The following is a 71,805-nucleotide window of genomic DNA, read 5'->3' as shown; positions in this document are numbered from 1 at the left end:
GGTATAATATGTATAATAGAGGTATCCTTATATATTTACCCGATCAAAATTAGGTAATACAAACATCCCAAAAAGAAGAAAACTACGTACGTATATCACAATTTTATACAAGATAATTACATTAGAGTTTTTCTACCGTCACAACAAAACAACACGGTCTTAATATTTTCATAACAAGCTCAAATGTTAACTTACTATATGTCAAAATAAAATAAAATTGTATTAGGATTCATCACAATTCAAAACAAAGGTATTGTAAAAATATTATGAGATTTTATTATATCTCTAGATTTTCTCATTATATTAACAGTGCCATAGCAACTTCTCTCTAAGTAGGGATGAATCTAGAATTTCAACTCTATGCAGTAATAGTATAAACATAAAACTTTGACCATTTAACAAATGAGAATTATACAGAGATTCACGAATAAATTAATACGTGTACATAAAAGTAAAACTTGTATCTATATAGTGTAACAAAATATATATACAAAAAGAAAGGATATAATAATTGTCTTAATGCATTTCAAGGTAATCATATATTAAGGTATAATAAACTTCACAATAATTCGCTTGACTCTAGACCAAAGACTACTCTAAATTTTTTTTATATAAATAAAATTACCTTGTCATGACCTACCTATAAATTTTATATATACATATATAATTTTGGGACAAAAAATGATAAATTGATGATTATGCTGAGACGAAAATTAATTCAAATGGTTTACACCAATCTTTAGCTTGATCGCAATCTTGGTTGTGTGAATCTTCAAATTGGTCAAGACTTCAACTACCTCTCAACTTGAGCAAGACGAGCATACAATAGTATAGAGAACATCTCTTGCATCTCACACTACGGTTTTCTTCAGGACAAACTGAACTTTAAAGTGAATCTTTACTCAATAATAAAAAATTTCAGAATTTTTTTTCTTATTTAAGGTTGAAATCATATAACAAACTAATGCCTTTACATGATAAACAAAACATTCAAATTCAACAGTAAATCTATCTTTATTCACTGCAATTATAGATATAATCTATCTTTATTCAATTTCAAATAAATAAATAAAAACAACAATTTAAAATGATTATAAAATAGAGGCACATGACAATTACTAATATAGGTTTTTGTTGCCACAGTATATATAGCTAGCTGCTCCACTGCTGCAAACACTGCCCTTCCAGCAAGCCTTATTTTCATGGCTGCAAATCTTTTTGCAAAATTCCTAATATCTTCTACGTTTGCTATGAAATACTAAATAGTTTGAGTAGAACCCCACGTTAATTATTTTTCACTTTTTAGAAGAGTATATAATGAAAATGCTAGCTAGCAAGCTGTTAAAGTATATACTTATATTTTCTATTTAATAAAATTGATTCTAGAGTTAGAATTGTGGACTTGGGGATACATAGAGACATTATATCCAACAAATTTTGTACCCGTTGTGACATATTTCTTATGCATATTCTATTAGCATCATCATCACTCATCACAAACCATTTACCCATCATATTACCGACACTATCATTAAATAATGAGTATATTAATGGGTGTTTTTGTACCTTCATTAAGAAGGCTTCAAGTGGATCTTTTGTATTGGGAAATAATAAAAAACTAGTAATAAACAAATATTAATGACTTATTTCGTATAAAAAAAGTCAATCAACTTCATTATAATTAAAATTCAACCTTACTAAATATGCCCTAGACGCACGTTCAAGGCGACCCATATTGACAGTCTTCCCTTTGGCCCGTTCTCATAGCATGACTGCCTAGTAGTGCCCACCAAACCCCTTTTGCAGGCCAGTACGAGCTTCACTTTAGTCTTTATTGCACATACCCATCACATGTTTCGTGTGAACTAGGGCAAATGATTAATGCATAAAGCTCAATTGTAGCTTCAAGAAATTGGGAACTGATGAATGGGTTTATTATCTGCTTGCGGGTGCCATATATGATATATGTTAATATATTATGCAAAAAGGGGTTAACACTCTGTCAAGTCAAGGTGAGTGAGTGATCAGTGAGTGAAGCCGACCTCCAGAAATTGACAAGGAGCTATATTGGAAAGAGACCCAAAAGACTAGAGCAAAGTAAGCTCCAAAATCTGCATTTAAGTTCTAAAGCGAGTCCTGCCCCCTTCCTTTATGTTGCCAACGCGGTTTCAACATTGCCAAATCCTCCCTTAATCAAAAAAAAGAAAAATTCCAAATCCTTTAGCTTGACCCCTTCTCCTATTTTAAGTGCTCAATTTATATAATACTTTGTCATTTGTTTTGATAAATACAATCTACAATAAGTGCTGCCCATCAAACCAAAACCCTAATAAGTTCACTCTAAAAAAACAATAAAACACTAATAAGTTGTATTATTAAATAAGAGATTTAGGGTTCAAATCCTATCTACACAAAAAATCAACTGATGTCTTAATTTGATGATAAGAGCAATTATCATGAAGTGGACACTATAAATTTAAATTCTACCCATCTACCATATCAATAATAAAAAAATAAAAAATGATAACGTTGTAACGTTATTTAAATAAACATGAGTCACCTTAGAATTTCTAGTAAAAAAAGTTTACACTTTCTAAATAATAGATTTACACCTATATATAAAATAATTTTTTAGGATAAATTTTTTTTCCCCACGGTGATCAATTGCAATGACTCTTTTCTCTTTTGGATAAGTAGACAATGAAGGAGGGCAGGTGAATTACAATGTCCCTCTATTTTTTTAGTTAAATAGCAACAAAAAAATTTAATAATTAGGAAATAACTAAATATGAGGTACATCAAAATCATGGATGTCCACACATTAGTCTGGGTTGGGTTGAGTCCAGGAACCCAACCTAAACTCAACTCGATCAATTTGGGTCCCCAGTATTTGGACTTGCCGTCGACCTGGAAGAGGAGTCAGTTTGAGTGAGTTGGATCTTCTCGTGTAGCAATCGGAGTCAAGGAAGAGAGATGTGGTTGAAACTCACCAGATCTGGTTGAAATTCTGCTAAATCTAACAAGATCTCTACAAGATATCATTGGATCTTGACAAGATCTCACTGGATATCATCAAATTTGACTGAAGAACGGCAGGTATCAGCAAAATACAACAATATTTTAATATGGATATCAGTCGGGTTGATTGGAATTGGATTTTTATGCAAAGATCCGTCAGTATAAGGTACCCGCTGATATAAGGTTTTGGAGGGTGGAGACCCGCCACCAAGCATCATCGATGTTAGGTTGGTTGTCTTCCAACCATACCCAATCATCAATCGTGGATCCAATGGTTTGGATGGGTGGGTTGGGTCCACGGTTTGGTTGGACTCCCCTAATCAAAATAGACTACACCTTTTAGTATTAGGAGGCTCTCTTCTACCATACCCAATCATCAGGTCCTCTCAAGGCCTCAATTGCAAACTTAGCTAATCAATAGCATCACAAGTAACCTTTTTACAAACATAGCTAAAAACCCATACAGACATACTCTTAAACATTAAGATTGTGCACCAAATGTTCTTCCACTATTAAAGATGATCAAATTTCTATTACACCTAACCTTAAAACTCATGTGCGTATCACATGATCACATGCTTATTATTATTATTATTATTATTTCAGTAATGATGTAATAACCATTTGAAAAGTATGATTACAACTAATCTGATATTTTAAGTGTTGATTGTTCAAATTTTGAACATAATAAAAATACAATTGATCCTATAGAGTTGTGAAAAGGTATGATTTATTAAAATTTGGGGATCATAAAAACTTCATGTTTTAATAGAAACCAATTTTTTAAATAAGTTTGGTCTTTTATTAATGTTTACAGGTTGCTAGAAGTGAAACTTTAGGTGAAAAGTGAAAACCCAAGTCGAAGTGGAATCTAAGCTTCAAAAATGTCTCAATTAAGAGGAATTTTTTTTTTTTTTTTTTTGGGTGAAATGCAAGTTGACAATGGAAGACAAGAAACTAAAGTGACTACAATTCCTAAGAGAGTAAGTCTAAGTTATTTGCAATGCCATTGATTCGAAGTAAACTGATTTGAACTCTTTTCTTAGATAGACTAACTCGAAGTGCATCGATTTGAAGTAAACAAGTTTAAAGTAACTACTGTAGGTCATGGCCTAAGTCAATATTCTAACATCAAACTGACTGAAAGAAATATAAATTCAAATCATACATGAACTAACAATTAAAGATTGTATCAAACTTAACTAATATTTTATTAAACAAGATCAAAGATTATGAGGGAAGCACTTACAAACATAAATTATAGCAAACTTAACTAATGAAATCAAATTATGGCAACTTTGAAGTTTCTTGAGAAAGAAAAATAGAAGATTTTTCTTAAAAATGATGACATTCTTCTAAATTATTAAAAAAATAAGTATATTTATTATTTCAAATAACACGAATGAAGGAGGTAGGAATTGAACCATATGTGTTCATAAAAAAATAAATAAAAGTTTCAAATTAAGTTACAAAACTCATGAAAAATTATTCGTTCTTGTTTCTATGATTTTAGAACTTTTTTTTTTTTTTTTTTGGTTGTTGATAAAATACCTATATAATTAGGTTTCAAATCAAAATCTATCTATCAAATGGCATTTCAGTCATTATTTGAAAATTTAGGGATATTTAGCTAATACAACTTGTATATAAACCAAACCCAGCATGCAAAATTGGCCAACCCCTTCACTGTAATTCAATAAATTCAAAGCTAAGTTTGCCGGTGGCAGATATCCAAACCAAAAATAGCAAAACAAAAATGGCTGGCAACCTAATGGCTAAGCTATCTCTCCCAGCTCTCTCTCCTCCTAAGACTTCACTACTGACTCCCTTCTCAGCTGTTGCACCGCCTCGCTCTGTGGCAGCTTCCAGGCTTCAAATATTAGTAACCTTAGAAACTATTTATGAAGAAGAAGAAGAAGATAATGAAAACCAATATTGTGTGGAGACATGTAAGCTGGCTTCATCTTCATCGTCATCGTCATCACCACCAACGTTCTTGTCTGCTCTGTCGTCCATGTGTTTCTTGGAAGTGCAGAAGCCCTTGTCGGGGTACTGTCACAACTGCCAGTACTGTGCTTAACTAGGAAATTACTCAAACTCCATAACTCCCAAGAGTTTATGAGATCCATGGCCTTTTTTTTTTTCTTTTTTTCTTTTTTTTAATGTTGAATCATGGTTTATTTAGGACATCTACATGGTTCTCTCTCCCTATATATGTATGTATGTATAATAATTATTATTATTATTAAATTTAGGAACTTTTTTTTTTTTAACTTTTGCTAGTCGAAGGCTTGAAGTGCTTGTACCATGCTTAATTAATATAAATGGGAATTTTATAAATTGTTATTTGCTCTCCTTTAATCATAGAATGAAAAATTTTCTTTCAAGTTGATTTGGAGGAATTTCCTTTAACCAACTATCTAATTATTCACAAAATTATTCATGCATTAAATCATATATCTTGTTAAATTATGTTAACAAGCCATATAATTGGCAACAACAAAAAAAAAAAGTCACATAACATAACTTGTTAAATAAGTTAAGAACCAAAATGCATTTAGATGGTCGTTTGAATAATTAAGTAAATTTTGAGGCACCAAGTTTCCCTTCCCATGATAAATATTGAAAAAAGTCGACTCAATCCAGATTCCAGATTGATGCAGCATGAGAATATGAGATGAAGAGTACTCTAAATATGATAAAATGTTTGGGCTCTTCCTAGAATCATGCTCCAATACTCTTTCAAAGCATCTACTCCATAAGTTTAGCCAGTAGTAGACAGGCCCAGCTCATTACAACATAAGCATCCATAAACATATTAGAGCACACATTAATCATCTACTTTTGGAAACATTTTATGAGGAATTAAAAAAGTTATCAAAAAAGTTAGTAATTTTTTCATTTTTTCATAAAAAATTTCTTTAAATGATTTACTAATATATGCTCTAAGGACACACATTAGTAAAACCCAACATATTATACAAATTAACTATTTAATTATTATAAAAAAAAAAAAAAAAAAACTATTTATGCAAGCAATGCAATAGGCCAAATTCCTGGATTTACTGCTGGTCCATTGGGTGGTCCTTTACACGATTTGTATAGGGTTAGGCCCTTAGCAATTTTTTTTTTTTTTTTTTTTTTTTTTTTGGGTAGACCTTATAAAGGACAAAAATTCTGTTTAGTAAACTGATCAGAAGGGAAATGGCAAGTGATAATATATGCATATGGACCCTAATTAGTGTCCGTTTCGTTTTGTTATATACTATTATTAAGCCAGAAAATGCTTTTCTAAATTAAAAAAGTTAAAATCTTGGTTATATTTAGTAAGGTCAAAAAAAGTTTTTTGCAAAATTTTAAATTAAAAGCACACTCCAGCTTTTGTACGAAAATCGCTTTTGTGAAATTACACTTTGCAGAAAGAACCAATGTTGTGCATCCCCGGATTGTTGTCAAGACTCAAGAATAGATTTTGTTGTTTGCTAAGCTATATAGTTGTGCTAGTTCCACAATAATTTCAAGCATATTTCATATTTTCTCAGTTGGACTTCACCATGGTAAGAAACACTACTAACAGTGCAACTTAAAAGGCCATTAATTTCAAGCATTTCTCAGCATCTAGTTGTTATTTATAGTTTTATACACACAATTGATAGCAATGTAATTAGGAAACAAGTGGATTCTCAAAATAAAAGTGAATAATAAAAAATAAAAATAAAAAGTCCCTTTATTAAAAAAAAATTTTGAGAAAATTATAAAAACCTCCCTAAGGTTTATTAAAATCTACAATTTGACCCTATTTTCAAGTTTACAATTTTATCCTCGTCAAAATCTTCAAACTCCTGATAATGTTAATGAAATCGAAAAAAATACATAAGTGCCGACATAAGAGAGGTCAACAAAAAAAAAGTTCCACTTCCATCCAAAATTTTGTAAATATCTTTGGTTTAATTCTAAGAGCATATCTTACTGACCTTTTATAATCCTCTCTCTCTCCAAAATAAGTTCTAGTTACATATTTTTGTAACTTTCATTTGTTATTTTACTTGGAGTTGTGAAGGGAAAAATATATATTATATCATATTACTATTATATGCATGCCTCACTCATAGTATGTGGAGTCCATCCACATGTGAGACCTACATATTCTTTTTTTTTTTTTTTTTGAGAAACTAGGCATACTCATAGCATGTGGAGTCCATCCACATGTGAGGCCTACATATTCTTTTTTTCTTTTTTTTTGAGAAACTAGGCATACATATTCTAAGAGGGTATTTGGTTCATGATAATGATGATGTGATATTAAAATTTTTTGTTTATTTTATTTTTTTTAACATTATCATAATCTAAAATTACAAAATATATCGCATTACTTTCCTAAATAATGTAATATTGTATTTTTATATTAATATAATATTATAATAATATAATATTACATTATAATATAGCATTATGACAAATCAATCGCTCAATAAATGTAATGCCTCATATAGTGGAAACACAATTTACTCTCTCCTTGTTAAGAGCAGTAATCCTAACAACCTAGAAGTTAATTAGATGCAGATGCAAGATGCCTTCTAGTCTAGGTACTATAGAACAAACCGTACAGTGCTGTTTAGAAGTTTGTCTCTACGAACCGTACAGTGCAATACGCGTATATGCTTTCGAGTATGGAACAATCATGTTATGAAATTCGTCTCTACGAATATCGCAAGTGAGACATGTCCCTAGCAGTGCTGTTTAGAAGTACACAGTACGGCTGGAATTTGTATTGAATATTGAATGCATATCATAGCCTCTCAGGCTAGCTTATGACTTTATCTTCTCTACTAGGGCGTGCAATCTTTTTCTCTTCTACAGTTCTACTACTGTTTCCTTGGGCAGGTCATGTAATGACAAATTGGGCACCGGCCAGTCATCACATGGTGTACCTTCATTTCCAACATTTTTCTTTTTCTTTTAACGATTAATTTTCAAGTTCTTTCTTACCTAGCTATATAAGAACCAACCTAGAGATAGCGGTCCCCTTTGCTAGAAGCATATAAATTGACCTCACATTGAGGTAATTGAAGGACATCATTGTTACCATTCTGTAATAGCCATTGAGAGTTAGAATGTAACATCATAGCCTCTTAGGCTAGCTTTTTTTTTTTTTTGGTTAATCTTTCTCTAGGGGTTCCTTGCGCAGCTCATGTAATGGTTTGTATCCCAAATGACAAATTGGGTACAGGCCGTTCATCGCATGGTGTACCTTCAATTCCAACATTTTTAAGAACAATTAACAATGGGCTAGGAGGAATTTAGTTATAACTGCCCCCTTTGCTAGATGCATGTCAATATACCTTAACCTTACATGAAGGTAATTCAAGGACATCAATTGAACCACTTGTGGGCGTCCCAATGGAACAATATCTTCTCAATTTTAAGTTATCTTTATTTAATTTATTTTATGGTTAGGCTGAATAACATCGTATAAATTGTGGTCTCATATATGACATGACAATCTATACACCTTTATATTTGTAAAATTTAATTTGAATCATGAAATTGATCGTTTCAAATGAAGATGATTATTATCCTATTTGGATATGGTACACTACTATTGTCATAGTGTAATGGATTTTGAGAGTGCATGAAAGATAGTGCAGCAGATTTGAAAGAATAAAGGAGAGGGGATTTAAAAAAAAAAAAAAAAAAAACATCATATACATACGACCAAATTAAATCACAGACATTTGATTGTATCAATTTAAACCCTAAAAATGCAATTTTTCGAGACCATGATCTTTATTAAAAAAAAAACTTCAAAAAATTCAAGAGGGTGAAAATGGGGAAATGAAATGGATGGCATGGAAGCTTTGGTTACAATGGCCATCATTAACAGCTTAAGTGGTAAAAGTTGTAATGAGATTGGATACGTGTTATGTTCAAATAAGAAAATGGAAAGAAAATACTGTATTTTAATTCACTAAGGGCACGTTTGGTAGACTATAATGGTACATAGGAATAGAAATAGGTATAGCAAGGAATATAAGATGATGTAATGTAATACTTATTACTATTCATTTGTTTGGTGACAACACAATAATAAAACTCTGAAAACAATGGAATGAAAGTATTTTAAATCAAACTTAAGATATATTTTAAGAAATATCTTATTCATATATTTATATTTCCTAAAAAAAATATTTTTTTAATTTGAAACAGAGATTAGTTATTTTTTATGATTTTTTATTTTCATAATTAATATGGGCATATGAAAAGTTTGTTTATTTGAAAATATATTAATTTTAGAAATTAATACACCTACTAAGAAATAGTTATTACACCCTTATAGAGATGAATAGTTATTCTTCATTTTAAAGAATGGCTATTCATAAGGAATGATTATTCTCTGTAATAAAAACATAATTAAACTACTAAATAACTAAATTATAGAAATAACTATTACATTACAGTATTTATTACAGTCTACCAAATGTTCCTAAGTACTTATACGAAGGATTTGTGCAAGGCTATTGATTGGACATAAGAGGGATCAGATTTGTTGAAAGAAGGAATGGGCTTCAGAGTTGGAATGGCATTGGCATTTTTATTTTTTGGGTCAAATGATCTTATTCTAGTGAAATCCAAGTTGCCTGCGACTCCCGCTGGGCCTATTTTCAATTCCTTGTAAATTGAAGTCTAATCCTATTGTTTCTCATATGAAGACAGCCCAATAGGCTTTATAAAACGAATTGGGGTCCTTTGAGGCTTGAGGGCCTTGTCTAAGTTTTCTTTTCTGGATAAATCATTTCGTTGTTAAAATGGGAAGGGACCTCACCCATCTCTATTACACAACCCAACCCAAAAAAGAAATGGTCCTAGACCCACTACAAAAGGAGGGCAAATGGCCAAATTATGCAGGGCAAAATTGAGTTCCCCATGTACAAACACAACAAATTCACAATTTTTTTTTCATAAGGATTGATTCTGAAATGGCATTGGTATATAATAAAAGTAATATCAATTGTAGTCTTGTGTGAAGTAATATTGTATACAATCTGCCAACTTGATAATGAATGAAAAAAGTTGTGAAATTTGTTGGTTTACAAAAGATACATTCCAAATATAGGAATACTTCAAGAACCGAAACCATATCCATGGACAAGGTGGATCATCTAATGAGCTCAACGCTTTAATGACAGAAAGAGCATCATCCCCTTCAAGGTTAGTCTGTAGAACTGAAACCAACAAGTTTGGCACAAGAAACTACCCTTTGCTGGATCAACTTTAGGTGTGTTACATAAAAATAAGTTCCACTGCCACTATTCATGTGAGAGAAGAGATTATATTTATTATATTTCCAGAATATTCTATAATTTTTTTCCCACAACCATTTGAGAACAAGTCACTTTCCATTGTGACCAGTTAAACTCCTGCTATATATGGCCTTGCCAACCCCGGTACTGATGCTAAAATTTTCCACAAATTTAGCATTTAGACCAGCGATATTTACAACTCTGTGTGACCAAACCTAAGGCGAGCATTTATGCCACGTAATTTTCCTAATATAACCACGTTCTTGAAACGTATATTTGTTTATATTCTCTGTAAGATCCATCCATTATTACTTGACCATTTGAAGTCTTTGCTTTCTTGGCTTAATATACACCAGAAATTTGTTTAACACACCAACCAATTACGCCTATATTTTGTGCCTTTTGCCTCAATTGTTCACCTATATAAAGCATAGCTAACCATTCCCTTTTTTGCTAACCAAAGAATTCATCCCTTGAAGCCCAATACGCTAAATAGCATTCACATTGTTGCGATCCAAAGTTAATCGTTTCTCTCACATTGCTGAGGCTTTGTGGAGAGACCCCATTTTTTTCTCTGGAAGCATAGACATGGCGAAGGAGTTGAGATACATGCAAAACTACATTGAAGTTGCACCAGCCCCTCTCATAACCCACCAAAGATATTCTAGCTGTCCCAAGCTAGAGACCATTGTTGAGGAAGCATCGACTGAGAAGTTTGAGACTCTACCAAAGATTAGTCCGGTTATGTTTCTTCTTCCTGTATTATTTACTTTCCTCTCTTACAGTTTGTTGTGTAGACATGTTGTTTGAGGTGGGAAATTTTCTCTACATGGAAGGGAAAGGAAATGTATACGATTAGTTATTTGAGAGTGCTTGCTAATTGGCACCTTTAGATTTTGAAATGAATCAGTCGCTAAAATTCTTGAATGTAGCAAAATTCATAGTAAACTTCCTCCCTCTCTCTCTCTCTCTCAAAAAAAAAAAAAAAAATATATATATATATATATATATATATATAAACGTCTTGTGTGAAATTATGAACTTTGTGTGTACATCAATGAGCCTGTGAGAACAATCTTCCTAAAATTAAATTTGCAAGAATTGGATCCATAGCACGTTTTAAAGGTCAAAATCCAAATTTTCCCCAAGTTATATACAACGAGTTGTTAGATTATCTCTATTAGAAGATTTCATGTGGCCCACATAGAATTATTTTATTTAATAATAATAATTAGAGTAATAGATAAAGGAACATCTTATTTGGTAAACAAACACTTCAACAATAATTATATATGGCACTTGTTGATGGAAGAACTGTAGGGGTGTCAATTCTGGTTAGCGTGTTAGGTTCATGTCATGTCGAGGTAGAGGTATTTGACTAAATAGCTCAATTCGAACTCGACCTATTCAATAATTGTGTCATAATCTTTTAACTCTAACTTGACCTGTTAATAAGGCGGGTTGACCTGACCTAACCCACTTGACACGTTTAATAAACAAGTCATGTTGGGTTGACACGAATATAACACAACACATTTTAACCTGCATAATATTAAATATAACATCCATTTATAATTTTTTTTCTGCATACACTTCAAGTCTTCAACTCACATTAAAAATAATATATTTTAACAAAAATATAATATCTATTTAGAAATAAATTCTTTACACTCTAAAAGAAGTGCATACACTTCAACCCAAATTCAAAATAACATAGTTTAACAAAAATATAATATCCACAAGGTTTGTAAAGTTCAATTTCCAATTATATCCCTTGTAAGTTTTTGTAATTACTTACTTTTCTTTTTAAATTTAAAATATATGTTGGATATAAAAGGTATTTAACAAATCTAAAATAAAATGAATATTTATTAGTTATACTAGTTAAATGGGTTGGGTTAAATTGGTCATTTCAAGTTGACACAAATAAATTGGCGTGTCAAACATGTCTATTATGGATTACGCGGGTTGACCTGCTTATGACACGTTTCTTATCGTGTCGCTTTTAGATTGACCCATTTATGACCCAAACCCGCTAAGACCCAACCCTGCTAAGACCCGTGTTAGGTTCGTGTCGTGCTCGTGGATTGGATCAATCATTGACACCCATAGGAAGGAGTAGTATAAAAGGGAATCAACTATAAAAGTGAAGAGGTCGCTAGCCCATGAAAAGAAGTTTGGATTTGTAGTGGGCCTTTTTTTACAATATTGGGTTGGGTTACCTCCTGCGGTATTAGGCCCAAATGTTCTGAGTAAGGGAGTCGGGACTGGTCCAGCTGCAAATTACTTTGGTCCGACTTGTGCACAAACTATACCCCGTTTGCCAGACTTTGATCACAAGCCCATGACAGACAGAGCTACTGCGGGTAAGTTACGGCATGCAAACATGATAAAGACAATACAAGAAATAATAGACAAAATGAATAAAAGGGAGCGACAAGCAGCAACCCGTAGGCCGAAAGTAGAGAAATAAACGAGGAATAATAATAATGGGTTTATTGAATTAAAGAGGGAAAACTTGATCTGCCATGCCAAATAATGCTGCGAGGCTGAAACCAAGAAGGTAAACCACTTTCTCAATGTGATTAATCTCCCAGGGGAAAGAAATTAATTGCTTAAAGGGAATGGGCCTAAATGGTTTATGTTTAATGGGGATCCTCTATCTTTTTGATAGAGAGCAGGGCTTTAGAGGGAGAGAGGAAATCAACCTATTGGTGCATACCTGCCATTCTATATTCTCTGTTCTCTATCCTTCCTAGTTTTTCCTTTCTTTCTTTTTTTTTTTTTTCCTTTCTTTCTCTGTGTTTTCTTATTTTGTTGTGATACTCTCCTAGAGGTTGCTATTACAGTATTTTGTGATTGTCATCCTTCTTTTTTCCACTGTGCACGGCAAAGCCCCTTTTTATAGTGCTTGCCGTGATCGGATTTTACTATTTTAGCCTTGAACAACCTTTATCTGGTCTGGGTGTCCTTGCCAACCACTTACTGGTTTGCCAGCCACCACCACTTACCTGTGCTGGTCGTGACACCAGACAAAAAAAGGCTATTTTGTTTGTTTACCTGCCATGCTACAGTGTGAGTGCTCTCTCTCTCTCTTCCTATCCCTCATGGCATGAACCTAGTGGTCCCAGCTTATCCTTGCTTCCTTTGGATGGTATGTCATCCCAACAGGACGTATCCCCCAAAAGAGCCCGAGTAGGAACCCCAGACTAGGTTTTCCCCTCTCCCCACTGCCAGACCATGCCCTCTTACCTCTGACCCATGACCTCACCACCTCCTGTATTAGCTGAGTACAGGCTGGTGATGTCCGGGCCTTGTGCGTGCTTCACTTCCATGTATATCCGAAATCTGCCTGCTGCTCACGCGTCCGCCGTGGTCTGGAGATTTTTCTGCACATCCTACCGCCCATCCTTGGCTTCTTATGGCGTGAACCATTTTTTGGCTTCTCATTCTTTAAAGCCTGCTCCTTTTGGGGCTGGGCTTTTGCTTGGCCGTGGGCTTTTCCTTCTTCGGCCCACTCCCTTGTTATTTTCTGCAGTCTTTGTATGTCTTGTCATACTGCTCTATCATTCCTGCCGTGATGTTATTTGACCCAAGCCTGCTGGGCCTCTTTGGGCTTTTTGGTTACGTTGGGCATCCTTGGCCCATTTACTTTCCTTGGGCCCTTTTCCTAACTCTGCATTCTCATGGGCTTTACTAACTCCTTTAGACTTCCCTAACCTAATTACCTTATCCTTTATCCTAGGGGTTCATGAACTTTCCATCAACCCCTTACTTTCTTTACTTTTATTACTTCAGGTCTGCTGTGACCCATTCTCACTTTTCTACATCACATACTGCCCATATGTTTGCTTCTTCTCTCTTTCCTGACTCCTTTAGGCCCGTCTACTTCCTCAAGGCCCATTTGCTTATTTTATGGGCCTGCAATCCATTATTCCTGTCATTTGGGTTTAATGGTTTTTCCATCCACTTACTAACTCTTTTTTGCACATGTTGCTGGGCTTCTTCTTTCTATTCAACTTCCAAAAATGATCATCAACAGTATTCTCCATTAAATGATTTTCTAATTTGTAGTCAAAGACTAGCAGAATTCATTCATTTCACTATTTTATAGTATAGGTATTTCTTTGCATATCACTTGAACAACAATGACAAGAGTTATGTTTTATTTTATCTTTGTTAAATAAAGATAGAAAAGAAAAGGGTCAAATAATTTTTTAGGTTGAGAAAACATTTAAAAGATACTTTCTTCTTGATTTCTTCTTTTCTTTCTTCTATGCCTAAGCTCAAAGAAGGAGGAAATTATTTATTTCTTTTGAAATTGCTTTAATATTTTATATATTTTTACTCGTCTTTTTTATTGGGCCTGCATCCATTATGTGGCATATATAAGGGTTACATCTATATGAAACTTTTTTATTTATTTATTTGACATCTGTATGAAACTTAATATTTGATGTCTTGTACTTTCATTGTATCAATTATCATTTCAACGATCGACTTCTCCCATAATTATTTGAAATACAATTACATATATAATTAATACTTCCTCTTTACATAATAATGAATCCTATTAATTAAATTTATAGTGAGATCTACCATATATGTAAATTGAAATTGAAGAGCGCATCGTTATGCTCAAGCTTGAGTAATGAATAATTTTTCTTTCATAATTTGGTTTTCATTTAGCATCCATGCACAGTCAAGTAATATCGTATAGTCCCCCTCAAAAAAAAAAAAAAAAAAAGTAATATCGTATAGTTTATATTCAAAGTTTGTCCCAGCAAGACAACATAAAATGTCTTATATCTATTAACTTATTGCCCATGATTCCTGCCCACCCTAAAACTTGGAATGCTTAAGCTGGTTCATTTTCTGAAATTTCCATACAGAGTTTAAACTTTAAAGGCCCATGTCATCCATTATTAATATCAAACATAATTATGAGAGTAATCCGTAATCCTCTTGCCTCTTGAGAGAGAGAGAGAGAGAGAGAGAGAGGGGACAACAATATTCAATTCATAAATTAATAATCAAATGATATAGAATTTAGATTATAAAAATAAAAAAAATAATAATAAAATTAGGCTAATTTTTAGAATTAAAGCACTCAACCTCACATAACAACAATGTTCAAATATATAAATACTCCCCCGGAGACATTTGATTTTTCTCTTCATTTCCGGACCTCAAACTACAGCCAAAACTTTCTCATAATTCCTCTCATGCTATATTATTAAACTAATGCACCATGTCAAGCCTCTTCACTATGTAAGAAAAGGAACAAAACCACAGGCAGAAGCAAAGGAAGAACCAAGTACGCTTCCTTTTGCATAACCTCAAAGTTTTCAGACCCCTCTTCAATAATTGGCTCTAGTTTAGGAGAATTCGAACATTTCTTGTGAGATATGAGAGGGGCTGGCGCAACTGCATCTGCACCCCAGTTTTGCACGTATCTCTCCTTCACCATCCCTGAAAGAAAAAGCTTTAGAAAATGGAATTTTGTGGAGTTGTTTTGGCTGTGTGTTGCGGTAGATGAAGACTGTCAAATTTGTCAATGGGTTTTGGGGAGAGCCAGGATTGGATTGGAGATAGAGTCTTGAGGTAAGCTAGGATTATATAAGGGCTTAAAGTTGGATGAGTGCGAAATGAGGAAAGAAGAAGGAAAGGGCTTTGAAGTTAGAAGGTTGTCCACAACTTTGGATCAATTAATGATATAAGTTGTTACACGTGAACAAATGTCTGAACTTTAAGAATTAGTTAAAAAAAAGTTTGAACTTTAAGAGTCTGGTATTATAAATTTTATAAAACGATACGTAATCAATTACAAAAAAGTATGTTGGACATACATACGTTGTATTCTTAAAATCTATTAATTACAAATATTATCACTTTAGTTTGTAAATATTAAGTAGTAAAACTTGCATTATCTTCTATATTTTCTAAAATTTAAATGTGTCTTGGCAAATCAACATATGGTTTAAGGATATAATAAGAATAATGCTAGTGTGACAGATTGTTATGTCATTGTTTGAAATGATTGTATTTGTTTTTCATTCATTACCATTAGAACCAAATAAAAAGTATTTGATTCATGCTAAATAATCCACATAATGTCTATATTTTATGCATTGAAAGAACATGAACACGATGTAAAAGAGTGTAAATACAATCAAACAAGAAAAAATTAATACAACATAAATTATCTTATGTAAAATATATATATATAGAGAGAGAGAGAGTTTTATATACTGAATATGATATTTTTTTTCTAAGACTTATTGTATATATTTATAGATCTTATAAAGATATATCTTGTTTATAAGATCCATTTGTTTTTTTTTTCTTTTTATTAGAAATAATGCAGAATCCAAATATATTCGTTTATAAAAATGTTTTATTTAAATAAATAAATAAAAAAAGAGTTGTTGGGGGACAGCCGCCCTCTTTATTTATGATAAACTTTATAGAACTGTAATTGACTTCTTCTTTTTTTTCCGTCTTTGCTTTTTGTAAAGCATGAAAAATAAACTTAATTAATTGGAGTTCTTGAGCTTTCCGCGTTGTTATTATTGCAGTTAGAAAATTAACAAAAATGCTTTCACTTTTGAACCTTTGACCCATGCACTAGCGTCGGAAAGTTTGATCCTTTAATAAGAGCTGCTGCCAAGTCATAAGTGGAAGACCCATATCCTCAAGTCAAGTCCCGTGGAGGAACACATGCGAACCAATGGGTCTCGAGATCATTGAAAGATTGTGGACATGCATAATGAGTTTAAAATTTAATTAGACTAATTTGGATTTAGATTTTTGATATGTTGATAAAGAGAGGAGCATCCAATAAAGTGTGGAACATCATTTGGCACTTTTGGCTTGATTAAATATTCTTTCACTTACTCACGTTAGTACTCACATTAATGCATGTATAACACCAAAAAAAAAAAAAAAAAATGTAAAATTTATATATTTTTGTTTTAAAATGACTCACATCAGTAAGTGTATAATTGTATAAATTAATTTACAAGTTTGCTACAATAATCATGTACGTTTACATTAATAATATTCATTTTGTATTTAGTTTTTTTATTATTTCTTTATGTATTCCAAGATAAAGGAAGGGAGTCAATAATAGTTGCTATACATGAAGAAAGATAAACAATTAAAAAAAAAAATCAAATGTAGTGTAAAATAGATAATCCGATAAGACACGTGTGGGTATTTTAAAAAATGAGTATATAAAATAGAACATATAAATTCTTACGCTAAAATAGAAAAAAGAAAAAAAAATTGCACAACCTGATATGATGTTCTTACATCTACCATTTCACACGCATTCAAGATTAATACAGAAATGTCCGTATTTTAAAAATATTTATATTTTAACACTGAATATTGTTAAATAATGAACGTGAAAGAATCAAAACTCTTTCAATATCAAATTACTATCATAAACAGCGTGACAAACGTGCTTACGAGGTGTGTGTGTGTGTGAAAAGAACGCAAACGAATTGAATAGAAACAGGTGTGCCACGTACTAATGGGAAGGTGGCATTATAATTAAGAAACCAACCAAGCAATTATGGGTGGATCAGCCGACCAACCTGCAACCAATCCATGCTCTCCAGTATAATCCAACACGTTGCTTCTCCCTCGTGTTATTTGCCATAACTTGTTGAAATAGTCGAATATGAGCCATAGATAATCACTTCTACATTAATCTATTATTTTCTCTCTATCTCTTATAGTCTCTATCTCTTATAGTCGATCATATCAAAATTGTGATAAAAATTGTTGTACAAAAGTTATCTCTAGATCTGGACTTTCTCATCACCTATTCAAGTAAGAGTAATACTATAGACAAACTATTTTACAACAGTTTTGCAAACCGTTGATATGGCAAATTCTTACTAATTCTAATATGGACCAATCACTAACATTACATTTTTACTTACAATAACTATTTGAAAAATGCTAAAATCATATCAGCAGTTTGTAAAAATATTTCAAAATATTTTGTGTCTGTAGCATTTCTCTTCAAGTAATTATTCATAGAATCATAGTAACACATTAATGAAGCCATAGTGTGATACTCCTTTCTTTCTCTTTTTAAATTCAAGTCGTGACAGACAAGTTTAAATTGGAGGCTAGCTCTTTACACGGATTTTCTGAGATTAAAAAATCCTTTCTTTCTTGTTCTCATTTTACAATACATTACACGCAAATCAGAATTTTAATACAGTTGAATTTTCTCAATTGAGTACTTAAAACTTGCCAAACAAACAAAAAATGAAAACTTTATGTTGGGAGTGGGAAAGCACACAAGTTACCAGTTTTTTCTGCATAATTATACTATTCTTGCAAATACAACTTTATGTAATTTTTACCTCCCTTCGGATTAAACAAATGTCTATTTAAACAATCAGTACACTGTTTACACTTTCAGCTTCCAATATGGTGTATCAAAAACTGCAAAACGTATAATGTTCAAGGTCATCCTCCAACGATGATCAATCCTCACTCAATAAATAATTTTTAAAAAAAATTATAGTAACAATGGGAAGAATAGGAATCTTGTGAAACCGGGGACGCCTTCGAACCCCACTACCATGTTTTCAACAAACTCCAATTGTAAAGTGTCTTCTTTTAAAATCAAATAATGCTCTCTGTGTCTTTAATTCTTTACACCTGGAACCTACAACGTCAATGAGACTTCACTTAATTATATCCAACGTGTGTGTTCCGGTTGCAATAAAGAATAAAATCATTAATATGCCTAAATGGCCAGTCGATATGTGAACTATTCCTACATAAACTCAAACTTCCAACAATTTTTTCTTTACACACAAATATCAGCAACGATGCCACTTATTTAATAAAAAAAATCAGCAAGGACGTCAAGAAATACCAGTTAAATTTACCAAGACACTATTTTAGTTTATACAAATTACACACCATAAGACAAAGCTTAGGTGTCTATATGATAAAGTAGTAGATATTCATACTCCAAAGTGATTTCAAAAAATCGACCACTAATGAAAACATGTTAGCCTGTTAGAGATCTTTTCAGATGGCTCTGTTTGTGTGTGTGGGGGAGAGAGAGAGAGAGAGGCAGGATGGGGAGGGGGGAGCAAAAGATTTGGATTGGTGATGAATAACAGGACTAACAAATCATGGCTAGCATAAGTAAGTCAAAGATGAGAAAGAATTCAAGTTAGACCCAGTTAGAAGGCCTTTATATTTAGATGTTGCAGAGACATGACAAAAATTATGTATATATTTAGATATAGCAGAGGATAAATATGCAGAGAAAGCAACAAGTTATGATGGGTATCCAAAAAATATTACCTTGAATATTTCACATGAAGTAACATGAAGATAATGGCGATGACTATACAATAAGAACCAACAAAAATGTAGGCAAACCCGGGGAAGTCATTCTTTCCTCCCAACCAGCTTGATGTTGAAAGAACGAGCTTCTTTTTCCCGCCAAAACTATAAGTGTTGTAGTTGTTCATTAGGTTGACTACTATAACATCATTTGCATGCAAATTTTCTTCAATTCTACCATACAACTTCCGGAAGCTAGGGAGAGCAGCTGTGCGCATCCATACAATAAGATCTTCTTGATCACTTAGCTAATTATGGTGAAGCGCCCCACCAATCAATACAAAAGAAAAAGGTAAGGCCAGATAACATTATAAGAACTCATATTTTAGCCAATATTAGAGAGAGAGAGAGAGAGATGGTGCAGAACAAGGGGAATAGAGACACCAAGAAGATGACCAAAAAAAGCAATAACTTTTCCAACATATCATATCCATATAAGGCAGGTACTGAAATTGATTTGGGACTAGGGGCCCCTATTAATTCTCCCAAAATTCCCAGCTTGTAAATCCAAAACAGAATTTCCCTAATCAGAGGACACAACAATCAATCTCATCATGTCATCGATGTTAACATTTACTCAGTGCAGCATTCATCTGACACTAGATAGAAAAGGAAAGAGAACAACCACTGTACAAACCCCTTTCAACTAGTCCTACTATGGTGCAACTCATTTTTGTGCAACAAAGTGAAGGTATTATCAATTATTTAATACTTTTCATAAGTTTCAATCATAATAGTTTTTTTAATTTCTTAGAACTTTCGGTAAAAGAATTGATGCTAGAACAAATTATCTTAATAATTTTAATAGTGAATTTTGGGGAAAAAGAAACCCACCATAAGCCAAGTGACAAACGGTCAGCATGTGATACCACATAGCAGAATCATGGCATTAAAAACCAAAGTTTTATTATATTCCATATTATATTGTCAGTTACCAACTAAATTTGGACACATGCTTTGTGTAGGGCTGCAAACTATACAGGGAAAAAAAAACTGCACAAGTACTGGAGAGGGATGGTTGTAAAGCTGTTGCAAGTTATAATTCAGTAGCCTCATATTCAAGAATAAAGGAATACAAACAAAGAAAAATGAATTGTTGCACACTGGTAATACTCACAGGAACACTTGAATTTAGCTTTCCACCCCCAATCAAGGTCCCATTCTGGAAATTGAAGGGATAAACATGCTTCCCAAATTTATGATCACGGTCACTCTTCCATGCTATGTTCTTCCTGTTAACATTCAATTCTGATTTCCCACGAATAAATTTATAGGTATCATTAAACAAACTCCATGCTACCAAACCACATGGGACAATTGGAAGACCATTGTTGGACTGTTCAGGTTTACAGAGACTCGTTTTATTGGACCCTAATCCATGCAAGAGTTGCTGATCACTTCTACTTTTGACATACCTGGAAAAGTTTTGGGAATTGTCACTAAGTGGAAGCACACAGTAGAGATTACAAGTAGTACAAAATGTTCAAATCATTTGGCCTGACCCAAAAAAAAAAAAAAAAAAACCCCACAATTCTTCTAAAGAATTTAGGCATAAAAAAATATTTCTCAAATCTAACAATCGAGAAATGATTAAATTTTCCATCTAATCAAGTTAAAATTCAAATTTTGATTTTATCATCAAGGCTCTTAAACTTTTTAACTGTCAATGAATACTTTACATTTAAGTTCCAGAAATTCTATATATAACATACAGATATATCTAGAACAGTACAAAACTTTAAAGGCTGTTTCTTTTCTTTTCTTTCCCCCTTTTTTTTACATTTAAAAATAATTCTATTGAACCACATGGAACCAAAGGAGGCCACAAGGTGATACTGTAGATCTGAAGCCATAAAATCTAGATAATAGCAAAAAAATTCCACCACAATTCCATAGATGAATCCATAGAACTATACAATTATCACCAAGAAGCCCATAAAAAAGAGCCAGATTTTATGCATAGATAAACAGGATTTATAATAATAATAGAAACAATTAAAAGATAACAAGAGAAATAAATAATTATAGAAGCAGAGGAAATAAACAGTAAAGATTGTGCCTTTCACTATATCAGAAATTAAAACTAAAGAACACTCACCTTCGGTGGTTTTGATAGTAGTTATCAAGCTGATAGTAGATGTAAATTGGAGCTTTCATATATCTGTTCACCTGCACCAAAAGTTAAAAACGCAAAATAAAGGAAATAGAAAACGCAGAAAAGAATGTGAAGAACAATGACCTAACTCCAAGGAGCAAAAAAGGTCCACTATTTCTACAAATTTTCAACATGTATATGATTAACTTCACATGTGGGGAATCATGTAGGGAAACATCAACTGATGCATTTGCATTTTAAGCAACAAAAATATTTTTTTTTTTGATAAGTAACAAAAATAATTAATTGCCATTCATCAAGGATTGTGAACTTTGAAGATCCAGAGTGCCATATCCAGCATGCATCAGTTCTTCAAGGGCCAAACAACACTAGAATTCCCCAGAAAAATGGGCACAAAATTACCATGACAAACCCCAAAAACCAGGCGATGGGCTCAATGGCTACCAACCTAGCCAATGACATTAATGCACTAAAGAGACAGCACCAACTTGATGCAGGCATGGAAAAAGGGTACAATTGTTTTTAGTATTTGGCCTACCAAAGGCATAATTGCAAGGATTTCTGTTTTTCTTCTCTTTCAACTTCTTATTTCTCTTTAATTCCATTTACTTTGCATGTTCTATATTAAATCCCCCCACCCCCCCCAAAAAAAAAAAAAAAAAATCCATGAGGATTGAGGGTGGTTTCTTGTCAGGTTTTACGGTAGGCAATGCAGACAATCATGATCTAATGATATCCCATTTGCTTTTTGCTCATGATAGCCTACTTTTTTCTGATGCTAACCCTAATTAGATTGGGCATTTAGGTTATATTCTTACATGGTTTGAAGCTATTTCAGGCTTGAATATGAACCTGGGAAAATCAGAGATGGCACCAGTTGAGGTTGGTACAAAATATAGATGCCTTGGCAAAAATCTTGGGATGAAAAACATGTGTGTTACCGATGAAATATTTGTGTCTTCCTTTAGGAGCCATATTAAAAGTGAGTTCCATTTGGAACACTGATTTGTAGAAAATGGAAAGAAGACTGGTGGAATGGAAGCGGTTATATTTGTCTACATGAGGAAGAATTACTTTGATCAAGAGTACCCTTTCCAACCTTCCAACATATTCCTTCAAATTGGGGGGCTGGCTGTAAAGAACTTAAAGTTGTTCAAACAAGCATTATTTGGGAAGTGGTTGTGGTGTTTTGGGGAGGAAGAGAGAGAGGCTGTATGGAGGAGGTGATGGATAGTAAGTATGTTTCTATGGTGGGAGCTTGGACGATGTACCACTGCTATGAATGGGCCTTATGGGGTGAGACTTTGGAAATATATAAAATGGGGATAGGAAAGTTTCTCACGTTTTATAACTTTGGAAGTAGGAGATGGGACAAGAATTAGATTTTGGGGAGATGTATGGTATGATAACTCTCGTTTAAAGGAATCTTTCCATGAGTTATTTTGTATAGCAAGGAATAAGGAGGCTTCAGTCGCAGGCTACGTGCATTTTAGTAATGAACCGGGATATTGGGCATTTAATTTTACTAGAATGGTGCCAGATTGGGAGCAGGAGTCTATCTTGACCTTCTTGGAATTGATATAGTCAGTTTTAGTGTGAGGTCTAGGAGAGGATAAAATGTGTTGGAAGCTGGCTAGTCAGAAGGGTTTTGAGGTGAGTTCTTACCATAGAGCTTTAGCCCCTAGTGGAGCTGTGAAGTTCCCATGGAGAAGTAGTTGGAAGCCTAAGGTTCCTTCAAGAGTTTCCTTCTTTATTTAGACTGCATCCGTGGGGAGAATTTTAACAGCAGAAAATCTGAGGAAGAGAAATATCATTTTGGTTAGTTGGTGTTGTATGTGTAAGCAAGATGAGGAGACAGTGACTCATTTGCTTTTGCATTGCTTTTTGCTAGAGAAATATGGGATATGGTTTTTGGGTATTTGGAGTTCATTGGGCAATGCCTATGGATGTCGTAGATTTACTAGCTTGTAGGAAAGGTAGATTGTGAAGACATAGAAACAATGCAATATGGAAGGTTATTCCACACTACTTGATGTGGTGCATATGGCATGAAAGAAATGCTAGGATTTTTGAAGGATGTAAGCATCTATCTTAGAAGTGAACATGCATTTTCCAAACTTTGTCCAAGTGGATGATGGCAGTAGGAGCGTATCCTTTCTATAATTTATTAGATTATATGGATCATTGTAATCTTAGAACCTAAATGTGTTATTCATCTAGTATACCCCCTGAAACTTGATGTATCAGTTTCCTCATCAATAAAATTTACTACTTATCGAATAAAGAAAAAATTAAAATCCCTAACATCATGCGTCACACCTAAATATCATAAAAAGTTTTGTTATCAACTAGAGAGAGAGAGAGAGAGAGATTGAATGGTACACAGAGCTATTAGAGAATTTATATTATAAAACCTGAAAAATAAGAGGACTAAAAAAAGGTGCAGTTATAAAACTTCAGTAAAGGCTTCTGTAAGCATGAGTTTGTTTCACCATAGTAAGTCAGAAACTGATCTAGAAAAGTCCATCTATGCCATCAATTTAGCTCAAAATTAGAAGGCCTTCTGGGTAGAGGGTGGGGGAAAGCAACAAATTAACAAAGAATATGGTAGATTGGCAGACAAATTTGAGACTTAACCAATGTCTTTCAAAGAAACTTAAATCAGGAAAGAGGGGGAAAAAAACTAAAATTATTTTATTAAAACTAGAAGCTCATAAGCTTGTGGATTGGTTGGCCCACTAATTGCTTACATGAAATGTTGTGTGATTGTTTGCATTCACCTGAGACTCAACATAACAAGGAAGCAGCTAAAAAGATCTTTAAGCCATCTAATGCCCTATTGCAACTTTATATTTAAAGCAATAGCCTTTGTAGATAGAGACTTCTAAAGAAGACAACCTACCAGGTTTACTCACTAATATGTACATGGATCGACCTCAGCAGTAGTTGATAAATCAAGTGCTGATCATTTTGATAATGTGCTTAAAACAAGCGATATTACTAAAGCAGATGAATTTTATACTTTGTATTGTTCAAATAAAACTAATATTTCCTGATCACCTACACTAGCTGGCAGTCAATATGATGAAGGTGATGACAAATCTAGGACTCCATTTGTTACCTCCTTCAGAAAAAGATCAAGTGCTCTTTACATGTAAGAGACTGAAATTCCATAAAACAAATGATATAGACAGTCAAAATTTTATGCAGAACTATTATTAACACTTTAGAAGAGAAAAAATAATATAAACTAGTTGGACTCCTAAATCTATACTAAGAGCACACAAGAAATTTCTTTTGAAGAATATCTCTCCCTAGATTTGATCATTTATAGGAGTCTAGCTACCGGCTATTCTACTACTATATGACAGTAATTTAAGCTCTAGGACAGCAAGGAGCACATCACTTTACCCATTTAAACTTTCCTAACTGCTGCTTCTTCTTTTTCTTCCTTTGGGAACTGAACTACCCCAAGTTCTCAACCCAAACTACTTGATTATAATATCAACATTTTCATTTGCAAGATGCTAGGAATTGTCAGGAGATTTAGGATAGTAAATTGTGCTCAGCTAAACCTAAGATGGCATGTACATTAATTAAAGGAAAAATATTTGTCAAAATTGAAGAATGAATTTTGAAAAGGAAGCACATAAATCAGGAATTGTCATTGAATGGGGTAACACCAAAAAAGGAAAAACATTACCTTTAATGTGCGAGAACAATTTTTCGGATATGAGCTATCTTTAATATATCCCAGCTTATTGCTTTTAAATTGTTCTGGTACACAATCAATATCATATCGGTCCACAATTTCAACAACCTATAAATCATATATCATATAGATAATCATTCACAAATCTGTGCTCGATAGAAGCGTGCGCCTTTGAAGGGAAATAGAGAGTACTTACACTTCGCGATGCATGAAGAGAAACAAGGCCAATAGGAATGAAAATAGTACCGATCAATAGAAATGTCAAAATGACCTGCAGAGGAATAGTCAAAACCACAAAGTAGACACATAATAATGAATGGTTGCTATTGGAAGATTCAGATATAAATAGCAGCCTTGAGAAATTACCCATGCTGGTGTTAGTACAGGTTTACAAGCCGGAAGATTCTGCTGTGTAAACTTATTAATAGCTGCAAAAGCACCATACTAAAATCTATTATACATTAACCTTGATTTAGTTAAATACAAATATGTTTATTAAAAAAAGTTGACATATCCCCAAAGAATAGTACAATCAGTGGGTGATTATGGCTTATGCAGTGAAGGTCACTAATTCTAATCTCCCCCTCGCCTAGGGACCAAACTCACTCATCTAGAATGGATAGAAAGACAGTTGATATCATGCCAATGGGAATTTTCTGGGAAGATAATCTCCAAGTTGCAAGATTGACCAATAAATAAGAGAGAAGAAAAAAAGGCTCAACTAATGGTGGATACATTTGATTCCATATTATTAACCTTTATAATTCTTCTAATAACTCGAAGCTCAATCACAAAAATGGGAATACAGTGCATCTGGACAACATTAGTTCCTCTTAACATACTGGAGAAATCAGTATCTATCTGAGAAAGAAGTGATGTGGCATCCTTCCAAGCAACGTTCAGATAGATGGCTTTCATTTTTGCATGTAGTCAAGTAAATTCCTATATGAGAGAGAGAGAGAGAGAGAGAGAGAGAGAGAGACCGAGAGAGAGATAGAGAGAGAGAGAAAATTATGCCATAAAATTCAAGATGGGGTAATTAACATTCTTGGCTATGCACTATTAAACCCAACAATTAGAAACAAGGCAGAATATTGGTTTGTTATAAGCATGTGGAGAGCCATACTAACATTTTAAACAGAAGGTAAAGTGAAAACAATGATCAAACTCAGGATCTTCTACTCTGATACCATGTTAAATTACCAATTGTCCCAAAAGCTTATGTTATTAGGAAATTGAGAATTTAATCACTTATCCATAATTATAACCAACAAAGATAATTCAAATGAGCATGATCTGAAGTAAAAGACATAAAGACATCTAAAACCAGATGTATGGAAATTAAACAATTATCTTAATCTCTACACTAGTTTAGAAAGCTCAACACCCTTAAGAATCTGCTTCTTGTAATTTCCCCTTCTAAGGCACCTCCTACCAGCTGAACTGTCTAGAATAAAAAGTTGGCAGGGGATACTGTAATGACAACCAGTCTTCTTTAAGGAACATAAGTAAAATATAAATACAATCCCATTGCAATAATTTCAGTCAAATATAACAATCATTGGGGGATAATAAAAAATGGTAGCAAAATAGATAATAAGGTATATGCAATCACGCACATAACGTGGGAATCAGACACTTTTTCTAGCATTAACCCCTCACATGTCTAAAACTTCCTAAAGTTTTATCAAGTATGAATCAATTTTTTGTCTTTTCAGTTAATAATCTAATACATGGTACCCATTCTTCCCCACAATGGTTAAAACCAGCAGAAAATCCTCTCCTAGTTATATGACTAAGACAATTAAGATATCAAAAGTCCATTGACTAAAAGTATAACTAGTGCAATTCTTCAATTAGTTGTAACAAGTGCACATGAATACTCAGCTCAACTTATTTCAACAATCTCTACAAGAGAATCAATAAAAGTAAAGACACAAACACAGAGAGAAATCCTTAAATTAATCTTCCCATGAAAATAACTGTCATGAATGAGTAGTAAACAACAAAAACAGAGACAATTGCCTTCTTTTCTCCATAAAGACATTCGAGTAGGACAACTAGGTTGATCTGATCTAGTCCCATGCTCCATTTCAGCAATGCCACTGCACAGAACTAATCTTTTGAAGTCAGCCCATATAAGTTCCAAAAACAATACAAAAACTGCCCCAGAAATGAAACTTTCCCACACATTGCACCATAAAGAAAAAAATTTTCTTTTTCCACGTACGAGTTATCGCAAAGTCGGCCTCAAACTAAACACCAAAGATTGCTGGGAAAACAATGCTTCAACCTCAGGGTTGTATATTCAAGATACAAAATATGGGTTCAATTCAGTAAGATAGGTTATTCCACACAACAAAAAGGAGTAAAAAACTCGTGACCGTGATCCGATTTCAAATTTCAAAAATTTATGCTCAAATTCCTATTTTTTTGGAAGAAATCAGAATGCCATACTCTGCCTCAGTTCCAGAATAAATTAATTTCCTTTAGAATTGTTTGGATAACCAAGTGGGGCATATCATTAAGGTTTTAGCATACAAAACAAGGAGTTAAATCCAGTTGATTGTGCAAACTGGTACAATTCTTTTATTAAAAAAAACAAATCAAGGTTCTATTTTGAAACTACCCAAAACATTCCCTATAAATATTGAAGATTTTAAGGTTGTCAAGCAAAGATAGGATTGGATAGGCAAACCCCAAATGTAGTACGTACATTGTAACATTCAGAAACCGTTAACGTTATTTTTCTGTTCAACTTGTCCTAAGTAACATACATGCATAATGAAAGAAGGTGAAGAAAATAGTTGGTTCGAGTATGCACGTTTTGTGAGCAAGAGGAGAGAAGAGTACCTGATAGATTTTGAGCAGAAATGGGAAGGTGATGGATTGAATTCCAGAGGAGAGGAGAGGAGAGGCGAAGATGTTGAAGAAGAGGAATGAGGGGAGAGATTGCTTGGTGTGATGGAATTTTTGGATACTTGAAACTTATTATATATATATATATATATATATTTTTTTTTTTTTTTTTTTGGTAAAACTTATTATATTCTTCCCTTGCTATATATTCTTTCCTTTTCAGAGGAGACTTGCCGCACACAGAAATATGATATAAATGACATTTATGATTTATTGGTCCGCCCACATCATTGAAAGACCTTTTTCTTTTTTTCTTTTTTTTTTAAGAGATAATGTCATCTCCAATTAATTTTTTGTATAAACGAGAATTAAACTTTAAATTCCTATTATTCTATCATCAGAAATTTTACTAGAACCCATATATGAAAGACATTTGATACAAGAGAGAGAGACATTTATTGGTCCGTTCACAATGTTTTTTTTTTTTTTTTTTGAGAAACTAAAATGGGGGTGTTTATAGTTATATTAAACCCGGATTTTTTTTTTAAATAACTATAAAATCCAAACTATTTTATTAGTTAGCTAAGGTTTGAAACTATTTTGGTATCTAACAAATCGAGTCCAAAGGAGTCGATTTTGGTGTATAAATCGAGTATATTGCACTCAATTTCTCATTGCGCAGCAGCTGAGCTGGATACACTGTCCACGTAGGCTGGAAATCGAGCAGAAGGACTCGCTTTTCCTCCATGAAAATCGAGCTCAAAAGACTCGGTTTTGTTTAATGGAAACTAAGCCCTCTGAACTCAATTTCAGTTCAGCCAAAACATGGATTTTTTTTCTATCTTCCTTTCCTTTCTCTCCAAATGCCATCCCACTCCACTTCCAAGCCCCAAAAACCCATGAACAAATCAAATCCAAAACAAAAAAATCAAACCCACTCTCCAACGTGTTCTTCTCCTCCACTGGAGCGGCGGCGAGAAACCGTGTGTCCGATCAGATTTCCATCGCCTAAGTTTGGTAATCGGCGAGAAACCACCTAGGTTTGGTAATCGGCACCTGGGTTTTTGCATCGTTGCTTCTTTCTTCCACTGGAGCGATGGCGAGAAACCACACGATTGCTGGGTTGCTTCTTTCTTCTACTGGGTTTTTGCTAGGTTGCTGGGTTTTTGCATCGTTGCATCATTGCTTCTTGCTGGGTTTGGTAATCGGCGCCTGGTTTTGCTTGCTTCTTTCTTCTTGTTCATCGCGTTTTGATCTCTGTTTCTGCGTTACTAAATCGAGTCCATAGGACTCGATTTCCACGAATGAAAACCGAGTCTAGTGGACTCGATTTCTATGACGAAAACTGATTCTATTAGACTCGATTTCCAAGCCTATATGGACAATTCCTCCAGCTCAGCTGCTGGCTCAGCCACTGGCACAAACCCAAAATCGACCCTAACGTGCTCGAATTGTTAGATACCAAAATAGTTTCAAACCTTGGCTAACTAATAAAATAGTTTGGATTTTATAGTTATTTAAAAAAAAAAATCCTATTAAACCTCAGGGCAGAGCACACACACTTAGGGATGTGATGCCCACTAACGGACTCCTGTTGGTAGCGAGAATCAAACCTGAGCATGTTAGACAAAGCAAACAAACCATACCCAGATAAGCCAAGCCCCCGTTGACGGTCCGTTCACAATGTTATGTTTTTATTAATCAATAATTACTCGCTAAATTTAGTTTGTAATTTTGAAAAATAATCCGCGGATTTAACATTTTTTATCTTTCTTTTGGGGGCAATAATGTTATTTCCACTCGTTACTTTATGTGCTAAACTATGAATGATATAGAAAAAATAGTGAGTTTATACGATAACGACAAAGCTAATCATAATTTACAAAAAAAAAAAAAAAAAATGGGGGGTAAAATTAGCATTATAGGAGGCGGGTTTTTTTTTTTAATTTAATATTTCTATTTTCAGTTTTCCGATCATAGAGCAAAGGCTAATTGATTTCTATATTGATTTATCTGCCGGAAAATAGTTGATATTATTAATGCAAGAAAAACTTGATTGTGACATGCTTGGCACTGTTTAATGGCATGCCGATAATTTCTAGAGAAAATTTTAACTGAAATTTTTTATTTGTTTTCTGTATAGGAGAATAGTGCATGTGAAAGCTGACAGTTTTTATAAATTTTTGGAAGGTGTTTGACAATTGACATTGCTCGTTTTTTTTTTTTTTTTTTTTAGTAAATTACAAATTATATTTATAAAGTTTAAGAATATTTGAATTTTATACTATGAATATGAAGTATTAGAATTTAAATTTTACTATTCTTGAAATTTGGAGGTGTTTAAATTTTACTTCCTAAAATAGTCTGGATTTTATTTCTTAAAATTTGGGATATTTGGATTTTACATACTAAAGTTTTAGAATTTAAAGTATAAAATCCAAATACTTCTAAACTTTAAAGAGGGGAAATTCAAATTCTAAAATTTCAAGATATAAAATTAAAAATCCAAACATTTCTAACTTCTAAAAAAAAAAAAAAAATTCCTAAACACCCCAAAATTTTAAGTTAAAAACACGACGATTAATTCATTTCTACTTGGAGTCAAAAAATTCGGAATCAAATCAAATGGTTTTTTTCGAGGTCAAGTCGGTTCATCAGACCCGGATCCAATTTTGAGACCCTTGTGGAGAGAGCGCCGACCTTGGAAGTACTAGAAGTAGCGGCATGGTCAGCAAAAATGACTAGGCCTCACATGCAGCGCTTAAGAAATCTCCATCTCCATCTCCTCCATGACACTTTCCCACATTTTCCCACCACCCAAACAAAACCTTTCAGCACCTTCTCTTCCCTCTTTAACCTCTGCACCAAACCCCAACACCTTCAACAAATCCATGCCAGGTTCACCCTTCTTGGCCTACACCAAAACCCAACGCTCTCTTCCAAACTCATTGACTGCTATGCCAACCTTGGCCTCCTCCATCTCTCCCAACAAGTCTTCATTTCCATTACCAATCCAAGTTCTGCTCTTTACAACACCATTTTGAGAAATTTGTCAAAGTTTGGTGATTTTGAGAGAACCCTTTTGGTGTACCATGAAATGGTCGTGAAGTCCATGTACCCAGATGAAGATACTTACCCTTTTGTTCTGAGGTCATGTTCTTGCTTCCCAGATGTTGAATATGGGAAAAAGGTTCATGGGCATGTTTTGAAACTTGGTTTTGATTCATTTGATGTGGTGGATACTGCTTTGGTTGAGATGTATAGGAACTGTGGTGTTTTTGAGAATGAGCAAGAACTGGTTGTAAGAATGTCAGAATGGGGTTTGGATTATTGGAACTCTCTGATTCTTGAGGCTTCTCAAAATGGAAATTCTGAGGAAAGTTTTAGGCTTTTTGAGAGAATGAAAGTGGAGAGAGTTGAGCCGGATTCAGTTACCATGATTAACTTGTTAAGGTCAAGCGTTGATTTGAACTCATTGAAGGCAGGAAAGGCTATTCATTGTTTGTTAGTAGTGAGCAGCTTGTGTAAGGATTTGTTAGTGAGTACTGCATTATTGTCTATGTATGCTAAGCTGGGTTGTTTGAAAGATGCAAAATTGCTATTTGAAAAAATGCCTGAGAAGGACTGTGTTGTTTGGAATATAATGATATCAGCCTATTCTCGAAATAGGCATGCCCATAAGTCCCTTGAATTATTAAGTCTTATGGTAAATTCAGGAGTGAGAGCTGATCTGTTCACAGCATTACCTGCAATTTCCTCAATTGCACAATTAAAGTCTATTGAGTGGGGCAAACAATTGCATGCTCATGTGATAAGAAATGGTTCGGACTATCAAGTATCAGTTCATAATTCTCTCATTGACATGTATTGTGAGTGTTGTCATTTAAATTCGGCTAGGAAGATTTTTGACTTATTGGAGAATAAGACTGTGGTTTCATGGAGCACAATGATTAAAGGATATGTGACCCATGATCAGTCTGTTGACGCTTTGTCTCTCTTTGCCCAGATGATAGCAGAAGGAGTCAGAGTCGATTTTATTACTCTTATTAATGTTTTGCCTGCTTGTGTCAGCATTGGGGCATTAGAAAATGTAAAATACCTTCATGGGTACTCAGTGAAATTTGGCCTTAACACACTTTCATCTGTTAATACAGCACTTCTTATCAGCTATGCAAAATGTGGATGCATAGAAATGGCCCGAAAGATTTTTGATGAGGAGAAAATCAATGGCAAAGATCTAATCATGTGGAACTCTATAATCAGTGCATATGCTAAGCATGGAGACTGGTCTAAATGTTTTGATCTGTACAACCAAATGGAGCAATCAAATTTGATACCAGATCAAGTAACCTTTCTTGGGCTATTGACAGCTTGTGTAAATTCAGGCCTTGTAGAAGAAGGTAAGGAGTGTTTCAAGGAGATGATGGAAACTTATGGTTTGCAACCAATCCAAGAACACTATGCTTGCATGGTGGATTTATTAGGGCGTGCTGGGCATATAAATGAAGCCAGAGAACTTGTAAAAACTATGCCCTTCAAACCAGATGCTCGGGTATGGGGCCCATTGTTAAGTGCTTGTAAGATGCACTCAGAAACTGGGCTTGCAGAGTTTGCCGCTGAGAAGCTTATAACCATGGAACCAAAAAATGCTGGAAATTACATATTGCTCTCCAATATTTATGCTGCAGCTGGAAAGTGGGATGGGGTCGCTAAAATGAGGAGCTTTCTTAGAGATAAAGGATTGAAGAAAACCCCTGGCTCTAGCTGGCTAGAAGTAAATGGACATGTACATGAGTTTCGTGTTGCTGATGAATCTCATCCTAGGTCGGATGATATATATACCATTTTAAGAAACATAGAGTTGGAAATCAAGGAGGCTAAATACAAGAAGGCAGAAAAGCTTTCTTAAACTTCCATTTTCTTCTTTGGTGAAATGCAGGGTGCATATGACAGCCATTAATAGCCTTTTATTGAGATGAATCATGACTGCATATGGGTTGATATCAAAGAGCTAATATCATAGGAAGGATTGAAGGACAGAGGTTAATTTTTAGCTACCATTTCATGGAGCTTTTTGATCCTCAACCGCCTAAGATTAGCAAATTCATTGTCAGGGCCTTCTCTTCATTGTTCTCCTTGGATGTTACTTTGCTCCTTAAAGCCAATCCAAACAATTAGGACGATGGCTATCAGCTATCTTTTGTTGTTCCGGTTCTATTGTCCATTTGACCATCTCTTGCTGCCCATTATACATGTCTGCCTTGCAATACTATGTATCATGTTGAGGGCTACCCCTTGCGTGGTCAAAGACAATATTGAATCAATGCAGGAAGAAGAAAATTGAGGTAGAGCAATTGTGCCTAGAGCATTCTCACACTAGCCGAAAAGGCATGGCTGTTTGCAGAGGCTCAAAGTGTACTTTGTCAAACAAACTGATGTAGAATTAGACGAGGGACCTCCTCCTTAATTTTTCTTTTTCCTGATCTTTCTTTCATGCACAGCAAAGCATTCTATCTCCCTTACTGGATCCATCCTCTCTTAAATTGTATAATGAGCAGTAGACCTAGTTTTTTCAAGGCAACTCCCAGTAGAGGCAGTGGCTCAATACAATTAAAATTGCCACTGAATTTTCTATTTTACATTCCCAAAAATGGAATAGTTAATTGTTTCCAGTCACTTGTTTACCCATGAAGAAATGCCCCTGCCCTTCTCCATTCAACATCACATTGAAGGAGTGGCTTTCATTTCAGCATTTCATGTATTTGAACCACAAATCTGATCCAGCCCAAGATGTATATAACAGAAATCAAATCTGTTCATTATTATTTAATGAGACTTGTGTTATTGTTGTTTTACATCTTAAATTTAATTATACTTTATACTGTGTAAGGAGCGTAGTTAAAAAGAGGTCAAATTGCAATTTCCTCAATGTCTGATTGTCTGGTGTGTTCCATAATCAGGGCTACCCTTCAATAATGAGAATAAGGTTTCTAAGTTGAGCCATAAGTTATTACTGTTCTGTTTTCTTGCGTCTTAGAGAATATAACTCTTGTTGAATGGACCAAAGAGGAACATTTGGTGAAAGCATATGCTTCTTGTGCTTGCATTGTTTTTCAAATGTGGATGTCTATTTTTGCAATTGCGACGAAGCAGAGTGAAGAACAAAAAAACAATTATTGTCCTTTTATGCACTGGCATAAATGCAGTTCCATGAACATGATCGACTTTTCCCAAGAAGATGATGATGAGATTCAGATTGGTATTGAACACACAAAAACCATGTAACAAGATTCTATGATGGCCTTGTCTAATGAACCATAAATTTCTGCCACAGCTTTAGAAAAGCCAGACCCTTGCTTCATTGAATCTAAGAAGTTCATAGTAATTCACAAGCACCATTAAAGCCATTTGCAATGTCTCAGTCCCAAGAACATTTTCAAGAGCAAACCCAAAACAACAATTTCACAAGATGCTAGCGTACAGATCCATAAGCATGTTGGAAACTCAAATTATATATATTCAAATTAATATAAACAAACTACACAAGCATCATTAATGTCAAAATTTATGGGTTGGACTGATTGAACCCAACAGTTAACAGAACATCCATAAGCCCTTCAACAAGTTTAAATAAATTCCTCTACCAGCCATACAAAAATTGTTTCTTTTCTTCTTCTAGAAGCATCGTTTTCTTGATGGTTATTATGAACCTTCCATCTCTTCATCCTGCTCTCCTTTTGGAATACTGCTGCTTCCAGATTCTGGTCGTTTGAAAGCTGAAAGAGAAGCAAAGAACGTATTAATAAGACTCAGAATTTACAAGAACATGAAGCAAGATTGAGGAAGTATCAAGCCTGGAAACCAAAGGTCACCAAAATTATACTGATGAAGGACTTCATATTATTCTAAAAGAGTGTTAAAAAAAAAAACTGTTAAATATTACCATTTCCAAGTAATAGAAAGCATAACTTATCAAGTTTTATGATGATTCAACCATTTCCCAAAGGGCCATGAAATTACAAAGCCCAAATCAATGAAAAATGACGGAAAATAATGAAAGGAGAACCAAAAAAGGAAAAATCCAAGATGAGAACTACTCATAGTTTGTTGTGGAAAAAAATACAAAAAAGAAAATATAACACAAATAATTTCACTAGCACAAATTTAAGCAATTATAAATAACAAAAGTTGGCATTGATCTTGTTAAATGCACAGCAATGTGTCATAGGGTCAATAACAAGAGGGAATTTATTAGACTCACATTTGAGAGATGATCCAGCAAGACAGGTTAGCCTTGACTTTGTATTAGCCTCAGCCAACGGATTTGGCTTTTCCTTAATGGCCACGCGAACATCCCATACACGTATAACCCCATCCGACGATGCAGATGCCACTAAATATGGATCATCACCAGAAACAGATCCATCACTTCTTGTGAGTACTACAATACCTTTCAAACGGACAGAATGTGCATCCTCAATGCAATATGCAACCTTCCCACTGTTTGTATCCCATGCTGTAATGCTCCGGTCCTCACCACCAGTGTATAGAAGTCCATTCTGTCAATTTTTAAAATAATCTATCAATTAAATGCAAGAGAAGAAATTGAAAACCGAAATCTAACAATGGAGTTCAGTGGAGCTTAGCCCATCACTAGAAAATAGCATCTGAAATTATCCATTCAGTTACTTCCAGTTCCCAGGGGGAAATTTTTTCCCTTCCTAGTAATTGAAAGAGTTAAATATCAAATCTCATAAAAATAAAAGATCTTGTTAGTCCCAAAATTACTCTGCCTCCCAAACTGTCAAGAAATTAAAGTTTACATCACATGTAAGCCTAAAATTGGTGATACTTCGCAGCCTCACAAATCTGTATCAATTCAAAATTTGACTTTTATGCTAAGAACTTCCAACCTCTCACATGTTCTAATGCTAAATCAAGATGATCAAGGTGAGTATATCTCTTTTCCTTCGAAGCCACTCGTATGAATAAAATTGTGAAAATTGTACAAAAAGGCATAGGTTTCAGAGGGTTCGCATGATCAATTATTGATGTTTTACTTTATCAGGTCTAGCATTTTCTTTAACATTCTTAGTAAGTATAAGCAAAACTAAATCTGGCAACTTCTATTACACACACAGAGTTACTGGACATTCCATTACGTATGGACTAAGAACCATATTAATATTATTAAAAATGGCAGGCTGTTAATAAGGGTATAACAAAATATTACTAATCAAATCTATTTTGTTGGCTTAATTATGTGCTATATGCATACGTGCTCCCACTCATGAACCGAACAAGAGTTACATAGTATATGTGTCTGTTCAGTAGATGACTTTGACAAGATGAATCTAATCAAGGATTTCAATGAGAAAAGGAATTCCATGATCAATAGAAGAGTTAATTTGTTGTAGTTAACCCATTCAACACGTCGAGGCCATAACATACCCAAGCAATATCAAGATGATGGTCTGGCAGACCTGAACCTATACAATTTGCACTTCATGGAGGTGAAGCTGATTGATTCACCAACAACCACTAGTCCACTCTTACAAAGAAAATTTTTAAATTCAATACATTTCAGGAGCAAGTCAGTTTGATTGATCGAGCATTTTGATAAATAATCGAACAGGGATCCCCATAGTATCAGTGAGAACCAATTTATGACCAACCTTAATTATGTTGCAGCATAAAGGCCATTACCTAGTTTTGGTCTTACCATTGCAACAAACAAAGACCCTTAACCTATCTTACAGCATAAAATGTGAAAATGATCTAAAGGCAACTTGTGATAAGTTCAAGGAAGCGTGGCATAAATGTGGTTTCAATCCCAAATGATGCTCAAAATTTCATCTTTATAATTCATATAAAACAACAACACACAAGTAAATGTAACAACAAAGCACCAATTCCGAAAACAAACTAACCTCGCCGGGCGAGGCACAAAGAACCCTTTTCTGCTTGGGATTCTCCAACTCAAAAACCAACCTAGCATCCTCAGCCTCGTGCACTCCAACCTTATCCTCCACAACCATAAAAAACTTGTCCCCACTAGCATCAAACTTAACCAAACTAGCCTCCTTATCCAACCGACCACAGAAGCTCCTCTTCCCACGAACCAAGTTAACCATAGCCAAAAAACTGTCCCTAGCAACCGTCAAAGCGAGCTTCCCAGAAGGGTGTACAGAGAGATCATTGATTTGCTTCTTGTGGGGGCGAAGAGACTTGAGGAGGACAAATGGGTCGGCGTCGAAAATACAAACGGTGCCGTCGGCGGAGGCGGAGATGAGGTTGCGAGGGAAAGAAGAGAGGTGGGGTGGAGAGTAGAAGGAGAGAGAAGTGACAGAAGCGGAGTGGTCATGGAGAGAACCCAAGTAGGAGGCTGAGGGGAGGTCGTAGAGGTGGATTGTGTCGTCGGCTCCGCCTGATGCGGCGGCGGCGCCGCATGAAGCGACGGTGGTGATTGGAGACTGGTGAGATGGGTAGGAGAAGAGTGGGGTTAAGGTGAGGCCGTTTGGGGTTGGGTGAGGCTTGAGCTTGAAACCCCATATGTATTTTTCGTACGAACCTGCTATCAGACTCATGTTGGCTTTGCTTTCTGGCTGCCTCTCTCTCGGTTCTGCTCAATGGAAAGTTGAAAACCCTTGCGAGAAGAGGAGGAAAGGTTTTAGTTTTGGGGTTCTGGCCCTTTTGGGTTTTGGCATCATAATAACAAATCGAATTAAAAATAAATAAATAAATAAAACCCCTCTTTAATTGTTTTTCTTTAAAAAAATATATAAAATATTTTTTATTTTTTATTTTACATACGAGAATATTTATAGGCCTTTTTTTAGTATCTGATTATTCTTTCTAATACTTGAAATGTGTAACAAATTAGACGATATCAATACCTTTTTTTTTAATTAAAAAAAAGACTCAATAACTAACAAATTAAATCATATAATTTAAAAGGTAATAAATTGAATTCTAAAATTTCAACAACAAAAAAATCATTCAAGAACTCAGTTCATATTAAATCTTAAATATGGTGTTGTTCAACTTATTAAATAGACTTGAGTTTAATTAGTTATATTTAGAAACCTCGCATTATTTAATTTGTTGTTCTTGAATTTGTAAAGTTTATTTTGTTCCTTTTTCAAAATTTTAGAGTTTAATTTATTAATTTTTATGATTGTTAAAAAAAAATTAATTTTTAAATTATGAGTTTAATTTGTTACAAACCCTAAACTATAGGGTTTGGATTGTAATATTTGTTTTCTATCTCATTATTAGCAGGAAAAATTCACGGAAAATATATATATATATATATATTTCTTTTTTCTTTTTTTGAATATATATATATATATATATATATATATATATATTTCTACTCCATATACTTAGGGATGACATAATTTGGGAACCCTAATTTGGATTGAAAAAGTGTAAATATGTTTTGTAAAGTTTAAATTACAAATTACACACTGTTTTTTATTTATTTATTTTTTTTTGGACATGTTTTTTATTTCATCCTTAAAGTTTCATTCTTTCATTTCAATATCTTAACTTTAATATGTTTTCAATTTAGTTGTTTCATGTATTATGATTTTTAAAAATAACATAAATTATAATATTTCTCACTTTTTGAATTTAAAAAATGCCTAAAAATATGTAATATTTTTTTATCCTAAAAAATAATAAACTTTTTGGAAAAAAAATAAAATATAAAATATAACAATCAATATCAAGAAAAAAAAATAACTTTTGGGTACTAAAAACTGTTGAGGGCCATTTGCGAAAGCCTAGGCAGACAGAAAAACCCAATAATGAGGGCTACAAAGAATTGACAAGGTAAATAGCAAAAAACCCATTAGGCCCAAGCGGCAAGAATAATGGATCACAAGCCCAACAAATAAATAAATGGGTCTTGAAGAGGTAAGCGGACTCAAAGAAGCCAGGAAAGAAAGAAATAGCATCCCATGGGCTGAGTATGAGGCAGAAAAGTGAGAAAGGGCCGCCGCAGACCCAAGGCAATGCAAACTAAGAGAGTAAGGGGTTTATGGCAGGCCCATAAACCCCAAAGATAAGGATAAGGTTATTGGGCCGAGGAAGCCCAATGAAGTTAGTAAAAAGCCCATGGGAGTGTGGAATTAGTAAACGGGCCAAGGAAGCCCAAAGAAAGCAATCGGGCCATGGATGCCCAAAGGAAAGCCCAAAGGGACATAGAAGGCCATGAGTAAAAGCAAAACAGTACCCATGACAGGCCACTGAGAAAAGGGATAAACGGCTAGCCCAAAAAAGAGGTCCAGCAGGATTAAGTTATTACGGTAGGAATAATAATTCAACGTGGCAGGCAATAAAGAAAATCAAAAGTGGGCCAAAGAAATGTAAAGTCCACCATCATACGAAGCCCAACTCCTGAATGGAGCGAAAAACCAAAGGAAAGCCCACATGAAAGGCCAGGAAACACAGACGGAGAGTCTCCAGGTCGCAGCAGACACATGAGCAACAGGCAGACTCTTGGACAAATTTGAAAGGGAAGCACGCGCAAGGCCCAGGCACCACCAGCCTGTACCCAGCCAATATAGGACATAGTGGGGCCATGGGTCAGAGGTAAGAGGTAAAGGGGGTATGGTTTGGTGGTGGGGAGAGCGGAAAAGATCTATTTGCGGCTCCTGCCCAAGCCTCTTTTGGGAGGTACGTCCTGCTGGGATGATAGACCATCCAAAAGAGGCAAGTTTGAGGGGGAACCGTTGGATGCATGCTCTGAGAGTAGAGAGAGAAAGCATTAATACCGTGGCAGGAAGAAATGTTACGGTATACAGAGGAACAAAACAAACCCGCCTCTGTCTGGCAAGGGTGGATGTCGCACAGTCCTGGTGGTCGGCAAGTACACTCAGACTAGACAAAGGCGGTTAAGGGGCAAAACGGTAAAACACTAGCTACGGCAGGCGCTATAAAAAGGCTCTCGCCGTGCCCTGTAAAGGGGATGGAAAAACAGAGTATATTTTGGGGAGTGAAAAGAAAAAAAAAAAAAAAAACAGAGCAAGAAGAAAAGAAAAAAAAAAGATAAGAAAGAAAACAGAGAAGAAAAGAAAGGAAAACTAAGAAAAAGGAGAGTTAGTTCAATGGGCATGCACCAATAGATGGGTTTCCCTCTCTCCCCCTTCAAATCTTACTTTCTTCCAAAACGAAAACAAGAACCCTTTCTTTTCTGGGCAATAACCATTCAGGTCCGACTCCCTCAAAGCCATTAATCCCCACGGTAGGATCTTTTTCCTGGGGGATTATTTGCATTGAGAAGAGGCGTTCTCTCCTCTTTGGCTTTGCTACGGCAGACTAAGCTTAAAACTTAATTTATGCCCGTTTGAATAGCCAATATTATTTTCTTCATTTTTCTGTGATTAATATCATTATGACTATAATCATGCTTTATTAGCAGGGAATACATAGACATTTATTTAAATAAGTCAAAGTACTCTGTTTTAGTTATTATTATATCTGTCTGCCGTAACTCGTCTGCAACAGTTCTGCTTGCCGTAAATTTGCTCCTGGCAGACAAAGCATAAGTTTGTGCACAAACCGGCCTAAGTTGAGTTACAATTGGACCGGCCCCAGCTCCCTTACTCAGAAATACTAGGGCCCATCACCATAGAAGGCAGCCCAGCCCATTACCGTAGGAGGCAGCCCAATATACCATACAAAAAAAAAAAAGGCCCCTACAAAAACTTAACCCCAAACAAAGGCTGAAACATATAATTCACAAAAACCATTTTCAAAAACATCCAAATTAACCTTAAAACTCACCAATAGTGTCATAGACACACAATTAAAGCAAGGAAGAAGATAATTTACTTATTTCATGACTATAGAAAATTATTAAAAAAAAAAAAAAAGAGAGGGGGGGGGGGGGGAATAAGTTGGAATCGACAAGTTAGGATTTTTGAAATAAGTTGTGACTGTCGGTTAGTGAATTCAAACAATGGCATGGGTTGTAATTGATATGAGTTGGTTATGAGGAGTCTCTACTATTATATGTGTTGCAATTGATCCCTATTACAAAATGGCTTATGTCCTGTGCATTGGAGTATTTTAGGGCCATGATATGGCTAATTTTGGGCAAATATAGTGTTCGTATCACATCTAAATTTAGTACATTAAACAAAAAAGGTTTTTTCTTTTGGGTGCTATTTGGCCTGATTTTGCTAACATTTTCATTATGTAGCATTATAATTAAATATATTAGTTAAGTAGCATCTTGAGTCTCTAAGACTCAAGTTCAAAGTGATTACAAAGCTAAGGTGGAGTAAAAATTCAAGTGGAACTTGAGTCTTAAAGACTTGAGTCCCTTTAATGGCCAAATAAATAATATACATAGTTTAGGGGAGAAAAAATTACCTAGGTTGATTTGGCGAGTACAATCACTATGTCGGTACTTCTCCACTTGCTCCACTACTTCCTCCTCCGTAAGTGGGTCTTGAAGCACCTAGTTCCTCTCCTCGCCACTCTTTCCTAGTCAACTTCTAGTAGTTGGATGGGAGCACAAGTCCCAATCCATTTCTAGTTGAGCTGGCCAGGTGCAAAAGAAGAGAATCTCAAGGGTTCTTTGAATCCCATTGGCTCTGTTACCGACAAGTAAGCCTTGAGTAAGAGTATTTGAAGTCAAATGGGAGGCTAGCCTGTGAGGAAATCAAGTTTAGCTAAACTCGAATTTCAAAATGAGTTACATAACAAAATAACTTCATGCAAGATATTTTTCATATATATATATGATGATGCCGTAAAATCACCAGTGAGTTACACGATCCTCGCACACTTGAACTAACAACCTGCAAGAAGAAAGAAGTGATCTAGCAGAGGACACCGGTGTGGTGCCGGCCAAATACTCTCCGAAGGTCAAGTTAGAACTATTCTTAACTCTAGAGTGCTAGAGAAGGGGAAATTATGCGTACCTTGATTTGTGAGGGTATTGGGGTTTTTATAGTAATAGAAGGTTGGTCTTTCTTCCTTGATGTAGAAGTCTTTTCCTTATAGGATTCTACTTGAGTAATCCCAAACGTGATGGGCAAAACATTTCCTTGTAGAGTGGGTTTTTCATTGAGCGCGTATCTTCCAGAATTATCCTTCTACTAGGATTCTGATTTCCTTTGGGATTCTACCAGATTTCAAACGTGTGTAACAAATATTTTAAGTCATGCTAGGCCTTGGTCTCTCACCTATTGCCGGCCCATGGGCTAGGATCCGTCAGGCCCAATGTAGCGAATGTTCGTCATGCTATTTTTTACCCCTTCAGTTGCCCCCTTCACTTTATGGTCCGTCATGATTTAGGTGGTCGGACTAGTAGGGTGACGGTTCAATTTTAATTGAGGTTGACGGTTCAAGATTATTTAGGTTGACGGTTAAAGACTCTTGAAGTTGACGGTTGAAGTTTCTAGAAGTTAACGGTTCTTCAAGAGGACATGAACTGCGAACATTTATTGACAGGTTGTCAAGCATTTATGAGGCATTCCACGTGTCACTTTTTGATTGGATTTTGTAACGGATCGAAGCGTCGCTTCGTCTTCCGTGCATCTCTCATATATATAACACACTTCTCCTCCCTCATTTCTACAGTTTTCAACCAAAACATATTGTTAGAGCGCCATCGCGAACCTTGTCAGAGCACTCCGTCGAACATCTGTACCCGTCAACTATACAACCATCGACTTTTCGTTACTCAAAGAGCGGTGAGTATTGTTATTATTATTTTTTCCAAGTCCTGCATTTTGTGCTTACATTTTGCTAGACCTACACACCAATCAGTCACTACTAGATCCGTCAGTCTTAGGTTTTGTCATCGATTGTAGGCAATGTCTAGTGCGTCGAGTAATCAGTCAATAGTTCGTGACGGGGTGGAATGCGAGGAAGTATACTCGTCCGATCATAAAGATCTAGAGAGTCCTGGCGAAGATAGGAGTCTGTCCGCTTCTTCCTCGTCCTCAACAAATGAGGATATGGAGATGGTTGAAGTAGAAGATACGTCTGATGACGGCGAGGATCAACCATTGGGATCCGTCATTGGTGCTGATGGACTTAAGGAGTTCATCATGCTACCAGAGTGGACAGTGCATAAATTCACATCCATCATCAGGGAGAAACATTTCAGCACTTTTAGGGCTAACTTCCAAATTCCGGACTACATTCCAGTCCGTCTACCCTATGTATCAGAGAAATGTTATTACGAAGGGGTAGAAGGTGTCAGAGTGTACGAGCAGATGCTGAAGGCGGGACTTAGGTTTTCGCTAAGTACCCTACATAGAGAACTTTTAAAATATTTGGGTCTGTCCGTCACCCAGATATCCCCAAATGCTTGGAGGGTCTTCATAGCAATGGAGATTCTCTATGGTGCTATGACAGACGACGCTAGGAGGCTGACGGTGCATGAATTCCTTCATTGCTACCGTCCAGACAAAATTGACAGGTCAAGGGGAATGTATAGTTTTGCCAGTAGGAGCCCATTGTTGAAGGTTATTTTTGAAACACCCGACTCAAATATAGACTAGAAGAGTCGTTACTTCTTCCTAGAGGGTGACGAGTGGATAAGCCGTCCAGGAGAGACGGAGTATATGCCCGTCGACACAACTTGGGGAGTATTACATCCATCTCGTATGCATTCGTCCTAATTTGCAAATTCTTTTTATATTTGTCAGTTATGATTCTTTTTCCTAACTGTCCATTTCCTTTGCAAGTAGACGACGCCCACAAGTTAGTGTTGAGGAGTTTGGTTTTCTCGAGAAGATTTTTCAAAAGACCAAGCCGGAAGAAAAGGACTTGGGCGAAGTTGGTAAATCCAGACACCATTCATTGGTATTGTGATGGTCCTGAACCCACTCTTGAAACCGTCAGATATAACGAGAGAATTCATAGACATAAGTCCGTCAACCTTTATTTTCTATAAACAGCTTCAACTTAGTTAATGACTTTATCCATCCTTCTTTGCAGAGATGGATGATGCTAAGAGGAGGGCTCTGATAAAGGCACAGGCTGCCAAAAGAAAAGAGTCTGGCGAGGTGGTTCCTAAGGGGACGGCTCCGTCAATAAAAAGAAAGCCTCCATCCAAATTTGACCGTCCACTTAAGCAGCAGAAAGTCTCTCTGGAACCCGTCGTCGAGTTAATGGCTGAGGGTACGAAGACCGTCACCCCAGTAAAGCACGGGTCGGGCAAAGGTTTGATGAAGGCCCCGTCCATAAGCCAAGAGAAGCCTCTTCCTCTCCTTCGTGACGACTCCAAATTCACCCTGGAGAAGCTTTCTTCTATAATCTCGTCTGAGGATTACGAGGATTTGGGTAATCACTCGACGGAGGCGATGGGGAGACGGGTCTCTTTGTTGTTGCACAGGTAATGTTTGTCCGTCAGTTTACGCCCGTCCATTCTACTTTGTCTTTGTCTAACACTCTTAACTTGTTTGTTTCAGTCCTTGGTCAAGATGAAGGTCTAATGGACCGGTGCCTTAATTGTGAGGCGGCCCTGGAATGTGTTCGAGCAAAGGCGGAGCAGACGGAGAGTGAGCTAAGTCAACTTAGCAAGTGGAAGTCCACTATGGAGAAAAAGTTTGACCTTTCAGAGCAGGTAAGGAAAGAGCTTGAGCAAAAGACGGATGAGGCTGGGAAGGCCTTAGAGGTCAAAGAAAAGGAAATCCAAGACTTAAAGGAAAAGCTCCGTCAGGCTAAAGAGGTAGCTATCTGAGAATACCATGATTCTGACGCCTTATTGGGCGAGCTGGGGGGCTCGTTCCTTCAAGGCTTTGATAACGCACTCCGTCAAGTTAAGAAAGCCTACCCTGAACTGGACGTGTCAATGATAAATGTCAACGACCAAGACCAGACGTCTACTTTGCCCGTCGCCTCAGAGAATACAGACGACCTCTTTGCTGAGGAGGCAGTTCAAGGTGATGGAGAATCAGCTCCAGCAAAAAATGTTCAAGATGCCGACCCAAAAATGTAGATTTTTTTTTTCTTTTTTTTTGTGAGAACGATCCATCCTTAATTTTGTGTATTAAACTGTACCCTCTGAGGGTTTTATCCGTCGTTATAGCATTATTTTACAATTTTATGCTTGCTATATCAATCTTTATTATTTTTTGAATGATGCATAAATATCCGTCCTCTTCAAGTTGTTCATTATAGAACTGGCCATTTTTATTGACTTGTGTAGTTTTTGTTTTTGGACGATCCGTCCTACTTGAATATTTTAGGTATCCTATCCCGTCCTTTATTGTGGACTTGGAAATTTTCACCTAATGGGGTAATCTGTGTAGTTGATGGGCTTGTGTCCGTTCAATTAGAATTTATTGCATATCAAACGCTATGTCTGAGACTACCCGTCTATTTGGTGGATTTTGTTTTAACCGTCCATTTTTATTGACTTTGAGGAGTTTTCTTACGTCAGGGATAATTCGCCTATATAGCGTAATTTAATTTCATCCGTCTATTTATGGGCTTTGACTGTTGCCCGTCTAGGGTGATTTGTCCATTTTTTGGATTTGTAAATATTTCCAACCCATGTGTGATCCGTCCACTTTGTGGTCTTGGTAGGTATTTCCACCCACTGAGTGATCCGTCCACTTTGGGGGTTTTCAAATATTTTTACCCTTTGGGTGTTCTGTCCACCTTGTGAACTTTTGTAAATATTTTCACCTTATGGGTGATTCATCCACTTTGTGTACTTCGTAGATATTCTCACCCTATGGATGATCCGTCCATTTTGTGGACTAACTATTTTCACCTTATCAGTGACCCGTCCATTTTGTGAATTTTGTAAATATTTTCACCTTATGGGTGATTCGTCCACTTTGTGGACTTTGTAGATATTCTCACCTTATGGGTGATCCGTCCACTTTGTGGACTAACTATTTTCACCTTATCAGTGATTCGTCCACTTTGTGAACTTTGTAAATATTTTCACCTTATGGGTGATCCATCCACTTTGTGGACTTTGTAGATATTCTCACCCTATGGGTGATCCGTCCACTTTGTGGATTCTAGTAGTCATCTGCACCCACGGTTTTCCATCCTTGAATTTAATTAGAAAAGCATGGTTGTGTCTGAATAATTCCTCTTTAAAAAGAAAATGCGTTTGTAGGAAAAGTACCTGCCCCCTTAGGTTTAAAAAGGCACAAAATATTGTAGCAAAAATTATTAAAGGAAAACTAGTAATTGTAGCTAAAATTAAATAAACTGGGAAATTGGGGATCATCGCTGGTTTTTCATATTCTCTCTACTGGTAGTATTTCCGTAGATGCTCCGTGTTCCAAGGGTGTTGCAGCTTTTGTCCGTCCATTGTCTCGAGGTGGTAGGTCCCCTTCCTTTGCCATGATGCGATCCTGTAGGATCCTTCCCAGTTGGGGCCGAGCTTTCCTTGCGAAGGATCACTAGCGGCACCCATTACTTTCCGTAGTACAAGATCACCGACCTGGAAGTCCCTATGCCTCACTTTGGTGTGTAGTGTTTTGCCATGAGATTCTGATAACGCGCCAACCTCTGCTTTGCTACCGCTCTGACTTCGTCCACTAGGTCGAGCTGGAGGCGTATGGCCTCTTTGTTCTTATCTTCGTCGTAGCTCTCCACCCTGTAGCTCGTGAGCCCCACTTCTGCTGGAATTACAGCTTCAGTTCCATATGCAAGTGGAAATGGTGTTTCTCCAGTGGGTGTTCTTGCCGTGGTCCAGTATGCCCATAGGACGTTTAGTAGTTCGTCCGGCCAGATGCCCTTTGCCCCCTCAAGTTGGGTCTTGATTATCTTGAGCAAGGATCGGTTTGTGACTTCGACTTGCTCATTTGCCTATGGGTGTGCGAGCGACGAATAGTGATTCTTGATCCCTAGCTCCGAGCAGAAGTCTCTGAACGCGCTGTTGTCGAATTGCTTACCGTTGTCAGAAACCAGTACTCTGGGTATCCCGTACCTGCATATGATATTCCTCTTAGACAAAACTTCGGATGTTCTTCTCCGTGACGATGGCTAAGGCTTCCGCCTCTACCCACTTAGTGAAGTAGTTTATGCTAACTACCAGGAATTTTAGCTGTCGGATCACCGTCGGGAATGGGCCCATGATATCAAGTCCCCATTGTGCAAACGGCCAGGGTGGCATCATAGGGGTCAGTTCTTCGGACGGCTGTCTGATGAAATTGCTGAACCTCTGGCATTTGTCGCAAGACTAGACATAAGCTTGCGCGTCCTTCATCATTGTAGGCTAGTAGTATCCTGCTCGGATTAACTTGTGTACTAATGATCGCGCGCCTAAGTGGTTTTCGTAGATACCCTCGTGTACTTCTCTCATCACGTAATCTGCTTCCTCTTGGCCCAAACACCTCAGGTACGGTCGAGAGAAACCTCTTTTATATAAGACATCCTTTATCAGCACAAACCGTGATGCCTGGACCTTTAACTTTCTTGCGACGCCCTTCTCTTCCGGTAACACCCTAGTTTTTAGGTAGGCTATCAATGGCGTAGTCCAATTACACTCAGAGTTTACTACCTGCATATTTAATCCGTCATCGATAAGTGAGGAGAGTTAAACGAATGATAATACCTGTTCGGGAACCAGCATAAACTCGGCTGACGCAGCTTTTGCTAGATGGTCGGCACATTCATTTTCTTCTCTTGGGATCTGAATGAATTTGACTTTGAGGTCACTGATTCGGTATTTTACTTCTTCTAAATGCCTCTTCATTCTATCATTCTTGCACTCGTAGTCGCCATTGATCTGACTCGTTACCACCTGTGAATCGCAGTGTACGACTATGTTTTCTGCTCCCGTGGCCTTTGCAAGGTCTAGCCCTGCCACCAAGGCATCATACTCTACCTCGTTGTTGGTTGTGGGGAAATCCAGTCGGATCATACATTGGATCTTGTCCCCCTGCGGAGTTTGGATCACTACGCTGGCTCCTCCGGCTCGTCTATTTGAAGATCCGTCTGTATAGATATTCCATTGTTCTTTCTTTTCCTCCACCTGGCCGTTCCCAAGAGTGAACTCGGCGATGAAGTCAGCTACTACCTGCCCTTTTACGGCCGTCCCCGGGCGGTATTGGATGTCAAACTCGCTCAGCTCTACTGCCCACAAAGCCATTCTTCCTGCCGCTTCTGGGCTACTCATGGCTTTTCTCAATGGCTTGTCCATTAAGACAACGATGGTATGCGCTTGAAAGTATGGCTTAAGTCTTCGCGTCGCGATTATCAACGCGAAAGCCAACTTCTCCATCTGAGGGTACCTCTCTTCTGCCCCTCAGAGTACTCGACTAATAAAGTAGACTGGTTTCTGGGATCCATCCTCCTCTCTTACCAAAGCTGCGCTTATTGCAGCTTGTGAAACGGCTAAATATAAGTAGAGTTCTTCTCCCGGCATAGATGGACTGAGCAACGGTGGAGATGAGAGATATGCCTTTAAGTCGTTGAATGTCGTCTGACATTCATTCGTCCACTCAAATGATTTCCTTAGAGTGCGGAAGAATGGTAGACACCTGTCCGTCGCCCTTGAGACGAACCTGTTTAGGGCTGCGATCTTTCCGTTTAAACTTTGGACCTCCTTAACCATCCTTGGTGGCTCCAACTCCATTATGGCCCGCACCTTCTCTGGGTTGACCTTTATTCCTCTTTGGGACACCATGAAACCCAAGAACTTCCCAATTGTCACTCCGAACACGCACTTGTTTGGATTCAGCTTCATGTTGAATGATCGGAGTGTGTCAAATGTCTCCCTGAGGTCGTCTAGGTAATCAACTTCATGCAGGCTTTTTACCAACATGTTGTCAACATAAACCTATACGTTCTTGCCGATCTGATGTGCAAACATCTTGTTCATTAGCCTTTGGTATGTTGCCCCAGCATTTTTGAGTCCAAAAGGCATCACCTTGTAGCAGAATAATCCCTGGCTTGTAACGAAGGAGGTCTTCTCTTGATCAGATTCGTCCATCCTGATTTGGTTGTAGCCGGAGAAAGCGTCTATAAAACTTAGGAGCTGGTGTCTCGCAGTCAAATCTACCAAGGCATCTATCTGTGGGAGCGGGTAGCTGTCTTTAGGACAAGCCTTGTTGAGGTCCGTGAAGTCTACGCACATCCTCCAGTTTCTGTTGGCCTTTTTAACCATGACAACGTTTGCCAACTAGTCGGGGTAATATACTTCCCGGATGAAACCTGCCTCCAGTAACTTTCGAACTTCCTCGGTTATGGCTTTGTCCCGCTCTTGGGCGAAGACTCGTTTCCTTTGCTGGATTGGAGGGAATGAGGGCGACACATTTAACTTGTGGACCATGACTGAGGGGTCAATTCCTGGCATGTCTTCATGACTCTAGGCGAACACGTCTTGGTTATCTCTGGGGAAAGTCGTGATCGTTTGGCGCACTGGCCAACTAGCTAGTATGCCAATTTTAGTCGTCCATTCAGGCCATGTGTCATCAAGTCTCACCTCTTCCAACTCTTCAACCGGCTCTGCTAATGCTTGTTGCTTTCCGATACATATTGTTTGCTGTTGATCCTCCATTTCTAACATGGCAATATAGTATTTCCGTGCTGCTATTTGGTTTCCTCGCAGTTTTCCCACCCCATACTCTGTCAGGAATTTAATCATCAGGTGGTATGTTGAAGTTATTGTCTTCTAGGAATTGAGAGTGGGTAGCCCGAGGATGGCATTGTAGGCGGACAAGTAGTCGACTACGTGAAAAGTTACTTCCTTAGTGATCTGTTGGGGATAATCACCTGCCATCACAGCTAGGGTTATTGCGCCCAAGGGGAACACCTTCGTTCCCCTAAATCCCACGAGTGGGGCATTCGTTGGGATCAACCATTCCCTGTTAATTCTCATTTGCTGGATAGTACAGGATGTCCGTTGAGCTGCCGTTGTCGACGAGGACCCGATGCATGTTATAATCCCCTATTTGCAAGCTGACCACAAGTGTGTCATCATGAGGATGGTGAAGTCTCCGAGCGTTATCCTTTGAAAATCCGATAACGGGGTTATCTATTCGTGGCATCTTGGGTACGGATCCTGTAAGTTGGATGTTATGAACCATTCTGAGGTAGATTTTGCAGGCTTTTTTGGAAGATTTGGCTGCGGTTGTGCCCCCTACTATCATTCTTATGTCCCCTATAGGTGGTCTAGGGTGTTCGTTCTCCCGTCGTGGGGCCTATTCCTGCGACAGATCGGTTCTTTCCTTGCTGACGAACCTTTGTAGCTTCCCTTGTCTGATAAGGGCCTCAATCTGCTGTTTCAGGTCGTAACAGTTGGCTGTGTCATGCCCGTGGTCTCGGTGAAAGCGACAATACTTGTCCCTTGGCCTCTTGTTGGGATCTCCCTTTAATTTACCAGGAAACATCAGTGCTCCTTGATCTTTGATTTGCATCAAGACTTGATCTATTGGGGCGGTTAATGGGGTGAAATTGGTGAAATTTCCAGTGGGGGGTCTAGGGCGTTTTTCATCTCGTTGATCTCTGGTTCTAGCAACCTTTCACCCCCAATCCTGTCATGTGTCCTCTTGTCTCTCCCTCTTCTTAGGTTTCTCTTCGCGGGCTAGCAATGCATCTTCTGCGTTCATGTATTTGGTGGCTCTGTAGAGCATGTCTGTCATGGTTTTTGGGTCATTCTTGTATAAAGAAAACAAAAACTTACCCTTCTGCAGCCCGTGAATGCAACTATGAGTATCTTATCTTCAGCTTCTTCAATTGAAAGGGCTTCCTTGTTGAAACGAGTTATGTAGGCTCGCAGCGTCTTGTCTTCTCGCTCCTTGATGCTCATTAAGCACGCGGTGGACCTTTTGTACTGATGTCCGCCTATGAAGTGCGAGGTGAACTGGGCGCTCAACTCTTTTTGAAAGTGTTGATGGAGCTTCGTGTCAATCTACTGAACCAAACCCTCGCAGGGCCCTTCAGCGTCGTTGGGAATGCCCTACACATGACCTCGTCTGGTATCCCTTGAAGGTGCATCAAGGTCTTGAAAGTCTCTAGATGATCGAAGGGATCCTTGACCCCATCGTAGCTTTCGATTTGGGGCATGCGGAATTTCTGGGGCAAAGGGAATGAGTTGACGGAGGTAGTGAATGGTGAGTCAGTTCTGTTTACTAGGTCGTCAAGATCATTGGACACTCGTCCCTTGAGGGCATTCATTATGACCTTCATCTGCTCCTTCATTGCTTGCATCTCTGCGATAATAGGTGGAGGGGCCGAATCCATGAGGGATGGAAGGCTCATGGTTTGCTGTTCTGGTCTGCTTAGGGCGTTGCTGCCTTCTGGCTTCTCTGGGTCCCTTCGTTCAGCATTGGTACCTTCTTGGTTTTCCTCCTGAACGTTATGTCCTGCATCCCTTTGGCGTAGCTGCTCCTCCAGATCATGGTTCTGTTTTGTGAGTTGTTCTACCGCTGCCATGAGAGTCTGGACCTGCCTCTCTAATGCAGTAGATCTTTGCGGCTCGTCTCCTTGAACGTTGTTGGTGGTAGCCATCGAGCGAGTGAGTACCATGTAACTCTTATGTCTGGGAGGCGATAGTCTGGCTAAACTCTTCGATTCCCCACAAACGGCACCAACTGATGATGCCGTAAAATCACCAGTGAGCTACACGATCCTCGCACACTTGAACTAACAACCTGCAAGAAGAAAGAAGTGATCTAGCAGAGGACACCGGTGTGGTGCCAGCCAAATACTCTTCGAAGGTCAAGTTAGAACTATTCTTAACTCTAGAGTGCTAGAGAAGGGGAAATTATGTGTACCTTGATTTGTGAGGGTATTGGGGCTTTTATAGTAGTAGAAGGTTGGTCTTTCTTCCTTGATGTAGAAGTCTTTTCCTTATAGGACTCTACTTGAGTAATCCCAAACGTGATGGGCAAAACATTTCCTTGTAGAGTGGGTCTTTCATTGGGCGCGTATCTTCCAGAATTATCCTTCTACTAGGATTCTGATTTCCTTTGGGATTCTACCAGATTTCAAATGTGTGTAACAAGTATTTTAAGTCATGCTAGGTCCTGGGCTCTCACCTATTGCCGGCCCATGGGCTAGGATCCGTCAGGCCCAATGTAGCGAATGTTCGTCATGCTATTTTTTACCCCTTCAATATATATATAATTTTTTTTTATTATTTATAAAAACTAAATATTTGGCAAAAAAAAAAAAAAAATGGCCTACTAGATGTACCGGACAATATTACATTAGTCTTATGAAATTTGTAATATGTGTCTATATGTGGACAATATTACATTAGTCTTATGAAAACGGCGGCCTCCCATGGCTTTACACTTCTTTAAATTTCAATTTCATACAAAAAGAGAAGGGGAATTTCTTCTCTAGAGAGATATTGGGGAAATAGAGCTAAAGGGAGAGAGAAAGAAAGAGGCAGATAGTGTTTTAAGGGTTTGAGAGAAATTTTGAATGGATGATTTTGGGTTAAATGATCCGGTTGGTGCTGCTATGTTTCTATTAGTTTTTAACCATGGTTTGGTTTTTTAACAAGAGTTAATTTAATGGTTAATTGGTGATGTGGAGCTGAGTCATAAATTTAAACTAAGTGGCACTTTCCTATTGGGTGGGAGGAGCTGTGATGTGGTCCTCTCCAGGAGGAAGCAATAATTTCTCCTATATGTGAGGACTGAGGAGGCGGTACTGGGCAGTCCTGCACTTTCACTTGACTTTGAAATTACAAACTAGGACGGTGACTATTCATCAATCGCGGTTGAGGTGTGGACACTGGACTGGATACCCACATATATCACTTTTACTACTTACATTACATATACAACTTTTTCTCGGTCCGTCCCATAATGTCACTCACGCTCGCACGCTCCTAATTTACGAAACTAGTCCCATATTTTTCTTTGTTTTGTTCTTTTTGGGGAAAAAAAACACAACACAACACACAGGCCGACGTTGTTCCAAGAATCATGACTCAAGACCCTAAACAAGCTCCTCCTCCTCCTCTTCCTCCTGTTACGCCGTCTCAGCCAACTACTGCCGCCCCGCCTCAGCAGGATTCGACTCAGGCCGACCCAACTCTTCCTCCGCCGCCACCAACTCCTCCACCACCACCATTCGATCCAAGTCGAAGTACATTATTCTCTCTCTCTTTGTTTTCTTTGTTTTTTTTTTTTTTTTAATTTCTCTATTTACCGTAATTTCTCACTCGCTATACTTCGATTTCCTTTAGTTTTGTTTCAACTCATGGAATTAATTTGAATTTTGGTGATCTTTCTTTTGGGTTTCAATTTTGGATTTTTTGTGGGTTTTAGTCCTTTTATGTAGAATGTGGCACTCTCAGATTTTGATCCATGAATTAGTTTTTACGCTATTGTTTGGGCTGGCTTACTTTCTTTCTTTCTTTGCTTTTCTTGTCACCAAGAGACTTAACACAATTTTGCCAATTCAAAACCCGCTAAAAGTGTGTATGTGATAAAAAGGGGATCTTTTATATCAATTACATGGTATTTTTCTATTGTAGTTGTGGGTTTGACTTAATTTTGCTGATTTTACCTGGGATTAGTGGTGTCAACATTGTCTCCCCCATTAACCCAAAAAAAAAGAAAAAAAAAAAAAAAAAACAATTTCAATACCTTTTCTTTTTGTATAATGCAATTAATGGATCCATGATAAGATTTTTGGGAACCATGAAAATTAACAAGTTTTCTTTGAAATTATGGACTTGTTTCTTGCCACTTATGGATATGCCTACATATGCCTTTTTTTTTAAGTTTTGTCAGCATAAACACAAATTTTCAAGTTTCATACTTAATAGACCTGTGCATAGTTTTGATGTTAGTTACATGCATACCTTTCATGCCAAGATGGAATTTTAGGTTCTTCTAAGTTTAAACAATTTGGGTATTGATATGAGAACAGACGCGCATGGATATTTTAAAAATAATGTTGACATTCCAGAAAGTATCAAAATTTTGTTTCTTCATGAGTTGTTTGGCTTAATTTTGTGTGTTTGTTATGGAAGCTGGCTTATGATCCATCTTTTTTTCTATATCTCACAATTGCCATATTTTTCTTTCTTTGAAGTGATTGGCATAATTAAAAGGAAGGCCTTGATAAAAGAGTTAGCTGCGCTATACCATGCTGAGTGTCTCACTTATTGTCAAGAGCTTTTGGAACTTCAAAAAAAATGGGATGAGGTTAGAAATACTGCCTCCCTATTTCAGTTGTGCATTTATATGCTGTAATTTTTTCACTTTGAATTATATTTCATAATCTTGACTTGAAAATGTATAGTCATAATTGTAAAAAGTTTCTTATTTAACAATTGATTAGATAACTACCCATAAAGCTGGTTATTGGTCTCCTTGCACATTTCCTATTCGGATTTGTCCATGTGTGGACTTTAGCAAGTTATGTGTGTGGTCTTTTCTCAACCTCATTATGTCTTTAGATTGCCAAATTGGAATATCTGATTGGTTGTGGATATCTTATAACCTATTGACAAAAATGGATTTCTTATAGTTTTGCTTTCATACATATCACTCTTGAACTGGTCTTAAAGGCCTTGATTTGGTTTTTTTTTTTGGTGGGGGGGGGGGGGGGGGGGGCTGAGAAAGGACAAGTCATGTATGGTCTTAAAATTTTGAAGGCAAGTCTTTTTAAACCTTCCTGCAAATTATCTAGGAGCTCTTTTTAAGCTAGAACCTCCTCATTTGGAGAGGTAACACAGACTTTTGAGGAGTTATTTTCCTTGAGGGTGATTTGATAATGGACCACGTTCATAGGGTGAGAATTGGTGTTGGGTTTGGATTATTCTGTTATTCAAATATTGTCATGTCATGTTGACCGCAGGGTGAACTGAAGGGCCTAGGTAAGACATGAGAGACATTTGAGGAGACCATCTTGATTGTAATTACTTTAGATTGATAACTTTAATGCTAAGATTTTAGACATTCTCTACTTTTGCATCTGTTTAATCTTCAGGTGCCTCAGATAAAAAGACACTGTGAAGTAATGATTGCAAGTGTCTTAGTACATTTCATAGGCCTATGATCATTCTTTTTAACAAAAATGGTTTAAAATCATCAAAATTCTTTAAAGTTTATGTAGGAACATTTAGTTGTCCGTCAAACATCTCTATTATTCATTCCCTTCTAGCTATTTTTTAGCTCTCCCTCACTTTCAAGATCATAATGCAGATAATCAACAAATCAGATCAGATGGGATTTAACCAACCCATGCTAGCCATATAGGTGCCATGTGGCTCCAACATTATCTAGCTCAGTAGTTGATAATTTGCTATGTTTACTGCTGCACTTGCACTGCCACAGTGTTCAATTTAGCATACAGATTTAATATAATACTTCATTTGAATGAAAAATGCTGCTATATTACTTTTAATACATAGGTTTTATTACTACATAGTTTTTATGATAGTGCGGTCATGGTTTGACTGCTTTCTTGTCCATTAGGGTCTAATCTTACCCCTTCTTTAAGTGGTGCAACTTTAATGATATTGACAATTGTTTCTTGTAAATCCTATCCTAGAGCTCATTTTCAGCTGTAGGAATTTCATTGCTGTGTTTTTGTCTTAAACTGTTAATTGATCTAGATTTTTCAATATGATAATCTGCCTTAAATCTTAATTATTTCTCACTTGAGCGGGTCTTTAAAATGCTTGCAGCCATTTATTGACTTGAAGGCTCCAGACATTTCAAGGAAAGAGACAATGAGGCCACCCAAACGTCTAAAAAAGGCCCGCTAGGCATTGATATAACGTAAGGTTTGGCATCGTGATCTTGCTTATGCATTACAAATTCTTGTTGGTGTGTCCAAATTTTCCTAGATCGCCTTTGCTAAGCTTATATAACGTAGATTTTACATAGGTTACAGTTCCTTGTTTTACAGTTTGCTATGTAATCAGTCTTTCTTGGGTTTTTTGCATCTACTAGTGAAGCAAGTTCTAAACCACTTGTTGCTGAACGAAGTGGGCAAGAGAGAGGGGTGGTTCTTTAAGAGATGTGTATATTCATATTGGTGAACTGTGTTGTACATAATACATGGATGCTTTGGTCAAATAGGGACCGATTTAATTTGATGTTATGAGAAAATGTATTGCCTATATTATCATTAATTGGATGCTTGTGTGCTTCTTAGCTCTTCTACTTTTTCTCTCCTTTACATAGATATATGGTTATGGATTTGATTTGTTTTCTAGTCACCAATTATACATTGATGATTTGGTTTGAAAGCTTCATGTACAACCGAGGAAGTACGGACGGCACGGGATTAAAATGGTTATACTAATCAGAGTGTAATTCTTCACCATTTAGAAATTAACCCTCGGTTCTGTTTTGCACACACACGTACAGGATCCTTTTTGAGTAAGGACAATGAATAATTTTTGGGGAAAATTATAATTTAAACTCCATAACCATAATTTAAGCAGGGTTTCAAAATAAGTTTCACACATTTAGAAGTTTTTAAATTACACCCTATACTTTTAACAACGTTTCAATTCAAATTATAAATCTATTTAACTAAACAAAAGATGCCGTGTGAATATTTTAACATGTATATCTATATCTAATTAAACAAAAAGATGCCGTATGAATATTTTAACATGTATATCTATTATGTATGAACTTAATTATTATTATTATTTTTGATAGAGTATGAACTTAATTATACTCCAAGCTATACTGCTTCATTTTATTTAAACACTAGTAATGCCAATTCTTATCTATTAAATATGAAATTGAATTTACTCCAAGCCATAATACGTCATTTTATTTAAACACTAGTAATGCCAATTCGATGATCATTTCTTTGTATGTTGATGAACGCGAATTATGGCACAATACAATACACAGTAGAGGTAGAAATCATGACCATAAGCATGATGTAATAAACCAGTAAGAACATCGTCTAGAATTGAAACTAATCTATGGCAACTTAGGAAATCACAAAACGTGTCATGTATAAAAATAGTTTTTACAATATTTTGTAAGAAATATATATATATATATATATTTTTTACATAATTTTTTTAATGAACCTATGCATCTCACGGTCATAATGTCTTTCAATAATTTCCAGCCACTATGCTGAAAGTATGTCCAAGTGGCTTATATTTCTTGTTGCATACACATCTACCACACAACACAGACCGGAAAAAGAAGGGGGCAAATTCACCATGGTATATGCATGAAACCTCCAATTATACTACTCATCCTCCTTAAAAAAAGTAATGATAATAAAGGACAAGTTCCCATCCTACCACGAATAAAGATATTGATTGCAATTCTAGGATTCTAGTATTGGTAAAACTGATTGTAATGGGTCAATTTCATCGCCTCGTGACATGTCTCGATAGACAAGATGCTCTTTGTTCTTGAACCCGAGCTCAAGATGGAGAGCCAAACCCAAGTACTCACATCAACACACACAATGATGAAGGCCAGCGACTTGTCATAGAAGCTACACAAATGAAACGAGTCCACAGACAAATGGGTTAAACTAGAATCAACTAGTGACTACGACTTGCCTCATAGAAGAGAGAGAGAGAGAGAGAGAGTTTTGCTTGTGATATCAAGCATGGAGAAAACTTTTTTGGCATTTTGTTTGGGTTAGAGTGATTTTCATCACTTATCACTCAATTTTCATAACTCATTACTTACTTTTCATAGGGTTCATATTCGTTCTAGTTGTTTAGCTTGATTTTCATCTCAATTTCCATAACTCATAACTCAAAAAATTTGAGTTAAAGTTGTGGAAAATGAGAACATTTTTTTATTGTTTCCAAATTATAAAAACAGAGTTACCATGACAATCTTGTAATTTTGCTCAGCTAAATGGACCCCACCCACATGTATTGTCACCATTAAGCGCAAAACATTAATTGCGCACTCCAACGGCTCTTTTAACTTGCAAGTATCAGCCTTTTGTTTTTCCTTTACTTTTTCTTTATGGCCTGTTTGGATGAAGGGAGAGTGAAGGGGAGTAGAATAGAATTGACTAAAAATAAGCTAATTTTGTGCTAAATCTACTCTACTCTACTCTACTCCCCCTCCCTCCCCCTCAATCCAAACGGACAATTACTTTCACTTTCCCTTAACATTTGTTTTGGTTTCCATTTTATTGTGTTTCTGAAAAAGTCAATTGAACATTTTTTGGAAGCTGTTGCATTTGAAGTAGTGAAGAAGATCTCCCTCTTCTTCTTCTTCATTAGATCTTGGCCTTGCAAAATCTGTAGCTTCAGTCTTTGCTCTTGGGTGTTCGTGTGCATTGTGAAGGTTGTAGTGGTCTCGCATCTTGGTTGGTTGCAAGAAGCCTTGGGTCTCTCTTATGAAAGATCTTAAAAGAGTTATGGGAACTTCCATCCAAACACATTGCAAGTAGAGTTATGGGAAACTTTTGAGTTACAAATAGGAGAATTGAGTAATGAATTAGAATGATGAGATTTGAGTGTTGAGATATGAAAATTGAGTACCCTCCAAGCCAAACATAGTCTTGTATTTGGCTCACGCGTACAAATTTTATTGAGGGAGTAATTATAATCTCTTTGGTAGGTGGAACGATTTTATGGTCCAAAAAATCTCTTCTCAAAACAAAAGTTGTTCAAAAAAAATCATAAAAATCATCTTTCAAGGAGTTGCTAGACTTGAGTAGTTAGTTTTAAGGGAGAGATTAAAACCATTTGATTTCATGCCAATCGAGTTAAATTGGTTACCCAAATCCTACGTGCATACGTCCCTGATAAAATTGACTTCATTTAAAACAACTTGGTAGTATTGTGTTGAAATTGCTAAAAGTGAGGGATTATGTCAGTTGACAATTGACATTAATGGTGATGAACAAACATCTATTGGTAGGTCATTTTTTTGGCAGAAATTAACCGGTGTTTCAACAGTTTAAGCTAGTTTTCAATGTGTGCTTGGTTTGCATAGTGCATCATCCTTGGGGCTCATGGATTGCAAGTGCTCCAAACCCATTTGTTAAATTTTCTTTGAGGTTCAGGGTCTATGAATGAAATCTCTCTTTTGCACTCCAAATCACATTTCTGTGAATTCCCCCAATGAGCTTTTCTCACATTGAGATAGAGAAAGTAAGGATAATGGGCTCAAGTTCATTTAGACTAGTAGCTTGTAGCATTGGACCTCCTAATTTTGCTTCAGCTGTTTGTTTTGGGCTTCTCAACGAATTACCCCAAAAAGTACACCAAAAAGAAATAAGAAACAAAGATATTGAAGAAAATGCAGAACTATTATGCTCTTGAACTTCCAAAATTTTCAAATCCGGAAAATTACAAATTTACCACCTCAAAGGGTCTTGAAATGGTTTTTTTACACTTGCTATCATATCCTCTTTCCATGGGGCCATTCTCTCTTAAACCCACACTGCACTTTCCTATAACCTATTCCTTTTGACGTAATGTATAGCTGTTTCAAACTAAATTCACTGATTACTTACCTGCAAGTAACATAAAAAAAATCAGACAACACAATCTCTGTAGCTAAATTAAGAATTAAATTTAATAAGGAGACAGAGAGAGAGAGACAGAGGTGCTAATAGAGAGTAGGGTATACCTCGGTTTTTTAAACTATGAATGTCCTTATCATTTCCCATAATCTACTCGGGGAACTGGGTGAAGAAATCTGCCCCTCCATAATCATTTCAGCTGAAGGTCCCATTTCATGGACAAACTTGACAGACTCTGACAGTCGATTCAGTAGGTTCATCAATGCAATCACTTCATTCCGTTGCAATTGCAGCTGTGAAGGCCAATGCAAAATGCTTTAGTGTTTAAAAGGAAAAAAGAATATACTTTCGCTCATGAATAAACCAAAGTGGCATGATATGTTTTTAATTTTTGCAAAATGTCTTGTATAAGGGTCACCATCTTAGAAGTCCCAATTTTGGAGGAAATATTTGAGAGGCTTCTAAAATATTTTTCTTTTAGAGAAATTCATAGATACTAGTACCCTAGGAAGATCAGCAGGTGACAAAAAACGTGACATGCTACCTAAAGATAATTTGAAACTTCAAAATGACTGAAGGAAATAAATACTTACATTCTGAAGCAAGTGTTCCCGGCCATCAACAGAGAAGAGGATTTTCAATGCAGTACCCAGCCCAAGGACCTGAAGCTTTCCCCAAAGACGACACTTCTCGCATCCTACACAGTCCATTATTGCACTGCAATGCCAATGAGGATTTGTTATATCATTTCCAAAGGCATGGGCCAGTCATATTAGCAGTAAAGCAATCAAAGTGAGTGGAAATATGCAGAGTAGAAATTGTTCTACAGTTTCTCCAGCTCTGAGAGTGATATTTAATGCCAAGAGCGGCAACGTTATGATACTAGACAAGGATTGAGAACAACATTCTAAACAAACAATAACTACATAGTGCATTGGGTTTGGTGGAAAGGGGAGAGGGGAAAAATGAAGGAAAAAGATGGAAGGAAAAGGTATTTTCATTATCTAGTTGTAAGGAGAAACAGGGAACAGAGAGATTTAGGCAGATGCAATTTCCTTCAGGCCCACATATTTGTTCCCTCCCAAAGTGGGCAGAAAGGGAAGTAAGGAAGCAGCTTATACCATGAGATTACCTCCATGCTCCTTGTACTTTATGCCAACACATCCTTTATAGAAGGGCATATAAGTCGGACAAACCAAACAATGGAAAAACATTCTCCTCCCCTTCTTTCCTTGTTTCTCCCTATCTAGACATCTAAACAGAGAAACATCTTTCCTTCCCTCGCCCTTTCTTTGCTCCTTTCTTAATCCACTCCATTTCCTATGATGCCCCAAAACTAGGAAACATGGACACTTCATTTGGGGGGCTATACCTTTGTTGAATATGGGACACGTCTGGGACACTTTTGCAAGCATGTCCCAGCTGTATCCTTTCCTTTCTTCTCTTTTCTATTTTGAAAAATTGCTAGACATGGCCAAGACACATGAGAGACATTTATCTTTTATTTCTTTTTAGTTTCAATCATGAACACTTATATAGCAATCTTTTATTTACTGTTTTGGATCTTATTCTTGGTTTGTATTCTAACGTATAAACATCATTATTAGTCATGAATTCACTTTAGTATCCCTTATTGCTCTTAAATTGATGTGTTTAACATTATAAGAAAAAATAGATGCTTAAAAATTATTTTAAAATATAAATAAATATATATTTAATAATTAATTAATATGAGTATCCTTGCTGTGTTGTGTCTAATATTTCAAAAATTGTCGGGTCACCATGTCATACCCATGTCCATGTCCATGCTTCCTAGCCCCAAAGTGTTAAAAATGAATTCTAGAAACATCTTAAGACACTATCCAGAATGGATCCAAGATTTTTTTTCCCCTTCTTCATAAGTAAAAACAATCAATGATCAAATGGCTAATGAGAAATACCTTATGTTTCTGAATTGCTTTTGTATTTCCTGCTTTAGTTCAGGTCCACGTTGGCCTTTCCACAACTTAGCTTCGTCAAATGGGACTGGGCATGCAGCTTGCAATTTGGGATTAAAAAGTAGCTGTCTTATCAAGGACTGTGTCTTCAAGTCCTCAGTAGGGTTAGCAGTATCATATTCAGCATGTTCCAAATAATCTGCTGCCTGAAATGCATTCAGCAAAAGATTACCATTGGGATGAATTTTAATTCATTATTATAACCCCATCAAGGCACACAGTTTATATAACAGAATATTCCATCAAGTGAAAAACATTTCTCACATAAACAAAATATGGCACTTTAAGAACAACTCCAGAGTTTAAACTCACCTTTGTCACAGCTCGGAGAACAAAGAGATATGTGAAGTACAAGTTTCTGACACGATCTGGATATCTTAGGACCCTATCATACATCAATGAGAGATTTTGACCCCACTGGAATAAAACAAATAAAAAGGAAAAAATAAAGAATGGTCAGATCTTTCAATACATTATCATTCAAAAACTAAATTAAGGAAGGTTACACATTGACCCCAGTGATGGGAACAATTTCTCATCCTTTACCCTATAAAGCATCTAAAAGACTAAAACTACCCACCACTAGTGCAAGTGTTCTCTGAGGCAAGTTACAGCCCAGATCATGTAATTGAGGCAACATTTTCATTCTGCACTAACTTAAATATGGAGCATCTGAGAGATTATGACCTAAAAAGTCAAATATACCAACAGTATTTTATTTTATAAATGAATTTGCCATATGTTTATTAAGGAGATTGAAGAAAAAATTAAAACAACTTTACCAGGTATGTACATATAAAAATTTCAGTGTGTATATAAAGGGCTTAGCCAACAAGTTGCATTGATCACAGGTGTAGAAACTATACTGATCACATGGGTCAAATATGCAATTTTTATGCAAACACCATGTGAACTGTCTATCTTCAAAAAGCAAAAAGATAAGTGTCTAAAGGTATGCAAAATTAGAATTGTACCAAGTTTGTAGCTTCATCGATTAGATAATCAGCAGCTATATGAATTGAAATTGAGGAGTGAAGACCAGATATCAGTTTGTACAAAATTTTTTCCTCTTGGCATAACTCTTCAGACGGATCTGCAAAAGTTGAAAATCAACAAAAAGGTAAGGATCGATTACTCATTATGAAGCAAGAAAACTCATCATAACAGCCCCCCCACCCCACCCCCCAACACAAAAATATGGAGAAACTGGAAAAACTCTCAAAGAAGACCAAAGTTAAATTCTAAATTACCATTTGCCACTAGATAATAAAGTATAAGGATGCAAATTTAACTGTCATCATGAGACAGTACTTCAACAATAATTCCCAAAAAATAAAAGGTAAGAAAATTCACTGGAATCAAAGTCTTGTCATCTTCAACATAAGTAAAGATGTAATGTCCTACGTCCTCATCATAAATGCAAATCATTGTTAGGAGCTCAACAGGCACTGACAATAAAGAGACAAAGATTGCAGTGGGAACCCAGCATACAGGTGAAGTAGGCATGTTAATCACCAATTTTAGAATAACATTCCAGCTCTTCATAACGAATTCAATGAAGGGTTTCCCAAAATATTCTATGGCAAGGGTGAAGGCAACAGTTATGTGATAGCAATAATGACTACTCAGCTAAGCCATACAAAATTTAAGAGAGAGAGAGAGAGAGAATAGCAACATTTAACAATAGAAATTAATGATGAACATAAAAATAAATTATGCCCTGTGAGATAGAGAACAAATATTATCGATGAACATTTGGCATACACAAAGAGGACAACTCACATTTGGGGCAGTTCTCACTATAGACAGAATCCCAAATCCTTCTAGCAGATGGACCAGTGTAACCGGTATAGCGTTCAGGATTGAGTTGTAGGTTAACATATGTCATCTCAGCTGCAAATGTAAATGGGTTTCATTTATAAGCCATAAGACAATCTTCATAGAATATAATTAAACAATGAATGCTATCCTCATTTTCTGTATTTGACATTTACATCAACAATAAAGGATCTCCTCCCATTTAACCCTCTAGTTTCCTCCAATTTTAATCTGGATGTACACAAAATCTGATAGTCTTAAAACACACACACACAAAATCAAATGAATGCCAAGTTTCGCACTTGGCTAAAATTGGAGGGAATCGGAGGATTTAAATGGGAGGGGATCTTGTCCCAATATTTATATATTCATAACAACACAAAAAACAATGAATTGTGCAGGAAAAATATGACACTAACAATTATCAGTTTCGTCATCATTTGTCCAGGGATTGTCTGTTTCTGTCCAGCCTCTGAAAGCTTTACTATCTATTGTACGATCCACGGCTGCCTGTGGCTTCCCTTCTTGACAGATAGGATCATCTGGTGAGAGGACATTACGGGGCTCCTTAAATAATTCAGGGAACTCACTTTCTGGGCATTCACAAACACTGCAATCCCGCAGACGGCACATACCATCATCAGGCCAGAAAGGACAGTCACACCACAACTTAACCTACCATAAATAAGATTCACAAGGACGATCAGCTGAGGACAACACCAAATTTCAAGAACAGAAGCAAGCAACAATGCTTGAAAATTTTCTATATATATATTGGTAAGTTACACATGCATCTACTGCATCTTGGTCCCATGACCTCACCCTCCGTCTCATTATTATGGGAGACTCAAGGTAAATGTATATTCAGGCTATTCAAATTTACACTCTTGAGAAGAATATCGCATATGTAATCAATCATATAGATTAATATTTGGTATGTAATCAACAAAACTTCTAAAATCTCCAAAAGATCCATGCCTTGTTTCTTATGCAGATACCTTAACACCACGCCGATATTAATACTAATACTGTAGTAAAATTCAACTATATAATGATCAAAATTGTGCTAAGCATTACTTTCAAAAAATGATTATTCAATAGAAGGATCACATATTAGTTCTTATATAATCAGTCAACTTCTAGCCAATAAATCAAAACAACTGCCAAACCTTGAAATACCGGAAGAACGGGGTTTTAACAAGCTCTTGGAGCGATGGATGCAACACTTCCTCATTAAGTCGGTCCACGGTCTCGTAATCACAACAACAATCCTCAACAATCCCAGTATACTGCACAAATTGCAAAACCCAAAAACCCCGTTAACAGTACATAATCATAAAGAACTGAAATTTGAATCAAACCCAATTCTAATTTCCCCATCTCAAAGTCTAAACACAACAAAAATCAGGTAATATGACAAAACTAGTTCGAAGAATTGAAACACAAATTGTAAAACCCAAAAACCCAGTTAACAGTACAAAATCCTAAAGAACTAAAATTTGAATCAAACCCAATTCTAATTTTTCCCATCTCAAAGCCAAAAACACAACAAAAATGGGGTAATATGACAAAACTAGTTCAAAGAATTGAAACACAAATGCATGGACATGAACAGTGACTAAACACAACATAAAACAATAACAATCAAACATTCCCATTCCTTCCTGCATACTTTCCTTCATTTTCTCAGTACCCAAACAAGAGAAGAAAAGAAAAATGACACGCACAGAGAGGTTGAGAATTGACCTTGGCGCAGCGACAAGGCGTTTGTCGAAAGAGAGACAATCTGGTAGAGTCTTTGGAAGAGACAACAGCCATAGCAACAAAGAGAACGACGAGAGTTCCAAACACCGCCATTAATCTCCATCGCTTTCCACGGGCCTTGGTTTCAATCTCTGCTTTCTTCCCCATCTGGAAAAAAAATAAAAAATCTCAAAATTCTAGAGCGCACCCCACCCCTCTGTTTGGTTACCGAGAAAACGGAAAGAAAATCCCAGAAATAGTTTTCCTGTGAATATGATCTCGGTGCCGTTACTTTTGAGGAAAATGGAATGAACGCAAAAGTGGGTCTCTGTCTTTCTCTGTGTGTGTGTGAGTTTTTGAAGAGTAAAATTAGTTGATGGTAATAAATAGGCTGTGTGCTTTAAATGGATGGTTTTGGAATTTACTTTTCTTGGGATTTGGTTTTCCAATCCAAATGTAGGAATTATGTGGAAAATTGGGAAAATCTGTAAGAAACCTCAGACACTAAGGAAATGAAAAATTGGTGGGCGGTGTGGTGTTGATGGTTTTTAATTTTTGTTTTGTTGAATTCAACGGTTCAGACGGAGAAAAGTAGTGTGAGTTGTAGAAAATCAAAATCAGGGGTAAGGGGGACTTTTTGGGCTCGAATGTTCTAGTAGTTGGGTTTGGTTGGACTAAGCCTATTTATAGTAAAGCCCGGCCTACAGTTGACTTTTATAAGTTCATACTTCATAGGAGTATTTTATTTTTGTGATTTGGGGAACAAAGTTAGGAATATTATATGATATATTTTACAATATCTACATGTGAGTAATATGATAAGAAATTTAAAATTTGAACTTCCCCTATATTAAAAATTAATTAATGTTTTAACGTATTGATAAGAAATAACAATCATAATATGGACACTATATTTTTTTTTTTTATAAACCATTAATGCGAAATATAATAATATTAATTCTCTTTGTTTAAATTTAATGTATTGTATAGTTTTGATTAAATAGTATAAATCAAAAAGTGTGTTTAGTACTTTTTTTTAATTAAAAATTTTAAATATTATAATACTTTATATATACTAGAAATAAAATTTTAACAATAAAAGTGAAATATGTTGTTTTAATTTCAAGTGAAATAAAGGGGAAAAAAAATTTATTTTGTGTGTAGATAGATTTATGCGTGAGGCTAATGGTCAGACTTTTGACATGTAATATGTAAAATGTTTTATGGGCTTGACAATATGGAGTTACCTATAAATTTTAAAGGATTTCAACCCATTGTTAATTGAATTATCAATTGTTTGAGTAAATTTAAAGTTAATTTTACTGCTTAACATTCCTATAGATTGAATTGGTTGGGTCCAATGTTGAGGTCATTTGATCAAGTACAGAACATCAAAGAACAGACATTAATTTGACTCTTACAGTCTTACTATTATTGTTCCTTAACGTGTTGTTGATAAACTAAAACCAGTTCCATCACTTGGGAGTTTCATCATTTCAATGTGCGTTGTCTTTGGCTAAAATGGGTTTGCCATCAAGTTGACTATTTCGTAGTTTATGAACCATGCATGGGTCTTGTTCCTTCTTTATGATATTTACACATGTTATTTCTTTTTTCTTTTTTTAGAGTAAGCTATTTCCAAAAAAATAAAATAAAAAGAATTTATCTATCAGAAACAGTTGTATTTACCATTTATTAATATCTGATAAGTATGTACAACTTTGCTGTAGAGTATATATTGAGGACTATAGACACATCTTTCATTCACAGTATTTTTCATACTTTATTGAAATGATAAGTTATGAGTAATGGATAATTATTTTTTCATGCATTTGTTATTGACTTCACTTACTTTTTATCATTTACAACCTGTTACCTCAACAAGTTGTGAAAAAAATTGTATTCCTAAACTTATTCCAATATTTATATTAAATTTTTTAGTTATCCCTTAGAGATATACTAAGGAATAAGGCTAAAGAACATTTTGAAATTTCTTGAATGTGGATTAAAAAAATGTTAAAATATATATTAGGGATTTAAATCTTGAATATTTTTATGGAAAATATCAAAAGATGTCAATTAAGCTAAAATGCTTTTGACCTTTAGAAACTATAATTATTGACATCAAAAGGGGTATATAAATTGTTTCTATTTTTTCAATAGCTATAATAAAATTTCAATCTATGATATTTGGTCCATGTCTCATAAATTGTTTGAGTTGTACATTGTTTGAATGTAAACAAAATTTCTAATGAATTAAAATCGCATTGTCATTTAATCCTTTGAATGAATTTGTGAGTCTATCATGTAGTTGACTCAAGCTAACAATAAATAAATATAAAAGCTCCTTTTAGGTACCACAAAAAAAATAGTAACTCTTTGGAAACTATAATGGTCATATCAATAAATGGGTCAATATTACTCTAATCTTCTCTATACCCCCCAATCCAAATATACGCTTTAATGAACATAACATTTTTACGCACCATTAAACAGTAACTCTTTAGAAACTAAAATTGGTCACATCAATGACGGGACCAACTAGACTTAAAAGGAGGCCATTGGCCCCCTTCGTCTATGAAAAACAATTGAAGTCTCCTTTGAAGTTGTTTGAGTGATACATTTTGTTTTATTATTAAAAATTCCACAGTAAATTAAAAACTCTACATTCTTTTTTTTAATCTTTTGAGAAAATTAGAGAGTGGCTAAGAGTGCAACATGTTGGTGACACAAATTAACACTCAATGATCGTAAAAACTTCTTGCTATGCACCATTAAGCATCAACCATGTATATGGAACCTATTACCCTTTCTCAGCTATGAAAAAACAATTGAATCTTCAATGAGCTGTCTGAGTTAATCAAGTTACCCCTTGTACTAATTGAGGAAAAAAAAGTAGTCCTTATGGTTACCCCTAATGTCTTTATATTTATTTATTTTTGAGAAGACTTTATATGTATTTCTTGTTTATATATTATTCAACATAACTAATTGATAATTATCTCTTAAATGTGTCAAACTAATTTATAGGGATAATTACGGTAAACCCACTTGTGGTATGACCCCTTTTTACTTTGCCTACCCGTGGTTCAATTATTTACACTTTGCCCACCTGAGGTAACTTTTGTTAGGAATCTGTTACCTATCTCTCATTTTGCCGTTAGAAAAACACTTTGTTAGGGGAAAAAAAAAACATAACAAAAATAAAAAAGCTAGGGTTTTGATTACTTAAGAACTTCTATACGAACAAAGTGGAGGAATTCAAGTGGGTTTGATTGCTTATTCAGGTGTTTTGCTACTGTGGCTGGGATTCAAAGTGGGTTTGAAGTTGGAATTAGGGTGGGTTTGCTATTGTGATTGGGTTTCATTTGAGCTGCCTCAAATGAAACTCCAAGGCCAACCCTTCAAGCTCGTTTCCCACAATCATCAATGCCACCTCAGTAGCGAGCTCCTCCTCACCAAAAAACCTTAACAAGCCCTCACCAATCCCGAGCTCTCACTCCAATCTCTGAAGCTTTCCTAGGTCGAGCCTCCATTGGACCTCCATGGCCGACCCTTCAAGCTCCCACAATAAATCTCACTGAGCCCTCTCTCTCATTTTAAACCCGAGCTCAGTCTCTCTAAGCTCTTGGCTTGAGCTTTCTCTAAACCCCTGTTCTTTCATCTCTAAAACTCTCTTAAACAAACTCCATGGCCGCCCCTCTCAAGCTCACCCCCTCACAGCGATGGGTTTCATTTTCCTTCATTCTTGCTTTATGGGTTTCATTTTTTTGTGGTTTTTGTTGTGGGTTCATTGGATTTTTGTGGTTTTGGTTGTGGGGTCATCTGATTTCCATTGTTCTCGCAGCCGCCTCGATCTCGGTAATTTGGAGCAGCTCCAAGAAGAGGGCCGGCGGTGGTTTAGAGAGAATTGAGCTCGATCTCGACCTCCACCTGGTCCATTGATGATTGTGAAATCCCTCTTCCTCTCTCTTTTTTGATCAACGATGGTGGTGGTAGTGGGTTTGGTTACTTTGTTGGCATGGGTTTGTTGATTGATCGGTGGGTTTGGTGACGAGTTCGGTGGGTTTGGTGATTGATTAGTGGGGTGGATCTTTGGTTTGGTTGGCGGGGTGGTGGTGGTTTGATTGTGTTGGTCAGTGGTGGTGGGATTTGGGTTTGATTTTGGGTTTGATTGTGTTTTTCTGGGTTTGTTGTGATTGGTTTCTTGATCTGGGTTTGATTTGGGTTGGCTTGCTTACTAAGTTTATGGGTTTGATTTGCTAAGAATTTGGTGTTGATTGTGTTAGAATTTGGAGAAGAACATGAAGAATTCAAAGGACCAGTTGTAAAATGAAGAACAAGTTGAAGAACATTAAGAAATGTTTTTTAATTATAAAATTTTAATTAAATTAGGTTTAATGCTCTTCAACTTGTGTTAGATTAGATCATTTCCTATTGTAAAGAAAACAAAACACTAGTGATGTTCATACCTTTCTAATGTTCATACCTTTTTTTTGTAAAAATTGGACACCTTAGTTTTTTGATTTGTTTTATGTTTGTTTTCGTCTAAAAATGTGTTTGTTTAACGGCAAATGGAGAGGTAGGTTACGGATCCTTAACAGAGCAAATCTCAAATGGGCAAAGTATAAATGATTGAACCACGGGTAGGCAAAATGAAAACAGGACTAACCATAGGTGGGTTTACTGTAATTATCCCTAATATATATCTAAAAATAGAATAGAAGCTTATGGGTTTTTTTAATTTTTAATGCTTAAAAAAGGCCTTTTTTCTTCTCACCTAGGGTGTCTTTTTTTCCCTTCCGCTGCCTCTTTACCCACCTTCTACACACTGCCCCCCACTCCCTCTTTGTACGTACCCCCTAAAACGTTATTCCCTGTGGATTCCGAGGTCACTGAGAGGCTCCAAAACATCTCACTCATTGAGACAGAGGGCAAGACGATTGCTCTGAATCCTAACCGCAGAACACAAACACTAGTTGACTGCTCTCTTAGTCTTGTTGGTTGCTTTCTTACGGCGAGAGATGTCAACCATAGGTTAGCAAAGAACCTGCTGCGCTCCACATTGAAACTCAGTAACGATCTTCGGATTGTTGATGTTGGTGAGGGACTATACTTATTTTGCTTTAAGCTTGAAAGCCAACTACAGTGGGTATAGGACAACGGCCCTTGGAGTTTCGATAATCACCTACTGGTGACGTAGAGATGGGAGATCGGTATGACGGCTCACAATATTATTTTCACGCATGTCCTACTATGGTTCCAAGTTTGGGGTTTGCCTTTTAATCTCATGACTAAAGAAACTGCAAGGGGTATCGGGTCAAATCTTGGGACCGTGATTATGGTAGATAGCAAGTCGTTTAAGTCTGACCAAGCAAGGTTCTTACACATCCGTATTAACACTCCCTTAAACCAACCATTCCTACGAGGAAGCTCAGTCATTAACCCGGAAGGGGACAGATTTGTGGTGGCTTTCAAATATGAAAGATTGATGGGCCTTTGTCTTGCATGTGGGCACTTGGGCCATAAGAAGAAACACTACACCTCGCTTAACACCAGCCTGGAAAAACAACCCAACTAGTTTGGTGAGTGGATGAAGGCCGGTGCAAGACGTCGTGGGGACCCCATTGATGACAAGTTGACCAGTCCACCACACTGACGGTATGACTTAGCAAGTGAAACAGAGCCACCTAGGCAGTCCACACAACCTAGGAGTTCAGACGTAGACCTAGCTACGGATTCACCATGGGCCCCATCGTTGACTTTGGAACCTGTGTTCTCACATGGAAAGGATACCCTGACAGAAAAGGACGACTTTATGGTGAATATTTTAACCAAAACCCACGAGGATCCTCCCAAATCTACCTGCATAATCCTGGAGCTTGTCCATACCATTCCATAGACTTTGAGTATGAACCCTCCCAATGCATGTCACGTGCCTGATCACCACACTGACCCACTACCCATTACCGAAGTATCAACGTACATGGATAGCCTCTTGGCGGCACGTCAAAAGCAACCAACTTGGAAAAAAATTGTATGACCCCAGACTAGGACTATGATGGAGGAGGAGACAACCATGATAGGCGCATGAGCGAAGAGAAGCCTCTATGCTCTTTCTGGGGAGAGTGCCATAGGAGCAGAGGAGAGATAGAAGTGATCTAAACGCCTAAAAACCCTAGAAAAAAGTGGAATCTGGCCTCGAAAGGGTGGTGCTAGTAATCCAAAGGATCAACTAGTCTTACTCAGAACGTCGTTTACCTTCAGAAAACTATACTATCAAGGCCTAGTTCTACTGCAATCAGAATTCTGCCAAAACCGTAACTATCAAAAACTAACTATTTTTTTTTTGAAAATTTCAAGAATGAAATAAGGTTCACATGAAGCAAAAAAAAAAATCAACTAGAATCACTCCCCGGCAATGGCGCCAAAATTTGGTGTACTATCGCAGGATCGCCC

General features: G+C 36.3%; 5 protein-coding genes across 10 annotated transcripts; 2 read left to right on the top strand and 3 right to left on the bottom strand.

Moving 5' to 3' along the window:
- Positions 1-18,687: 18,687 nt before the first annotated feature.
- LOC126726573 (putative ALA-interacting subunit 2) lies at positions 18,688-28,521 on the bottom strand. Of its 2 annotated transcripts, none has more exons than XM_050431848.1 (9): positions 28,388-28,521; positions 27,560-27,649; positions 25,901-25,962; positions 25,731-25,805; positions 25,526-25,642; positions 21,805-21,875; positions 20,824-21,121; positions 19,665-19,954; positions 18,688-19,011 (listed from the first exon to the last, which is right to left on the bottom strand). In XM_050431848.1, exons 2-9 carry the CDS (start codon positions 27,624-27,626, stop codon positions 18,999-19,001), a joined length of 993 nt encoding a protein of 330 aa, XP_050287805.1. In that variant the 5' UTR covers positions 27,627-27,649; positions 28,388-28,521; the 3' UTR covers positions 18,688-18,998. The 2 variants fall into 2 exon arrangements, with proteins under 2 accessions (XP_050287805.1, XP_050287806.1); XM_050431849.1 differs by having other exon boundaries at positions 27,560-27,639.
- Positions 28,522-31,113: 2,592 nt separating this feature from the next.
- LOC126726572 (pentatricopeptide repeat-containing protein At4g19191, mitochondrial-like) lies at positions 31,114-34,217 on the top strand. Its single transcript, XM_050431847.1, has one exon. It carries the CDS (start codon positions 31,131-31,133, stop codon positions 33,300-33,302), a length of 2,172 nt encoding a protein of 723 aa, XP_050287804.1. The 5' UTR covers positions 31,114-31,130; the 3' UTR covers positions 33,303-34,217.
- Positions 34,218-34,887: 670 nt separating this feature from the next.
- On the bottom strand, positions 34,888-38,092 carry LOC126726571 (uncharacterized). Its single transcript, XM_050431846.1, has 3 exons — positions 37,324-38,092; positions 35,655-35,952; positions 34,888-35,169 (listed from the first exon to the last, which is right to left on the bottom strand). The coding sequence occupies exons 1-3, from the start codon at positions 37,978-37,980 to the stop codon at positions 35,096-35,098; spliced, it is 1,029 nt and encodes a 342-aa protein (XP_050287803.1). The 5' UTR covers positions 37,981-38,092; the 3' UTR covers positions 34,888-35,095.
- Positions 38,093-52,996: 14,904 nt separating this feature from the next.
- On the top strand, positions 52,997-56,441 carry LOC126726570 (uncharacterized). Of its 5 annotated transcripts, none has more exons than XM_050431844.1 (4): positions 52,997-53,437; positions 54,392-54,504; positions 55,992-56,085; positions 56,216-56,441. In XM_050431844.1, exons 1-3 carry the CDS (start codon positions 53,275-53,277, stop codon positions 56,070-56,072), a joined length of 357 nt encoding a protein of 118 aa, XP_050287801.1. In that variant the 5' UTR covers positions 52,997-53,274; the 3' UTR covers positions 56,073-56,085; positions 56,216-56,441. The 5 variants fall into 5 exon arrangements, with proteins under 5 accessions (XP_050287801.1, XP_050287799.1, XP_050287802.1 ...); XM_050431842.1 differs by having other exon boundaries at positions 56,201-56,441; XM_050431845.1 differs by having other exon boundaries at positions 55,992-56,090.
- Positions 56,442-59,553: 3,112 nt separating this feature from the next.
- LOC126726569 (endoplasmic reticulum oxidoreductin-2-like) lies at positions 59,554-65,927 on the bottom strand. The gene is made up of 10 exons (XM_050431839.1): positions 65,350-65,927; positions 64,773-64,892; positions 64,023-64,278; positions 63,568-63,678; positions 62,760-62,878; positions 62,098-62,202; positions 61,729-61,931; positions 60,382-60,505; positions 59,896-60,081; positions 59,554-59,779 (listed from the first exon to the last, which is right to left on the bottom strand). The coding sequence occupies exons 1-9, from the start codon at positions 65,512-65,514 to the stop codon at positions 59,905-59,907; spliced, it is 1,380 nt and encodes a 459-aa protein (XP_050287796.1). The 5' UTR covers positions 65,515-65,927; the 3' UTR covers positions 59,554-59,779; positions 59,896-59,904.
- Positions 65,928-71,805: the final 5,878 nt, after the last annotated feature.

Source organism: Quercus robur, chromosome 5 (genome assembly GCF_932294415.1).
Source record: "Quercus robur chromosome 5, dhQueRobu3.1, whole genome shotgun sequence".
In the NCBI taxonomy this organism is placed as follows: Eukaryota; Viridiplantae; Streptophyta; class Magnoliopsida; order Fagales; family Fagaceae; genus Quercus; species Quercus robur.
This window is presented reverse-complemented; position numbering and strand designations above follow the sequence as displayed.

Excerpts from the sequence above, each read along its gene's own strand:
- LOC126726572 (XM_050431847.1), top strand. The coding sequence starts at position 31,131 with ATGACTAGGCCTCACATGCAGCGCTTAAGAAATCTCCATCTCCATCTC.
- LOC126726571 (XM_050431846.1), bottom strand. The coding sequence starts at position 37,980 with ATGAGTCTGATAGCAGGTTCGTACGAAAAATACATATGGGGTTTCAAG. Across the intron at positions 35,953-37,323 it reads TTTGTGCCTCGCCCGGCGAG|AATGGACTTCTATACACTGG; the intron begins GTTAGTTTGTTT and ends AAAAATTGACAG. Across the intron at positions 35,170-35,654 it reads TGCTGGATCATCTCTCAAAT|CTTTCAAACGACCAGAATCT; the intron begins GTGAGTCTAATA and ends CTTCTCTTTCAG.
- LOC126726569 (XM_050431839.1), bottom strand. The coding sequence starts at position 65,514 with ATGGGGAAGAAAGCAGAGATTGAAACCAAGGCCCGTGGAAAGCGATGG. Across the intron at positions 62,203-62,759 it reads TCGATGAAGCTACAAACTTG|TGGGGTCAAAATCTCTCATT; the intron begins GTACAATTCTAA and ends GTTTTATTCCAG. Across the intron at positions 60,506-61,728 it reads AAGCAATTCAGAAACATAAG|TGCAATAATGGACTGTGTAG; the intron begins GTATTTCTCATT and ends TTGGCATTGCAG.
- LOC126726573 (XM_050431848.1), bottom strand. The coding sequence starts at position 27,626 with ATGGAGCATGGGACTAGATCAGATCAACCTAGTTGTCCTACTCGAATG. Across the intron at positions 25,806-25,900 it reads CTGTACTAACACCAGCATGG|GTCATTTTGACATTTCTATT; the intron begins GTAATTTCTCAA and ends ATTCCTCTGCAG. Across the intron at positions 19,955-20,823 it reads AGCTAAATTCAAGTGTTCCT|CTAAGTGATCAAGAAGATCT; the intron begins GTGAGTATTACC and ends CACCATAATTAG.
- LOC126726570 (XM_050431844.1), top strand. The coding sequence starts at position 53,275 with ATGACTCAAGACCCTAAACAAGCTCCTCCTCCTCCTCTTCCTCCTGTT. Across the intron at positions 53,438-54,391 it reads ACCATTCGATCCAAGTCGAA|TGATTGGCATAATTAAAAGG; the intron begins GTACATTATTCT and ends CTTTCTTTGAAG. Across the intron at positions 54,505-55,991 it reads TTCAAAAAAAATGGGATGAG|CCATTTATTGACTTGAAGGC; the intron begins GTTAGAAATACT and ends AAATGCTTGCAG.